The 71,119-nt window shown below is 43.4% G+C and overlaps 5 protein-coding genes across 7 annotated transcripts; 3 read left to right on the forward strand and 2 right to left on the reverse strand.

The window, feature by feature from the left end:
• Nucleotides 1-8,122: 8,122 nt before the first annotated feature.
• On the forward strand, nucleotides 8,123-10,668 carry LOC111963410 (transmembrane protein 263). The gene is made up of 3 exons (XM_023986832.2): nucleotides 8,123-8,411; nucleotides 9,214-9,298; nucleotides 10,252-10,668. Exons 1-3 carry the CDS (start codon nucleotides 8,403-8,405, stop codon nucleotides 10,557-10,559), a joined length of 402 nt encoding a protein of 133 aa, XP_023842600.1. The 5' UTR covers nucleotides 8,123-8,402; the 3' UTR covers nucleotides 10,560-10,668.
• Nucleotides 10,669-13,065: 2,397 nt separating this feature from the next.
• Nucleotides 13,066-21,185, reverse strand: cry3b (cryptochrome circadian regulator 3b). 2 transcript variants are annotated; one of them, XM_070443392.1, is made up of 14 exons: nucleotides 20,650-21,185; nucleotides 19,351-19,523; nucleotides 17,343-17,451; nucleotides 17,043-17,185; nucleotides 16,778-16,962; nucleotides 16,511-16,608; nucleotides 16,173-16,313; nucleotides 15,570-15,881; nucleotides 15,272-15,423; nucleotides 14,879-15,081; nucleotides 14,602-14,700; nucleotides 14,380-14,463; nucleotides 14,053-14,255; nucleotides 13,066-13,774 (listed from the first exon to the last, which is right to left on the reverse strand). In XM_070443392.1, the coding sequence occupies exons 2-14, from the start codon at nucleotides 19,506-19,508 to the stop codon at nucleotides 13,730-13,732; spliced, it is 1,932 nt and encodes a 643-aa protein (XP_070299493.1). In that variant the 5' UTR covers nucleotides 19,509-19,523; nucleotides 20,650-21,185; the 3' UTR covers nucleotides 13,066-13,729. The 2 variants fall into 2 exon arrangements, with proteins under 2 accessions (XP_070299493.1, XP_023842578.1); XM_023986810.2 differs by having other exon boundaries at nucleotides 13,087-13,771.
• A 1,006-nt stretch (nucleotides 21,186-22,191) lies between these two features.
• rbbp5 (retinoblastoma binding protein 5) lies at nucleotides 22,192-30,569 on the forward strand. Of its 2 annotated transcripts, none has more exons than XM_070443396.1 (14): nucleotides 22,192-22,337; nucleotides 22,763-22,788; nucleotides 22,934-23,106; nucleotides 23,464-23,604; nucleotides 23,927-24,089; nucleotides 24,226-24,335; nucleotides 24,520-24,639; nucleotides 24,759-24,912; nucleotides 25,118-25,189; nucleotides 25,368-25,485; nucleotides 25,574-25,643; nucleotides 25,789-26,030; nucleotides 26,123-26,338; nucleotides 29,919-30,569. In XM_070443396.1, the coding sequence occupies exons 1-14, from the start codon at nucleotides 22,319-22,321 to the stop codon at nucleotides 29,969-29,971; spliced, it is 1,677 nt and encodes a 558-aa protein (XP_070299497.1). In that variant the 5' UTR covers nucleotides 22,192-22,318; the 3' UTR covers nucleotides 29,972-30,569. The 2 variants fall into 2 exon arrangements, with proteins under 2 accessions (XP_070299497.1, XP_023842589.1); XM_023986821.2 differs by having other exon boundaries at nucleotides 26,123-26,200; nucleotides 29,919-30,139.
• Nucleotides 30,570-33,399: 2,830 nt separating this feature from the next.
• Nucleotides 33,400-36,932, reverse strand: LOC139027671 (uncharacterized). The gene is made up of 2 exons (XM_070443407.1): nucleotides 36,433-36,932; nucleotides 33,400-36,257 (listed from the first exon to the last, which is right to left on the reverse strand). The coding sequence occupies exons 1-2, from the start codon at nucleotides 36,915-36,917 to the stop codon at nucleotides 34,796-34,798; spliced, it is 1,947 nt and encodes a 648-aa protein (XP_070299508.1). The 5' UTR covers nucleotides 36,918-36,932; the 3' UTR covers nucleotides 33,400-34,795.
• Nucleotides 36,933-65,460: 28,528 nt separating this feature from the next.
• LOC111963417 (protein BTG2) lies at nucleotides 65,461-67,602 on the forward strand. The gene is made up of 2 exons (XM_023986844.2): nucleotides 65,461-65,945; nucleotides 66,552-67,602. The coding sequence occupies exons 1-2, from the start codon at nucleotides 65,798-65,800 to the stop codon at nucleotides 66,902-66,904; spliced, it is 501 nt and encodes a 166-aa protein (XP_023842612.1). The 5' UTR covers nucleotides 65,461-65,797; the 3' UTR covers nucleotides 66,905-67,602.
• Nucleotides 67,603-71,119: the final 3,517 nt, after the last annotated feature.

A 71,119-nucleotide genomic window follows, 5' to 3' on the forward strand; every position in this document is an offset into this window, starting at 1 on the left:
ATATGAGATTGAAGGAAGTTCCATGCAATAAGGGCTCTATATAATACTGTACGCTTTCTTGAATTTGTTCTGGATTTGGGGACTGTGAAAAGACCCCTGGTGGCATGTCTGGTGGGATAAGTGTGTGTGTCCGAGCTGTGTGTAGGTTGACTATGCAAACAATTTGGGATTGTCAACACATTAATGTTTCTTATAAAAAGAAGAAGTGATGCAGTCAGTCTCTCCTCAAAACTTAGCCAAGAGAGACAATTAAGAGTAAATTAAGAGCAAAACGTGRGGCTCTGTTCTGGGAAGTTGCAGCRTAACTAGGTATTTCCTTGCAGCACTGGACCACATGACTGGACAATAATCAAGATTAGATAAAACTAGAGCCAGCAGAACTAGCTTTTTGGAGTGTGGTGTCAAAAAAGCAGAGCATCTCTTTATTACGGCTAGAACTCTCCCCATCTTTACAACCATTGAATCAATATGTTTTGACCATGACCGTTTACAATCRAAGGTAATGACAAGTAATTTAGTCTCCTCAACTTGTTCAACAGCCACAACATTCATTACCGGATTCAGCTGAGGTCTAGAACTTAAGGAATGATTTGTACCAAATACAATGCTCTTAGTTTTAGAGATGTTCAGGACCAGTTTATTACTGGCCACCCATTCCAAACCAGACTGCAACTATTTGTTAAGGGTTTCAGTGACTTCAMTAGCTGTYGTTGCTGATGTGTATATGGTTGAATCATCAGCATACATGGACACACATGCTTTGTTTAATGCCAGTGGCAGCTCATTGGTAAAAATAGAAAAGAGTAGAGGGCCTAYAGAGCTGCCCTGCAGTACACCACACTTTACATGTTTGACATTAGAGAAGCTTCCATTAAAGAAAACCCTCTGAGTTAWATTAGATAGATAGCTCTGAATCCACGATATGGCAGAYGTTGAAAAGCCATAGCACATAAGTTTTTTCAACAACAGGTTATGGTCAATAATATCAAACGCTGCACTGAAATCTAACAGTACAGCTCCCACAATCTTCTTATTAATTTCTTTCAACCAATCATCAGTCATTTGTGTCAGTGCAGTACATGTTGAGTGCCCTTCTCTATAAGCATTCTGAAAGTCTGTTGTTAATTTGTTTACAGAGAAATATCATTGTATTTGGTCAAACACAGTTTTTTCCAACAGTTTGTTAAGAGCTGGCAGCAAGCGTATAGGTCTGCTGTTAGAACCAGTAAAGGCCGCTTTACCAGTCTTGGGTAACGGAATTCCTTTGGCTTCCCTCCAGCCCTAAGGACAAAGACTTTCCTCTAGGCTCAGACTAAAAATATGACAGATAGGAGTGGCTATAGAGTAAGCTACCATCCTCAGTAGCTTTCCATCTAAGTTAAATTATTGATAGATTACACTTATTTTACCACCTCTTCCACACTAACTTTACAAAATACAAAACGTGCACTGCTTTTCTTTCATTATCAGTTTTTTATGCATGTATACAATTGCTCACTGTTCGTTTTTGGCATTTCCTGCCTAAGTTTGCCCACTTTGCCAATAAAATAATCATAAAAATAATTGTCAACATCAAATGGTTTTGTGATGAATAAACTACCTGATTCAATGAAAGATGGAGTTGGATTTGTCTTTCTGCCCATAATTTCATTTAAAGTACTCCAAAGTTTTTTTCCCATCATTCTTTATATCATTGATCWTGGCTTCATAATAAAGTTTCTTCTTCTTTTTGTTSAGMTTAGTCACATCATTTATCAATTTGCAGTAAGTAAGCCAGTCAGATATGCAGCCAGACTTAGCCACTCCTTTTGCCCCATCTCTTTCAACCATTCAGTTTTTCAATTCATCATCAATCCATGGAACCTTAGTTCTYACAGTCAGTTTCTTAACAGGTGCATGTTGATCAATAATTGGAAGAAGCAATTTCATAAATTCATCAAGTGCAGTGTCTGGATGCTCCTCATCAATCACATCAGAACAACAAATATTTTTTAACATCATCCACATAAGAGTCAGNTGAAAGTCTGTTGTTAATTTGTTTACAGAGAAATATCATTGTATTTGGTCAAACACAGTTTTTTCCAACAGTTTGTTAAGAGCTGGCAGCAAGCGTATAGGTCTGCTGTTAGAACCAGTAAAGGCCGCTTTACCAGTCTTGGGTAACGGAATTCCTTTGGCTTCCCTCCAGCCCTAAGGACAAAGACTTTCCTCTAGGCTCAGACTAAAAATATGACAGATAGGAGTGGCTATAGAGTAAGCTACCATCCTCAGTAGCTTTCCATCTAAGTTAAATTATTGATAGATTACACTTATTTTACCACCTCTTCCACACTAACTTTACAAAATACAAAACGTGCACTGCTTTTCTTTCATTATCAGTTTTTTATGCATGTATACAATTGCTCACTGTTCGTTTTTGGCATTTCCTGCCTAAGTTTGCCCACTTTGCCAATAAAATAATCATAAAAATAATTGTCAACATCAAATGGTTTTGTGATGAATAAACTACCTGATTCAATGAAAGATGGAGTTGGATTTGTCTTTCTGCCCATAATTTCATTTAAAGTACTCCAAAGTTTTTTTCCCATCATTCTTTATATCATTGATCWTGGCTTCATAATAAAGTTTCTTCTTCTTTTTGTTSAGMTTAGTCACATCATTTATCAATTTGCAGTAAGTAAGCCAGTCAGATATGCAGCCAGACTTAGCCACTCCTTTTGCCCCATCTCTTTCAACCATTCAGTTTTTCAATTCATCATCAATCCATGGAACCTTAGTTCTYACAGTCAGTTTCTTAACAGGTGCATGTTGATCAATAATTGGAAGAAGCAATTTCATAAATTCATCAAGTGCAGTGTCTGGATGCTCCTCATCAATCACATCAGAACAACAAATATTTTTTAACATCATCCACATAAGAGTCAGYGCAAAATATTTTGTATGATCTCCTATARACTATTTTAGGCCCAGCTGTTGTAACTTTGGCTTTCCTGGATATAGCCACTYTATTGTGATCATTGCATCCAATGGGTACGGATACAGCTTTAGAACAAAGTTCTACAGTATTAGTAAAAATGTGATCGATACATGTGGATGATCTTGTTCCTGTAGTGTTTGTAAACACCCTGGTAGGTTGATTAATAACCTGAACCAGATTACAGGCACTGGTTACAGTAAGAAGCTTGCTCTTGAGGGGACAGCTTGATGAAAACCAGTCAATATTCAGGTCCCCAAGAAAGTAGACCTCTCTGTTTATATCACATACACTGTCAAGCATTTCACACATATTATTTAGATATTGACTGTTAGCACTTGCTAGCCTATAGCAACACCCCAAAAGTAAAGGCTATAGATGTGCCAAGTGAACCTGCAACCACAACACTTCAGTAACACTTGACATAAGATCTTCTCTAAGCATTACAGGGATTTGGCTCTGAATATATAKAGCAACACGTCTCCCCATAAGCATTTATGTCTCTTTTATAGATGTTATACCCTTGTATTGCTACTGATGTATCATCAAAAGTGAGTCTCAGAAATGGCTAATATATGAATGTTATCTGATGTTAGCAAGTTATTGATTTCATTAACCTTATTTCTGAGGCTACATATATTAATATGGGCTATTGTCAGCRCTTTCCTGAGTAGCTTATCAGAGAAAGACATAATACTGAAAAGAGCAGACAAAGCAAMAGAAAAAAATATACATTCTGAAGTCCATTAATCAATTGGTGTGTGMGTGTGRGTGTGCTGCTATTTTCTTGTTGCTGTAACAATTGCTTGTAGGTTTCRTTTTGTTCATTTAAAAGATCCTTAARGTGTGATAGAGAGACACCACTGTCCTCAACGGTACTCCCGCTGGCTTTGGTKTTTTGTCATGGTAGCTGTTACTCCTTGCAGTTTCAGACAGGGCAGGTCACGGGGAAAATAGAAAACAACAAACAGCAGGGATCTAGACAGCCACAAACCCGGGACAATCCACGGTCCCAGCCACAATGGATAACCMCGTCATGGGCTGCGTTCAAGAAAAKCTCGCTAGCTTGATATGTAGCTAGCTAGAAGCTAGGCTAGCTGTGACGCCAAATAGCTCRACAGACCCGTCCTTGGTRGGCAGGATCACTGGAAAGAGACAAGCAGTCCCAGCAACTGATGCCAACTACGTTGCGGGATCCAAACTATGAAGCTAGATAGCTACCAAGAACTTTCCAATACACTTTCAAACAACAAACTTTTCAAACAAACAAAACTGAGCTCTTTCTCATTCCGTGTTCAACAGGAAGTGGGAGAAAGACACACAGAMCAGAGAGGCACAGTTAAAAACCTCTTAGGGCTAGGCCCCTTTTTTCTCAGTTTCCGCCTGAATGACGTGCCTAAAGTAAACTGCCTGTTGCTCAGGCCCTGAAGCCAYGATATGCATATAATTGGTACCATTGGAAGGAAAACACTCTGAAGTTTGTAGAAATGTTAAAAATAATGTAGGAGAATATAACACAATAGATATTGTWGGAGAAAATCCAAAGAKAAACCAACCGTAATAAAAAAAATTGTTGAGAGACCATCCTCTTACAATGGAAAGTAGAGGGGCATACTGAATTCTAGCTCCCAGGATGCAATTTCTATGGCTTCCACAGGGTGTCAGCAGTCTATGTTCAAGGTTTCAGGCTTGTAACTTRCAAAACGAACAAGAAATATCAGTTTTAGTACAGGGACACAGTCTTGGAAATTTGTGTATGTGCGCGCGATGAAGACATTACGCACCTGCTAAAATCGGTTTCCTATTGAACATACTTCTTTCCGTAAGAAATATTATAGTTTAATTACATTTTAGGGTATCTGAGGAGTAAATAGAAACATATTTTGACTTGTTGAAACAAAGTTTAGGGGAAGATTTTCGGATTCCTTTCTCTGCTAGTTGAACGAGTGGATTACTCAAATCGACGGCGCCAACTAAACTGACTTTTTGGGATATAAAGAAGGATTTTATCCAACAAAACGACACTACATGTTATAGCTGGGACACTTTGGATGAAAAATCAGAGGAAGATTTTCAAAAAGTAAGTGAATATTTAATCGCTATTTGTGAATTTATGAAACTGTGCCGGTGGAAAAATATTTTGATGTGYGGCGCCGTCCTCAAACAATCGCATGGCATACTTTCGCTGTAATGGCTACTGTAAATCGGACAGTGCAGTTAGATTAACAAGAATTTAAGCTTTCAACCGATATAAGACACTTATATGTACCTAAATGTTTAATATCTATCATTTTTATGATTATTTATTTGAATTGCGCTCCCTCCAGTTTCACCGGAAGTTGTCCTAGCGCTAGCGGGACACCTAGCCCTAAGTCCCAGGGCCCTGTCTATCTATCTGTCTGTCTGTCTGTCTGTCTGTCTGTCTGTCTGTCTGTCTGTCTGTCTGTCTGTCTGTCTGTCTGTCTGTCTGTCTGTCTGTCTGTCTGTCCTATTTCCATAATGATCATTTCTGTGTAGTTCAGATCAGGGACCCCAGGATGTCATTCTGTTACCCTAATTCCGTTACCGGGTAAATCCACTTCACCTACTGTAGTTCAATAAGCAAAATATATTTTTTCTAACTCAAGGTGTCGTGTCATAGCTGACACACCATTCTTTCTGAAGACATCTTTGAATCTTAATTTGGAGCAGATATTTAACAGAGTTTTTGGAAAATGTGGTCGCATAAAAAACTGAGGGCGATTTCTACTTAATTCTGTTATCAAACGTGCATCTGCACAGTTCTTCCAGTAAATGTGTTTTTGTGAAATTTGCGGTGCAAATTGTTCAAAGTAGTCATTGTGCATAGAGTTGTATGATTTGTTAACTTTGAAAACAATGTTTTTTGTTCAGGAAATATCTTAAAGTGAAAAATCGGAGTCAGTTTTATTCCGTTAGTGTGGAATTCCCCTACTACATCCTGACCATCTGATGTGTCTAGTAACAACTACCCCCTGCTCATGGTGAGACCAGGAGGTCAGCCAGAGGAACCTGGACCTGATGAGACAAATCTGCAATGAACAAGAGAACACAACTCTGCTCACCAGAGGTAAAACACACACACACACACACACACACACACACACCACACACACACACACACACACACACACACACACACACACACACACACACACACACACACACACACAACACACACACACACACACACACAACAGACACACACACACACACACCTTACCACACACACACACACACACACACTAAACAAGAAAACGCAGCTAAACTCAAAAGAGGGAATACACACTGACTCACTCTCTCTGTGCCAGATGTAGCCGATGACCCCATGGAGATACGTCTGAAGAGGGATGGTGTGGTGGCAGACGAGGAACGTGGAGCCAAGAGGTTTAGCCCTGACACCAATGCAATAGGAGGTCATGTGACCGACACACCCCTAACCCCCCCTAAAAACAATGGCAAGAACCGTAAAAACACAGACCAAGTTGGTAACAAACGCGACCCTTACCCCCAACAATCTGGACCAGGCCTCTGTCATCATCTCCCGCCCCCTCTCGAATAATTTAGCAATGGCCTCCCCTTCCACCTTCAACATCTGATCTGATCTGAAAGCAGTGGTCAGCTTTTCCATGCAGAGTAGTCTTTTTCCCATCAGTGTTTTTGAATCATTGATGAAGGATTTTGAGGCTTATTCKCTGACCTGTCAATGTTTTTAATTGCTGTTTTATGATTTTGTTAAACTCTTGCGAATTCTATGTTTTTTCTTACTAGATTGCCTGTAGTTTTTCATGTTGTCTGTCTTTAATTGGGTAATGACTTGGTGCCGCCTATCTTGGCCAGGACGCTCTTGAAAAAGAGATTTCAAATCTCAATGGGCCCTTCCTGGTTAAATAAAGGTTAAATWWAAAATWWAAAATGTCTTCWGGACAATCTCTGGTAGGAAGCATCAACGAAGCATCAACTGTGACTGCTTTCTTCCAAGACCTGTTCTACTGTCGCTGCAAGCCTGGCGAAGAGAGGCAACATGCAGAGGAACCATGTCGGGTACAGASGCTGGGAACTGACGACATGTTATCAGGGGAGATAAGAAGAGTCTCCTGTTGGAGTGGCRGTATGTATTCCCAAGCCTTTGCACGGAGACTCCATCCTTACAATCACAGAGTTGTCAGACAGTCCATTTCACTGTCAGTGTCCACACGCACAGTGTCTCTGACACTCAAGACCAGGAGTGAAATATTAGCTACATCATGGAAGAAGCTAGCAAAATAGCAATTATCATGATGGTGCATACACCGCCATTTCTTTGCACTTCATTGGTAGCCTTGTAGTCTTAGGTACAGAGACTGGGAAACAGACTMTTGCATTGAATTTCACATGCACCTGTTTTGCGGCATCTTGTTGTGGAAGGCTGGCTCTGAAGCCGAGGCGTAAACATTGCAGAACTGAAAACTCTTAAGACGACGACAGCAGACATGCTCATTCAACCGTCATACTTTATCTGCTCCACAGGCCACGGTAAGGCAGGACGTCAAGGGGCTTGAATCTAGGACGTGACAGAGAGAAGTAGGCTGCAGGTGTGACAGGCAGTACTCACATCTATTATTGGAAGAGCCACAGTTTTCTTCATTACAGCRTATATGGCATGTGACTCACTTCCTTCACAGGAGACCATTCAGCAGTGGAGAGATGTTTTTCTCTGGGCTGGCAGTGGTGCAGCTGTCTGTCTATTCAGAACAACCTTATCACCGTTGGCATGGCAACCAACACTCACTCTTATGTTGGTATGGTGTAACATGTTTTTTGTATATCTTTAACATGAACAAATACTGAATAAATAAACCTTATAAATAACTAATATTTTGTGTTATTTGGGTGAATGAATGTATTACCAAAATATAAAATATGTACTGATCCTTGTGAATTAATCATACGTCATGATCTTTTTGACCATTATAGTCCAAAGGGCTACTCGAAATTCGGCAGCATTACATAACATGTTTTCTTTAAGTGAATCCTGAAAAAATATGTATTCCGTCTGCCCCGTAGAACACATAAGACATGTAGCACTCATGAATAAAATAGAGAGAGCTGGAGCCTGTTTGAGGTGACGCAAGATCCGGAGAAAACGAGTGCAGTAGTTGAGGCGCCACGTCGGCAGAACCAACAAGATACATCCTATATTTTTTAAGGAAAGTTTGAAACCGCGAAAGTACGATTTTACGTGCGTTAAAATACAGGACAACACGCTATTAAAGTATAGCTTTGAATAGAGGAGTTTGAACAAAAGTAAAAAGGCACCGGGGGCTGAAAATTGTAATAATATTTTCAGGAAACAAACGAGCGCACCAATTTTTCGTCTCAGGTGCGTAGCAGTCCCTTCTACAAGCGGGCATCAGAAATTACTGGAAACATGGTGAAGGTAAGGATATGTCTGTTCTTCTGTATCGATTTATGTATGTGTTTACGATAAGTAAAGTGATAGGCTACTGCATATCAATTGGGGTATGATAAAACCAATTGCGCACGAACGACATATACGAAATTGATTAGATCCGGACTGAGTGATGCACTGTGCTTCCTTTCAAGCAAACAGTAGGTTAAGGACATTTTTTAAATATTAAACTAAATCTACAGCCCAAATTATTGACGTTGTGTGTGTGTGAAATTTCGCTAGCGTTATGATTTGAGTGTTTTCCCTGTGCAGCCTATGTAACCAGGTAATTGGAGCTTTCACAACAGGACGACTTTTTAAGACTCCTTTAAAAGCCTGTAGCCTTAGCTTTGTCATATTTTTGATTTTTTTTTTGGTTGATTTAACAAAATGGCATTTTAAATCAACACGAAGCAAACAATGATTGTCGTATGGTTTTGCATCAAGAGTAAGAACTTCCAACAAGCACTGGTTTTGAACGTTTGTGCTTGACGGGCTCCGTCAAAAATTGAACGTTTTGTGCATGAAATCCCAGCGCATAACCTTACTAATAATATGCAGTTATTTAACCTACTTGTGCCTTTTGAGCACTGTTTCATGGCTGCTCAGAATTTGCACCGATCTTTCTATTCAGAAATACATTTCTAAGTGTTAGATTATACTGTTTTGACTTTTSCAACAGGCTTATAGTGTTGATGGTTTAACAATTTGTAAGATATACTACTTGTATGAACTTGCTTATTAAATTGCATGTATTCTAGCCTAATCAGTATTGTTTTTGTTCTGTAAGAACGTGAACGCCACCCCAGAGCCCCAGCCTGAAGGTTGTCTCGTGGAAGAAGAACCTGAGTTAACTGGAAGCGAGCCCACAGCAGGTAAATAACACAATCATCAACAGTGCGTTGAACAATATCTCTCTGCGCTGTAGCCATCTCTCTTGGTGGGCAATTAAAGCCCCCTTTGTCAAGGGACACTTGAACCATCTGGGATAAGGTGCATTTCAGGGTAAAGGGTTGTGTTGCTGTTTAACAAACTGTAGAGATGTATTAAGGGAGTATGTTTGTTTGTGATCAGGTGAGGTTGTAGCTCTCAAACTCAAGGTGGCATTCTGCCTTCAACCCTACAGTTTTCAGTCATTCGCTTCGTTCCCAAAGACCTTGTGTACTACAATCCTGAAGCTGTTTTTTTTAACGTTTAGAAATGCCAATCATCGCTTGCAATATGGTTTTCGAAACCATATGGCCCTTATTTTTCATCAGAGTAAGAATCCTTCAACAACAAAAATATGCACACACTATAGCAGTTTTGCACATTGGTTTCATGTACCAAATAAAAAATGGAATGTTTCCATCGCCTCTTCAACTCTACCAATAGTTTGTCACAACTGTTGCGTTAAATAGCAAATGTGCTTACTCTGGATGATCATTCTCATACCATGCAATTTAAACTGCATGGTTTCTCCGAGTTGTAGTAGGAGGACCACACACCATGTCATCGTGTGCCTCAGTTTACTTCGATATGATGGTTATGTCGTACCAAAACTTTGTGTTCCATCACAGCTGTTGTGATTTTTACCTGGTATGACTTTACTCACTTAACTGGATGGGAATGTGGTTACTAAGTAGAATACCTCAATGTATTGACATGCCTTACTATTGTTTAATGATATGATTCATTGTGTGTAGGCCTCTTTCTCTGCTGATGGTTCTGCTGATGGTCTGTTTCACAAACATGATGTGTGGTCCTCACTCTCTGGTCTTTCGCTATCTGTTATGTCCATCTTTCTAAAACTGTTTTGCGTGTGTTCTAAAACCCATCTCTCTCATAGATGAGGGGAAGGATGCAGGTAAGGAGCACCCCGAGGCCCAGCCGGGCATGATCTGGCGGGTCGGGGGTGGCCTGTTCCGTGCCAGTAAAACTGTGGTGGGCGCCACGGTAGGAGGAGTTGCCTGGCTCGGTGGGAAGAGTCTGGAGTACACTAAATCAGCAGTTACTTCAGTCCCCTCAATGAGCGTCAGCCTGGTGAAAGGGGTCGCCGGGGGCGTGTCATCGGTCGCCGGGGGCGTGTCATCAGTGGGTTCCACGGTAGCTGGCAAAGTTCCGTTCAGAGCCAAGACAAAGGACAAGGCAGAGTGAGGAGGAGATGATGACGATGATGGACACGCAACACAATGCATCGCCCCACCGACTGAGCCATAAGAGGAAGTGATGAGTTGAAGCTAGTCGCCATGTTTTCAAAGTGGATTGATTTCGTTAGTTTTTTTTCTTCGTTTGTACATCATTCACTAAGTTGTACCTGGGGAAACAACATGTTCAGTAGTGCCTTTTGTAGCCTCCCCCTTCTTTCCCTGTTCTTTTTTTTTGTCATTTTTTAAAATCTGTGTTTTTGTTAGTGTTGAAGAGGGAGATTACTATTTATTCAGGCCAGAAGTCACAATTGTCCCCCTCGCCCTCTATTCCCCCCCCCCCAAACACCATTTCACTGAGCAGTGTGTACAGGGGTCTTCATCCAAACCTACATGGTCCCCTGAAGCCTTAAGACAATGTAAAGCAGTTATATAAGGAGGGAGAGAGATACAGGCATGCTAGGTTGGGTTCTTCTCTTCCACCATTTAAAGCCTGGTTTGTGGTTTATYATGTGCTGGAATTTTTGTATGAGTTTTTTTTTTGTGGCCGCAAACCCAAACACAGAACATTAGCTTGTTTCGATATGCTACAGTGAACCATGTGAAGATAGCTTTTTGGGTCTTCTGAAAAGAGTTTGATAGCATTTCRAAAATAAGAGTTGGAGGTGATGTGGTTCTGAGAGCCAATAGCCCTGTTTAGGTTGTTGTGGTAAAACGATATGATCACTTTAWTCATGGTTATTCAGTAGATGCATATATGAAATGGAGACGTCATCAATTTTACACAAAATAAAATATCTATTTATTGATGGACTTGTTTCTCTACTGTCTGTCTTTGGTCCTTTTATAACGTTTCTATGGAAACTCAACATTTCAATGCAACAGTTTGGGTTTGTTTCTGTCTTCTGCCATAACTTGGCTGTTGCTGGTAGAGAATGCTGATATGCTTGTACTTTCCAACATAATAAAGTCTCGTGGGAAGTTTGACATTGTGCCTCTGTCTCATTCACAATTTGGGATGTACCTTATAGTCTCAAGTCTATGCTACCGGGGTGTACTCACTAGGAAGCAAACGCATTGAAATGGTGAGGGACCTACCTGAATTTGTCCAATAAACTTGTTTTTGTTACAAAACGTTTAACCTTTGGAGTAAATGTTTTCCGTTGCGAAAGGTTTTGCAACTGTTAGTCTAAATGAGGCCTGGGGTGTACCCAGGAATTAAATGATGAAGCCAAATGAATAGTTGGAGARGGTACTAAATTTGAGAAGTCCATTGGGACTGCATTTCTTCAATGGCAACATACTCTGTTTGTGTAATGTCTTTGTTGCCATGTTGAAGGGCTCTTGGGTGTTGCTGATTCTCAAGGGTCTGAGTGTTTGGGTCAATATGGGGTCCTATTATTAGCCTTTGTACCAAACTGTTACTGCATTACATATCACTATGGACAACACAACAGGTGGACTATTCTACTGCTGAACCTAAGTGCTAGATTCAATCCGATCACCTGTTTACTGCTATGCATCTTCAAGGCAATGTTTCCGTGTTTAAACGCTGCATGTATCAATCGGAAATTACCGTTTGAATGTCAATCGTGCTGTTACGCAGATCTTCTGCCGTCCGTATTGAATCTAGGCCTTACTGGCAACCAGCCAGACAAGATATTGAATCCTCTTGACGTTCTTTTGTCTGCAATGGCGTACTTTGAAACTTCTCCATGTTCCAAAAAGATAAAGTACTTGTAAGTGTTAACTTTTGTCAAGTGTATTTAAATAAACTGCTGATAAATCAGTAAAACCTTGTAGCTTTCCTGCTCACATCCTTGGTGCCAGTCTGGAACCATCATGGTCTTYCTAAAAGGCAACCCATTCCAAACCGGTTCAACTCAGAAGCAGAAGAGGYCCCCAGCTAGCTTATTGTACTAACTTTCATGAATTATTACCAATATCGCTGAAATAATTAGCCTAATGAAATGTAACAAATTCATGAACAGAAATGAAATTGGATGAGGAATCGCACGTTAAAATGTCAGTGTGTTTCAACTATTTAATTTCAGTTGAAATAGAATAGTTTACATAGCCAAGAGCAGAGAGAGGTACATATACTATATCAATTAAGTTATTTAAAAATGTATATATGAAATTTAAAGCTAATATTTTTTTTTAAACCAGTAATGTACAGCCCCAGAAGGAAAACAAAAAACAATCTGTATAAAAAGCAGATTTATGAAAACAACCTACATGATACCAGCCAACATAAAATAGATTGACTTCCTGCTAGTTTTTGAAACTGAAGATTGACTTTCTGCTTGAAAGTTGACATTACATTTACATTTGACATTTTGGTCATTTGGCAGACGCTCTTATCCAGAGTGACTTATGGTTAGTGCATTACACTATGGAAGACAGTATTAAAGCAATGTCACAGTACTACATCTTTCAGAAGCTAGTGAATCTGGGAAGAACTCCCAATGGCAGTGTCCCCAGCAGAGGCAATGGTAGATGGAGCATAATACAGTAGGCCACTTGTTCACCACCAGCAGTAACACTGATCTTCCATCCAGGCAGTTCACATCCTCTACCCAGAATAACATTCTTCACCCTCCATTTTAGAAAAAATAAGAAACATGGTGGAAGAACAACACATGATGAACTGCTGAGGCTATTACATATACTTTCCCTACAGAGAGCAGGTGATTTGATCCTCAGGGTTAGAGGTCAAAGGTAAACCCTAAAGGTCATGGGTAGTCCAGACCTAAATATCAGGTCTCCAGTGAAATGGTTTGTCTTCGGGCTATATGGCTATGTGTCACACACATACAGTAAGGCACAGTATGGGAAAATGTAATGTTCAGTCCACAGTCTAACTGACATATTTACATAAATTACATCATAACATATTATAGACTGTATCTCATATTCAACCCAGGTGGGGTATTTAGGGTCATAATAAGCTCTCAAGATTAGATTACGATAAACCCAAACTGATTTGACCCTTTTGCCTAATTGAAATAGTACATCTTTGAGATCTCAAACCTAAGACGTCTCAGGGACTTTCATGTGACATCGCATACGGGAACAAAGAGAGTTTTCCCTTTTTATACAAAAAATAAAAATCTGTCTTTAAACATCTCTGTACAGTATATATCATACAAAATAATATCTATCTATGACGGCAGCAGCTTATGAAGACACAGCCATCCTCTCATCCTGTTGACCCGTACTCTTCTGAAACACAAACACAGAACAAAGAAAACATTGTAAAATATTATGACATCGTTTCACCATGTTTATAGTCTCACAAAGCAGGAGCTCTGATAAACTGATCATGTGGAGTCTATTTTACTATGCCCCTAAAAGTCTATATTTATGAACTCAGAAATATGAATATTTCAGACTATTTAATAGCTTATCGATCATGCTTTGTGACATCCCCTCATGTACATAACATCGACTTTAGAAAACAGAATGTAAACACAAATATTGACCCCTGACCCCTGACTTACATGTCGGTGGTGTCGCTGCACCTTGAAGGCAGGGGCCGGAAAGTCGCTGCCCACTTCCTGTTCCGACTCCCGCCCCCTCTTCCCAGTCCCGCCCCGTGCCAGATGACCTGGATAGTGAGGCACAGCAAACTCATGGGCACATCCTGTCCGACAGACTTGCTGATTGGACGATCCTGCCTGCTCTGTGTGCGCCATTCCACAGCCTGCAGTGACCAAGAGGCAAACAGAAATAGACCCATAAGAATGTCCTCCTCTACATAACACTGCAAGTGACTGTTGTGACCAGTCTGTGTCCAGTCGGATATGAAATACTGTGTCTAGACTTACTCTGAGTGTATGTTGGTCCAGGTCGTGGCCTCACTCCACTGAGTCCCGGCAGCTCCTCACCGATCACATTTACTCTACTACGGCCTGGAGAGAGGAGAAGAGAGGGAGAGGGGAGGTGAAGTGTGGGTTAGAGTGTGCTCACTTTGCAGTCGTGGTGTGATATTATTTGGGATAATGTATGAACGGTATCTAAGGAGGTTTAGGCAAATGAGCCTTGCTCACCATGATGGCCGTTGAGCCCGCTGTGTTTTCTACCAGTAGAGGGCGATGCCACCGCATTCAGATCCTCAGTGGGACTGGTCGGCACAGCTGCTAGTAAGCCTATTGGGAGAGAGACACAAGTTATAATGAATTACCAAGTGTGAGAAAGAGCGCGATAGAGACAGACAGAAAGAAAAAGAGAGAGAGCGAGAGAAAAAGAGAGTGGGCAGGTGATAGGAAGAGAGTGAAAAAGAAAAGCGAGAGAGTTCAATACAAAGTGAGGGAGAAAAATACTTACTGACTCCTCTGTATCTGGACAGCTGCTGGTACATTTGTCTCATCCTCTCTATGTTGAGTCGGCTGGCCTCTGCATGGTTCACCATGGGTTTGGGGTAGTCCACCCCGACCACACATTTGGCCGCCCGCTGCACCTCTATGGGGGCGTTCCAAGGGTCGTAGATGTACTTGTCTGGCATGTCTTTCAGGACAGGTAAGTAGCGTCTGCAAGCAGAGGGAGAAATTAAATCTCAGCACCTCGTCACAACTGCCAGAGCAGTTGGTTCAGCATAACATACAGACAGTGGTCAGACAGAACAGCCTTGCTAATGCATGACTTGATAAAGAAGATACTTGTGTGTGTGCATCTTGTGTGTGTGGGTGTTTGTGTGTGCGTGCATGTAGCTATACCAACCTAATGAAGTCTCCTTCGGGATCTATTTTTCGTCCGAAGCCCACGGGGCAGTAGCAGTGGAAGAACTGCTGGAAGAAGGAACTGCAGGAGTGACACAACCAGCTGCCTGCGTTCACACTCCAGTCTGCATCCAGCAGCAGCTCCTCAAACACCTGACAGACACACACAGAACAACAACACAGTCATTCACACATAACATGTATCTCTTCTGATTCTTCCCCCCTCCCTCCCTTCTCTCTACCTTCATTCCCTCTTCCCAGCCCTCCCTCCCTCCACACCACCCTCCATCTTTCTCTACCTTCATGCCCTCCTCCCAGCTGATCCACAGGTCTCCTCTGGTCAGGAAGCAGGCCACAGCGTGTCTGGCCAGGTGGTGGATCCAGCCTTCCTGCCTCAGCTGAGTCATGATGGCGTCGATCCAGGGGAAGCCCGTCTTGGCTTCGGCCCACTTGGCCAGCGCCTCGGCGTTGCGGTCCCAGGGGATGCGGATACAGATGGGGTTCCCGTCCATTTTGTCGAAGCGGGGGTTGTTAGTGGCAGCCGTGTAGAAGAACTCACGCCACAGCAGCTTGTCGTAGAGAGAGATGGGGGGACTGCCGTTCGTCTTCACCTGAGGGGAGAAGAGAGAGGAGAATGTAATCGTGAGGAAAATAGGAGCAATCTTATGTGAAAGTTCACTGTGACAAGTAAGAGTTGGTGTTAGGTTGGGACGGATGTGTGTTGGTGTTAGGTTGGGACGGATGTGTGTTGGTGTTAGGTTGGGACGGATGTGTGTTGGTGTTAGGTTGGGACGGATGTGTGTTGGTGTTCGGTTGGGACGGATGTGTGTTGGTGTTCGGTAGGGATGAATGTGTGTGTGATAGTATTTAGTAGGTGTAGTTATGTGTGTGAGGTACTGTACCTTCTTGTAGAGCTCTGCCAGTTTGCTGTAGAAAAGTCGACAGGACAGACATCCAAAGCGGAGGTAGGGGCTGAGACCTAGAGGACTGGGCAGCAGGGGGCTGGCGGTCTTCCTGGTACTCTCAAAATTCACCTGCCACGCCTGGAGAGAGAGAAAGGTGGTTTAATATATGATACATTGATGATATAATTGGACAGGAAAATCTGCAACGCTCGTTCACCATAAAAAAAAATCCCATCTATGATATAAAACATAATTACTAATGAGTCTCTGTGTGTGTGTATGTGTGTGTGTGTGTGTGTGCGTGCGTGCGTGCGTGCGCGTGCGTGGTTACGTACAGTGGAGAGGTCAGGTCCCAATTGTCTCTCTATCCTGGTGAGAGCTTCACTCTCTCCTCCTGGCCACACGGCTGGAGCTAAGCCCTCTGTATCAAAGCCTGGGGAGAGAAACACAGAGCATGTTTAGACACTTGAGGTAAATTATCTCGAAAACTCGTTTTTTCCGCTTTTAAGAACCATTCTAGACAGACTTGAAAGAATTGCGAAAACAATTGAATGTTCAACTCCATGAAGCAAGTATGGACACCCATTCCAATAGTGTCTTACCCAGCTCCTCCAATAGGGGTACTCCGTACTTGTCCCTGTGGTTGTCTGAGACAGGGGTGACACATCGACCCATGCTGGCCCGGGACAGAGCCTCTACTGGGGCATCGGGGGGCGGCATGGAGCCCACCAATGTCTGGAAATGCTTGAAGGTGAGAGGAGGATGACCCCCGTTGAGCTCTATGATCCTGCAGAGAGGAGAGTGTTTTCAGTTAGGGCTCTGTTCAATCCAAACCTCCAAGTGATGTCATCCGGGTGTCCCACTCACTTGTCCAGGTCGTAGAGAGTGTGTGAGGTCCTGCTGACAACCTCCACTCCAGCCTCTGTGGCCAGTTTCTTAATGGCTGCATCCCGCTCCTTACCGAACGGCTCAGAGTCACACTCAAACGTCAGCTGGGAGATGTTCCAGTCCTGAGAGGACAGGACACAGCAGACACACACTGGGGTTAAAACCATATATACTGATCGGCTTTGAAATGGTCAGCAAACACTGATACAGTAGGGTGAATATTTGCTGTCCCTGGGGGTGAGGGAGGCTGGGGGAGAGGGGAGGGAAAAGGGGTCTCACCTTAAAGAGTCGGGGGAAGATGTTGGCCGGCTGGCCTCGGATCACAAACAGACGGGAGTTGAGCTTCCGAAGGCTTGCGTCTAGATCTTCCAGACACTGCAGCAGGAACCTGAAACACAGGAGGGACGACGACCGTCACTACATGGCCATGCTGGAGAGGACACTGCTTCAGGGGCATTCTCAGAGCGCAAAGAGACTCATGTTTACTACTTAGACCTGACACCATGTTTGACTGAATAAAACCCTAATAAGTCCCACTAAATAATACATTATAAGTAAATGAATAAGAACATGTTTGTTGGATCAGGATATAAATACATAAACTCTAAATCCCTTTCTAAGAAGCAGACCGACGCCCTTTGACCACATGTCCATCATTTATGTTATGATGGTATGCAATGATCATATTATAATTGCTCCATCACCGCATGTTTCACGATGCAGGTTTCAACAACTAGTCTTTCACACAAACTTTCTGAAGCTCACATTTGCCTTTTCGCATTTACGACACCCTTTCCAGCATTTATGCAGTAAATCATGTCATTGGGGCACAGATTCAGTCCTCACCGTTGCATATGTCATATTTGGCATGAAACTGTGCCGTGGCTGAGTTAGCAGGATCACAGCATAGCATCCCAGGTGACTGAATGACTGACTGAACGTAGTCACCAGAAAATGCTGTGATCCTTCTGCTAAGCGTAAGAACAGCCCCCTGAGAGAAGAGCAGCAGGTGATACATGGTGTGTTTGTCTGGTGTTTGAGTAAACACCTGAACACCTTTGAAGACAACGATAAACACACCGCCTGTGGAGAGAGGCCAGATAAGCCGATAGTCCTGCTATCTGTCTGCTGCTTCACACTAGCAATTTTCCAGATCAAATAACAAAGAAAGTATAGGTGTTACCATTGAAACTGTGGTTAATCCAGCTGCGGATCTGAGGGCCACTGCCGCCTCCTGCTGCTTGAGCAGTTAAGAGATCAAGCTAGGCCGCTCTGCCACTGCATAGCCTGCTGGAAAGTAGGTCATCCCAATAGCAACCACTTACTCAGGAAATGTAACTCTCTCTTGGCACACTAAACCGGCTCCCTGCCTGAACGACGCCATTTTACAGGCCTCGGCTCTGCGCTCTTGAGTCTTTGAAAGACGCCAGAAAGAATGCCCCAGAGAGGATTTATTAAATTGTACAGAAAGTGAAAAGAACATTTGTCTGGCCGAGGCAACGGTAAGTACTTGGAGGGAAATATTTATATTACACTATTAATGCTCTCTTAACTGTCACCGGAAAAGAGAAGCTGTTGCTTTTGCCTGCTATTCATCCCATTAGTATTCCTCCGCTAACTTAAAATGACCACGGAATAAGCACCACTTCACTATTTCACATGCTCGCCATCAATCAATGTTTCAAAGAGAATAGCCTAGTAGATACCCAAAAGAATAGTCAAACATAGGATCCACAAACTTTCAGAACCTACCATAATAGCTACATACAGAAGTCACTACTTTTATCTTGAAAGCAGACATAATTACAATATAGGCCTACTGCTGCAATCCTTACTCTGCTGGGCCCAAACAACTACCTGATGATGTCAGGGTCCAGGCTTTCCGCTGGCACATCTGATCACTCCATACTACCATCCTCTTTAGCAAGGCCAGATATTGGCAACTGTGTGACGGGAGCCGTTCTGAGAAGCACCACAAAACTAGAACCACTAGAACAGCTGGGTCTGGGACAATTCAGTGTCATTGATTTTCAATAAAGATTTGTACAAAATCTTGAATTGGACTTTCAATTCACTTCTTGAATTCAAATGGAACAGAGTTCAACCCAACCTACCTCACTCACTCTGTAATAACACTGTAATAACACTGTAATAACCATTGAATTGTATTTATGGTAATAACACATAAGCATTCCGAGCATGGACAATTCATTTAAATCTACTGGGACAATAGAAGCGTATTGACTGGTTGGTTGATGGATGAATAGTTACGGTTGTTGTTCCTCACCTCCACCGGTTGACCCCCAGGTTGGAGGAGCCAGCGAACCAGGGGTCTAGGAAGTAGACACAGCGCACCGTGTCTGAATCACGCACAGCCTCCAGCAGGGCCGGGTTGTCATGGAGACGCAGTCCCTTCCGGAACCAGTGGATGGAGTTCTTGGCCATGTTCAAAAACAGGGCCTGGAAAAAAGACAGGAAATGTTAAATGTTTAGAAGCACAGTATGTACTTTAGGGAATGGGTCACAATAAAAATGTTTTTAAAGAGTTAAAGACTCTAAAAAGATTTAACAGGGAACTGATTATTAAATACACTGGAAGTTAGAAGCATAATATTAATATTACACAATTTAAAAATTCATTGTTCATAATGTAATGGTTATTGGAATGAAATTGTACATTTGCATGTTCAGTTGGAAAATTACTTTTGTTAGAAACAATGTACAAAAAAAGTATAAAATGGATTATCGTATTTCTGTTACAGACTATATGATGTATAGAGCTGAGAGTCAAAAGGGACTAACACAGTACAACTAGCCTAAACCAAGCAAAGCACTGCTTCAAATCTCACGTCTCCAATTAGTCTGACTTATTAAAACTCATTATTTGCGTTTTTCTAACAAGAAAATAACGATCTCGTCTAAAGCAATTTGCGGACAAATCAGAAAAATACAATAATGCACGAAAGCAATAGAAATAAATATTGCCATTATATTTTTTTATCAACTTGCAAAAAAACACAATACCCTCAGTCTCCCAACTTTTGAACGAAGTTATGTCACACTCAGATAGTACAGTTGTGGCATGCAAATTTATGACACAGTGTAGGTGATTTGGTCACCGTAACATCAGAAATGTTAGACCACAAGCATCATCAACATAATATACATTGCATAACTGCACACACATTGTTCAGAAAGCTCAGACACACACACATAGACATACAAATGTTATACCGTATCAATGGTCAGACAACTTCGTGTTTTGATAACTTGGAATTATTAGGTTATATATGCATCTTTGCCAATTGTAGTTACTGACAGCCTTGTTCTGTACAATGGTCTCTACCTACATAGTAGTAGTATACTCTAAATACTCCAATTAATAAATAAATAAAAATATATATATATGCTCACACCATTCAAACCAATGAGGGTTGTGAATTGTAAATCCAATTATCTCAGAATAATTCTAGGTCACGATTTGCCAATGCACAGCCTCAGAATCAGGTCAGTGACATGCACCTTATGTCAGGATAATACATGTGCATGGAAGATAGACCTACATTCTGATAAGTAATAAGCTTACCTGTAATGTGTTGTCAAGGATGTGTCTCTTATGTCATTACCGTTGACAGGATCGTTTAATTCCACGGGTGGTCTCTCAAAGTGGGAATCAAACAGTCGAGGTTTTCTTGTTGGGTACAGTTAGTTCTCCCAGTGCAAGAACAAGACGACAGTTGCATAACTGTTCTAGCTACTGCGCATGGCCAATGTTCCAGAACAACACGTGATATAGAAATATAAATGAATAAATATGATGTCTGTTTCAAAGCACAGTGACTTTACTGGCTAGTTACAAAGTTCTAGGCTCCCAGCAACACGCCCCAACAAGCAATAAAGAAGCGACCTAGAAATCCAATTGGTTGACGCAGTAGGCCTTTACTCACGTTTCTGCTGCATGGAACGATCGGGAGTACTTTTTTGAGATGCATCCAGCTGCAGCCTCGCAGACTAGCCTGTTACTAAAACTAGCCTGTCACTAAAACCAATACTATCTACTGGCAGTGGTTAATCTCTACCACATACACGTGAATGTATTTTCTTTCCTAGATTCCTTTCCTCGCCCACTTTCCTTTCCTAGCTTAATTTCTTATCTACTGGCCGTGGTAATCCCTACCACATACATGTGAACTCCTTTTCTTTCCTTGATTCCTTTCCTCCTTTCCTCGCTCCCTTTCTTTTCCTGATTTCCTAGCTCCATTTATTTTCCTCCTTTCCTATCCTTCTTTCTTTTAGTCCTTTTCTAACTTCCGTTGCTAGCTTCCTTGTCTTTCCTCCTCTTCTTTGATAGATTCCCATTCTCATTTCCTAGCTCCCATTCCTCTCCTCCTTCCCTTTCCTAGCTCCTTTCTTTCTTCCTTTCCTAACTTAATTTCCCTCTTCCTTTCCTTTCCTACTTTTCTTTCCTAGATGCAGAATGTCGGCCCAGTTTCACCTAGTTTCATCCTCTCCACTACTCGCGACTGGACTTCCTCTCACTACCATATTTGGTGGGGAGAAAATGTGTAAATGGCTGCTTCAAATTTATAGCCCCCTGTGACATCTCTGGGGTTTCCCTTCTGTCTGTGAGGGTAATTTTAGTGACTGGCTCCTGCCGGGCTATTGACTTTCTAGTATGTAGAGGCTTTTGGTGGACTAGATATGATTTCTTATGTAGTTTTCGTGCCATTTATGTTTTCATTGTAGGTTGAAAATATGTATTTTATATGGAATAACTTAATTTCTATAACCTGAAACACCGCCCTGTTTTCCCCGTGTATTTTGTGATTGGTTACATTGGGAAAGACCCGGATGTTCACGGGTGGTACGATTTTAGAGTCCTATGCGTAGTGCAGTTGCCTGCTAAAACATGGAAACAAGCGCAACTGTGTCGGCCTGGATGGAGGACGTTATGAATTAAATAACGTACACGTTCATATATTCATATTTTGAATAAATATCTGAAATCAGACGTACAAAAATAATCTAAAACATAATTGCAAATAGTTTACTTTTAACATACAATAAAATGAATGAAATCCGTATAGATTTTTATTTGGGCAATTTCAGCGTGACTTTGTTTGGGGTCCTTCGTTAGCTAGGCGCCAGTCACTCTCTTGTTAGCAACAGAGCTACATAGCTCAACGTCTGTGTTTTGGATAAATCGACTTGAATACTGTTTATTTTGATATTCGTGGTCTCAGAATTGGTCAGCGATGAATTTAGAGTTGCTCGGTAAGGATAATTTATAATTCTTCAATAATTTCTTGGGTGCAGGACTTCACGTAAAGGAGGATATCGTAGCTTGGCAGCACTAGCATGCTAATTAACGAACGCCAAATACTATACAAAGCAGTCTGAGTATAAGTAACGTTAGTGATACATACAATCTATTTATTTCCAGAGTGTTAATCTTACCTTTTAACTACAAGGTGAAAGCACACCGCAAAATAGCAGGCAACTACTACTATTAGACTTTAGCCATTACATTAGCCAATGAACGATCTTCGTATGTAGATACTGTCGTTTGGACTCAGAGTATGTAAACAGCCAGTAACGTTAGCTAGTCTGTGGATTGTGTGCTCTTCCAGCTGTTATATGACCTAAGTCAGTCTATATGTACTAGAGAGCTAACCACATGATTTGTTATTTTTCTATAGAGTCGTTCGGGCAGAACTATCCAGAGGTAAGCCATTCCAATCTTATTCTACATGTTACTTGTCATTTACATTGTAGTCATTTAGCAGACGCTCTTATCCTGAGTGACTTCCTGATGAATACACCTGTGTCTGTGTGAGTGTCTTCACATATAGTTGCGATCTCATTGACAGGAGGCCGATGGCACTCTGGACTGTATCAGTATGGCTCTCACATGCACCTTTAACCGCTGGGGCACGCTTCTGGCAGTGGGCTGCAACGACGGACGCATCGTCATCTGGGATTTCCTGACACGGGGCATCGCCAAGATCATCAGCGCTCACATTCATCCAGTCTGCTCACTGTGGTGAGAAAGTGAGCCGCGGTCACGAGAAAGGGAAAACACCAGGGTTGGGGTCAATTCCATTTCAATTGCAGTCAATTCGGGAAGTACACTGAAATTCCAATTTCGGAAGAATTGTGGTTTGGTTTACCTTATGAATTGATTGCAAATGGAATGGACCCCAACACTGTAGCATAAACACTTTTCATAATCAGCAAACTATGCTTACATTTATATATGCAAAAATGTTCTTCTATTTACTCATAAACCCATGATTTGGTCCTGGAGCCCTTGTCAAAAGGTGTTTTGACTGGTTCTGAATTATTTTTAGTGTGGTTCTGAATCTTAACTGTCCTGAACCTTAACCTTGTGCCTCTGCAGTTGGAGTCGAGACGGTCACAAGCTGGTGAGTGCGTCTACAGATAACATAGTGTCGCTATGGGACGTCCTGACGGGAGACTGTGACCAGAGGTTCCGCTTCCCCTCGCCCATCCTCAAACTGCAGTACCACCCCAGAGACCTGTGAGTTTCTATATATCTGACTCATCTTATACCTCAGCCTAGTCTTGTCCTTTCTAACTCATAACTCCTAACCCTAACCATTAAACTACAGTTAGTACCACCGACCCCACCCACCTGGGAAATATATATCTATACTTCGACCTTAGCTCAGCCTACACCTCAGGCCTCTTATGATTCCTAATTTATTGTTACTCCTAATCTCAACCCTTACACACCCAAAGGTCTGTGAAGTGGTTGTTTATCTAATATGGGATAAGGGAGTAACGGTATGGAAAAATATGGAAATCCCCCCTTGTAAATCTCAACCTGTCCTTTGTTTCAGTGACAAAGTCCTGGTGTGTCCTATGAAGTCAGCTCCGGTGCTGCTTACCCTGTCCGACTCTAAACACGTGGTTCTGCCCGTGGATGACGACTCTGACCTGAATGTGGTGGCGGCCTTCGACCGGCGGGGGGAGTACATCTACACCGGCAACGCCAAAGGAAAGGTCAGAGGTCACTGTGGCCTGGGTTTATGTATTTGTGGATCAGACATTTTGCCATATTCTTTTTCTATTTAGCACTTTATAGGTTGTGTGTGTGTGTGTGTGTGAGCTTATTGTTCTCACTGATGTGACCCTGCAGATTCTGGTGCTGAACACGGACACACAGGATCTGGTGGCATCGTTTCGGGTGACAACAGGGACCAGTAACACCACAGCCATCAAGTCCATAGAGTTTGCGCGCAAGGGCAGGTGAGAGGTCTGAGAGGAAACCAATCAGTATGTGTTGATGAAGGCTGAAAGGCAATAGGACTATGTTTGTGTGAGAAATCATTCTGGTACTTAGAAGGTAGTTGTGTGCCTCTTACGGAGAATATTTCATAGTTCCGTCAAAGGACTGATCGTGATCCACTCTCTCCTCTCTCCCTCTCTCCAGTTGTTTCCTCATCAACACAGCAGACAGAATCATCAGGGTGTATGACGGGAGGGAGATTCTCACCTGTGGGAGAGACGGGGAGCCAGAGCCCATGCAGAAACTACAGGACCTGGTCAACAGGTGAACACACACACACATACACAGAGACACACACACGCACGCCTTCGCTGTGCATACAAACCACACACATGCTCACTTTGATACATCTCTTTCCCTCACTCCTTCTCCTCTCTCTGTAGGACTCCCTGGAAGCGGTGTTGTTTCTCTGGGGATGGGGAGTACATTGTGGCTGGTTCAGCCCGGCAGCATGCTCTGTACATCTGGGAGAAGAGCATTGGCAACTTGGTAAAGATCCTCCATGGAACCAGAGGAGAACTACTGCTGGACGTGGCTGTAAGGAACCACCCAAAACCTTTCTTTTTCTAGCCCTCTTCCCCTCACTAGCTAATTGTCATGAGTTATTCTCTTTTTTTGCCTCGTTTCTGGATGATGTGCTTCCTCTGTTTTGAATTGTCTGTACTGGAGATTCACAGAATTGACAGTAACTCATGGTGCTGGTGAACTTTTTCCTGACCTATGAACCCTGACCTCTCTGCAGTGGCACCCTGTGCGACCAATCATCGCCTCCATATCCAGCGGAGTGGTGTCCATCTGGGCTCAGAACCAAGTGGTGAGTGACACACAATAAGGTTGGACCTGAGTTCTTCACCCTGGAACTGGTCTGGGTGCTGGACTGGTCTCTTTCTGCGACTTGGCTACCTAGGTTTTGATTTCCGAGAGTGATTCCTCTGCAAGTGAATCTGATGGAATGGGTTAGCTAACTCAACGCTATGTGTTTTTGTGTTCAGGAAAACTGGAGTGCGTTCGCCCCAGACTTCAAGGAGCTGGATGAGAACGTGGAGTACGAGGAGAGAGAGTCTGAGTTTGACATAGAGGATGAGGATAAGAGTGAACCTGAACAGACAGGTAGACGTGCGCGCGCACACACAGGCACACACGCGCACACCCTTGCATTGCGACTAGTCAGGGACTGATTTGTGTGTGTGTGTGTCAGGTGCTGACGCTGCGGAGGATGAGGAGGTGGATGTGACCTCTGTTGACCCCATCGTAGCATTCTGCAGCAGGTAAGTGTGTTCGATGATGAAGGTAGACAGGTGTTTCAATGGTGACAGCCTTATAGCTTTAAATAGGCATTGCAATTGAATAGAAGTCTAATAGTAATACAATGATGAATATGGATTGTGGTCTCTGATCTCCCCCCTGTGTTAGTGATGAGGAGCTGGAGGACTTCAAGGCCCTGCTCTACCTGCCCATCGCTCCAGAGGTAGAAGACCCTGAGGAGAATCCATTTGGTCCCCCTCCGGATGCAGCCGGTCAGACCACCCCTGTAGAAGATGGTTCAGCCCACACAGGGAGCGGGGACAAGAAGCGCCAGCCGTCCTCAGAGGGAGTTCCGCCCAAAAAGAAGGCTCGTACCACCACCATCGAACTACAGGGGGTGCCTAGTGATGGTGAGAGTAACACACACACACACAATATGAACACTTTTTACTTTTTAATCATGAGCTAGTACCCTGACCTGTGTATTCTCTCACTATCGTAGAGGTGCACCCCTTACTGGGGGTAAAGGGAGACAGCAAGTCCAAGAAGAAGACGGCAGGGCGGCCAAAAGGATCCAAAGGTAAAGAGAAAGACTTTCCCTTCAGGCCCAAACCCTACAGGGGGGACAGGGTCTACCCTGACGGAGCGGTAGCAGGAGGAGGAGCAGGAGGAGGAGGAGGGATGAAGGGCAGAGCGGAGGGGGGCCTGACTGCAGCAGGTAAGGATGCAATATGATATGAAGCCACCATGAGGAGCCATGCTAATCCTGCTAGCTACGACGCTTCACCAGCCCTCTGCTCCCCGCCCCCGCCCACCACACAAACAGACATTGACCCCCCCCCCCAACTGATCCCCAAACCATCCCCCAGACCGTCAACCCCTGCACACCACAGCCTCACAACCCGCCTCTAACTACTGATTGGGAACTGATTCTGGGCCAGATTAATAACCACAAAATCCCATCAAGAGAGATTCTCCCCGTTGCGAGGCGAGGGGGTTAGTTTCGATTCTGGATATTGGATTTGTTTGGTTTCCAACATGGCCGGCTAGCTGGCTCTCTCCTGACCTGACCTGCGGCTGGTTTGTCTACTTGCTGCTTGCCCTTTGACCCTCCTGCTCCGCTCCTGCCTCGCTCTCACCAGGGCTTGTGTGTCTATGTTGGGTGTGTGTCTCTGTGTTTGTTGTGTATATTTGTGGAATCAAGTTGTCTGCTCAGAGATTGGTGATGTTTGCTATGCTTTGTTTTTAACAACTGTCAAATCATCCAGCCGGACCACAATGCAAGACACTGAGAGAGGAGCAAAACTGAGCCGCCATAGGCTGTGCTCGAATGTCTACTCGTTTTTTATTGGTCAAACACCTAATGCATTGCTGTCTATCATGACCTTGACACCAGGGCTGTTCCACCATTTTGAAACCCACCATCTGATTGTCCTGAAATAATTGGTCATGTTAGAAACAGATACGATTAGTGTTCTTGCAACATTATTTTGAAATATAATATCGAAATCTGAGAAATTAGGCTAATTGATTGCTTCCAAATTGGCCATTTCTTTTGTTTATAGGATTCATATAATATTCACTAACTATATTACGTAACATCTGATTTGGACCAAATGTTTTACTAACAATGAGTCAGACATGAGGAATCCATAGGGTTGGTCAAAAGCCACTCAAGAACATCCCCCCCCCCCCCATACACACACCAATCCCACCACGACGATGAGTATATAGTATCAGTTTTCTGTGTCTGACAAGTAGTATGGAGCTGCGGCTCTGAGTATTGTTTCTTCATCTTATGTAATGTATTCCCAGTAAATTTGGTTATAGTTTTTTTTCTCCTCTGTACAGAGAAATTACCAATTGAAGTTGTTAGGTTTGTCCCGTCCTACATCCAGATATTATGAGATTCTGACCACTATATGGTTCTGTTCCTACGACCCCCCCCCCCCCATGTTGAAGGAATAGTTCACCCAAATTACAAAATGACACGGGCTTCCTTAGCCTGTAAGCAGTCTATTTACAAGGTATGAAAGCAACCCATGCGTTGGTTTTGTTGGCCACTTTTTCAAATGCTAACTGTTTAGTCAATGGAATATATATTATCATTTTTACGCTTCATGTTTAAACCATCCTGAAGTATCTAAAAATTGATTTTGTACCTCAATAGTGTTACTTATATCTTTGGGAATGAAGCACGAAAATGCTAATATAGGTACCATTGACTTACATTGGATTTGTACCACAATTGCTAAAACATTAGCATTTGAAACAGTGGCCAGATAAACAGAACCAAAGCATGTGTTCTTTGGTTGCTGCCATACCTTGTCCATAAACTGCTGACTCTTCAGCTCCACTATACACGTTGCGTTTCTTTGCTTTGGTGATGTATGTAATGCTATGATCCTATGTAATGCTAGAGCGCATGAGTCGAGACCAGAGTTGGCACATTTGCAATTTAACCCAACAGTTTTTGTGACAAAACTATTAGTAGAGTTGAAAATGCGATGGAAACACAGTGAACTTTAGATTTTTATTCGGTACATGAAAGCTTAAGTGGAAAAGTACATTTTGTGTGCACTACATCGTCACGCACTGATTAAAAAAACTAAGTATTTATCTGCAATACGTCTGTTTAGTGGAAATGCATCACTGGCGGGAAAATGCGCATATTTTCTTTATGTGGATTCTAGAATATTTGCATGAAAATATGTCGTCAATTGGATGGAAACCTAGCTATTGTTAGAAAAAAGTTTGGTCAAAATCAGATGTAAGGTACTATATTATATGAATGCTATAAATAAAAATGGGCAATTTGGGTGCAATCAATTAGCTTAATTTCTCAGATCAAATTATATTTCAACAAAATAAGGTTGTAGGAATGCTTATCTTATCTGTTTCTAACTACAGTAGCGATTTTCAGAACAATCTGAGATGGTGGGTGTCATGATTTGCTGAAATGACATGGAACGACCCACCAGGCTATGCATCTGCAATTTAAAAAGATTATTTTTTTACATTTATTTTTTTACCTTTTATTTAACTAGGCAAGTCAGTTAAGAACAAATTCTTATTTACAATGACGGCCTACCGGGAAACAGTGGGTTAATTGCCTTGTTCAGGGGCAGAACGAAAGATTTTTACCTTGTCAGCTTGGGGATTCGATCCAGCAACCTTTCGGTTACTGGCCCAAAGCGCTAACCCCTAGGCTACCTGTCGCCCCTGTTGGAGAGTGAGGGAATTTCTTCTTTTGAATCACATTTTATTTTCCAATACACGTCTAAGTTGTATTATTGTTTCAGTGCTAACTTCTGCTGTTGCAAAGTGAAGGAATTTCTTATTTTGAATCCCATTTTACTTTCTAATGCACCGCTCTTCAAGTTGCATTGTTGAGAAACTCATTATGCCAAGAGCCATGATATACCTGTAATGCCTCTGTATTGAATTCAGTGTTGAGTTCACGTTGACCCACCATACTGTCTGCTCTGGGAAAAGTTTGAAATTTATCTTGATACACTATAATTTCTGGACCTGGGAAGGTCAAATGGGCAACATTTAATGTGTTCAAGGACATCATCTCTGACTGTGTTTCTCCGACAAGAAGGTATGTTGTGAGCTATAATATATTTATTTTATGTAGCGCTTTTCATTACAAAGACAATCTCAATGAACAAAAGAAATGCAGAGATCTGGATGGTCTTGGGCAACAGTCTTCCACAGCTTCAGGTGTTGTTCAGAACGGCTGTGCAGTCGCTTAAGCGGAGGGAGCATCGACGACACAGAGAGGGAGCATCGTCGGTCAGTTACTCAGACAGCTCTTCGTCAGTCACCCCCCCCCCCCTGTCTGTTGGTAGGCTGGACAGTCCGCGACTGAAGTAGTGGGTGATGCTTCGGCAGCTATTAGCGCCGGGAAAGAGCACCGCACCTCGGCAGTAGTCAGGAAACAGTCCCCTATGAGGCGGGCCTGTCTCAACCCCTCGCGCCGCTGTCCACATCATTCATGCAATCAGGGCAGGTGGAAAAAGCTGGTGCTGATGCGTCCTTCAAATGCCTAGCCAAACAAACTGACTTGCCATTAGTCGAGCAACTTCCATGGGTCAAAACCACCAGATATTATCGCTCAGAAACACTCAGAGGTCATGGGAAACCTTGGTGTAAAAAGATACTTGAAACAACATATTTTAGAAATGTATAGAAGCTCTCTACCTATGCTTCCTCGTGGTGCCATGGCAACCATGTGACTATTCTATTCATGGAGTTCTCTATTCTGTGTGATATTCTTGGTGTCTTTCCTACAGGGAGCCTGGTTTCACAGTCCTACAAGCAGCATGATATCGGGGGACTGGACTGAGCCAGCACCATAATCATCATCGCCCCCTGTGGTTCTGGAAGGGGAAGGACAGGCACCTAAATTCGGCCTGTTTTTACACTCTCCTAAAATCAAGACTCTGTGATATCACTCAAGACTGTCATTATGGTATCACCCCCCCACCACAACCCCAAAAGACTCATTATGACATCACAGCCTTCTATTGCTCAGGCTGTGACTTTCCCTACCGGCTGTCTCTCTCTGTCCTCTCTGTGCTGGCTGCTATGGTTACCTGGATTATCTCCCTCCTGTCAAAGACTGATGTATGTGACCTGATGATGTCACAAGTTTTAGATGAGAGTTCTGACAAGGAACTCCTGCAACATAGCAGATTCACACTTTCTCATTTTCACGTTTTTTTGGGGGATGAGTAACAGAAACAAACCAAGAGAAGAGGCAAGCAACAGTCTGCAATAGTATAGGGTCACCTCTTCTCCCCTCTGTCTTTTTTTCTGTAGAATGACTGATGTACAGGAGTTATTACATGGAATGTGTCCCAACTGGTCTGCTTCTAACTCTGTTTCTGGACATGTCTTTTTGTGTTTCTTTTTATACATGTTATTAAACCATTTAGATTGTTTTTGACTCGACCGCTGTGTTATTGAGTCATCCTGACTAGAGATTCCTGTCTGGAAGAACAATCTCTCACTCTGCTTACCCCCCCCCCCCCCCGGCAAACCCAACGCAACGTCTCACTACAGTTACAACGCATACAGTAGTATCCTCCACCAATCATAGCTAAAGCAGGCCATGCACCATTTTGTAACCGTCAGAATGTTATGACAGGTTTGTGGCACAAGATGGCGCTCCTACAACGCCAATTGCCCCCCCCCCCTCCCCCCGCAGAACGGAGCCTGGTGAGATACAGCCTCACTCACTGCCTGGCTGAGCTAGGTAGTGATAATGAAGAGCTTTTCCCTGTCATTTGGATTCCATTTTGTGCTTCTGCACAGTTGGGTTCCATTTTGCCTTTATTTTGTAAGAACCGATTAGGAACTAGAGGATTCACACAGGTGAATAATACAGAGTATGGAGCTGATTGCGGTCATCCAGTAAATGAATATATGGTCCTATACCCACTGCAAATACATTTTAATTTTTTTTATTTGAAGAAGAAAAAAACTGAAATTGAGAGAAAAGAAAAGACACCACAACAGCCAACGGGCCAGTTAAACCTTCACGGCCCCTGTGTGTGCGTTGCTTATCTTGTAGAGTGGACCAATGTTGCAGATGGAAAGATTACAGTTGGGTCTGACTGTCTATGTGTGGACAGCTGTTCACCCTCTTAGGCTGTCCGGGTAATAAAGGAATGTGTGTATGTGCAGAAGGTGCATCTCCTCAGCATGCCTGACTGGCTCATCATTCACACTGGTTATATAAGACCAAGCTCATTAGATCATTGGCCAGGCGTGGTGTTGCCGTTGTGGTGATGGATGGGTGGGTGGTGCTGACTACATGAGTTTGGAGTCAGACCAGGGACAGGATAGAAGTATTTAAACCAGGAAGAAGTCACATTCCGATCAATGTCTGAGTCTCGAATGACGACATATGCTACCGTGGCCCATATAATGTACTACTTTGATTTTGAGTGGAGTGTCTATAGTGTTCTGGAGTGCACTGTATGTGAAATAGGGTGTTATTTCAGGTTTGTTTAAAGAATCTGTTTCCCAAGGGTGTCAAGTATTTACTGTAAATCCTTCCAGATATCACATCATCATGGTCAGTCCTCACTAAGTTAGAATAATCAAAACTGGTTCATTAGCCTGTTGTCAACGTGACATGAACTTCGGAGGACCCAGAAGATCAACAATGACCCTATTGATGTGGTGGAATGGGTCAGTTTAGAGGAGTGGGTCCCTCTACTTGTGTCCTTTTAGTTATGCACACACTGATGGGAAAGAAGTTGACAGGTGGAAGCAAATTCCTGGGAGGCCATATTGCGCTCTGGTCTCTTCAGATCACTTAGGATCCAGGTAGGACGGTTCAGAGTGGAGGACCACATGTAAATGGATGTGGAAGCGACTTCATAATAAAACAGGTTTACAAAATGGCTGGAGGAAAATCGGGAAGGAACGGAATAGGTAAGGAGGCTCTATGGAAGGCAAGGTGGAGCTAAATGTACTCGTCTGATCACATTGTAGAATCAACATTCAAACACTGGACGGGTTTTAGTAGCTAATTAAAATCTCTTTATTACAACCACATGTACATCATCATCCTACCCAAAAAGAGTCTTCTGAAAAGTGAAAACAAGCAGAACCAGAGAGTTGCACAGACGGTAAGGTGTGGGAGACGTTTGGAGCCCTGTCCGTGGGGAAACAGTGTAGTGGGAGTAGGGAGAGGAACCAGAGGTGTGCAGAGCTTTAAATCACAAGTCCCCCCCACTCCTACCCCAAGCGTCTCTCCTGTGCGATTTCACTTCTCACAGGGAAGGAAGGCTATTTTCAGCCTTAATAATCCTCACCATACAGTATATATAGAGAGAAATGGAAGAGGGGATGGAGGGAATAAATCCTGTCGTTTTTCATCCATTATTCTGAGCATTTGAGTCATGCCGAGTGTGACGTGGAACACCTCGAGGAGAGAGCGACGAATCCATCACGCTCTCCATCCCTCCCTCTCATTCTCTTTCAGTATTTATTTCCCTCTCCCTCTATCTTCCATTTCTCTCTTCCTCTGCCTCTCTCAGCTCACGCACCAGGCAGGTGTGAGTCTTTCTTGCTGTGTGTGTGTGTGTGTGTGTGTGTGTGTGTGTGTGTGTGTGTGTGTGTGTGTGTGTGTGTGTGTGTAAGAACCACACGCGGTGTGAGAGTGTGTGAGAAACACACTCAGTGCATTAAGGTGTGTGATCCTGTAGCGCCATGTGCCACTAATGACGAGTGCTGACGACACTAATCACAAAGCAAATCACACCTATTATCATTATTATTACATTAAGTTATCAATGACAGTGTGAGTAGTACCTACCACAGTGAACCTTGAGTTAACAGGGCTGCATAGACCTGACATAATCCTGCATAGCCCTGACATAAGTCTGCATAACCCTGACATAAGCCTTTTTAATTTATTTTTATCTTTATTATACATCTGACCCCCATCTGTCTTATCAATCAAGGGAGAAAACCAATTTTACAGACATTGTGGCCCTCGTCAACTAGAGCTTAAAACCCCATTGTCGACCCTGTACCCTAGCCTTGTACGGTACGTTCCATAATGAATATGTACAGAAGAAAATAACACAGAAGGAACAAGGCTATACATAGCCAGCTAAGACCAATATACAGAAACCTGGTCCGCTCCTTTCAAGCTCAACACAGCTCTCTTTACAAATGATTTAAAAGAAAGAATTTTTTGTTTGTTTGTTGTTTACATGGATTGTGAGTGTTATATCTGGAAAGGCTCTACACCACTACGACAAATAATTTTATTTGTAATCTTCCATAAAAGCTTTGTGATCTAAATAACAACAGCAATAGATCATTCTACAGTCATCCCACTGGCCCGAGTCCCTTCCCTGTACAGTCAATGTTCTGTGGGTTAACTGTAAAAACACCAGCCTCTTTCCTGGGACTAATTGACTCCTAACCTGCAGAGGCCTTCAGTACCACAACTATTTACCATTAACCTCTGGCCAGCCTCAGGGTCAGCCTACTCCATCTATCTACTCTACAGTATCTATCCCTGGAAACAGGTCATGTAAACGTCAAGCCAACGATAGGGTGGAGAGGGTTGGGTTGGTTGTTGCGGACTCAAGGGTACCAGGCGGGTTGAGCACAATCACGTCAGGTACTGTACAAACATCTCCCACTGCAACACCCTCCCCCTATAAGACTGTAAACTGGATCTCGGTGTCAAAAACACATTGATTGAGCGGGGTGGTTATCAATGAACACACAGTGCTACGCTTGCTGGTCTGTGGCATTGGTGTAAGATGACATCTTATCTCATGTCCAGCGAGCTGTGTTCTGGCGGATTCTCTTACGGTGCTGTATTGCTTTTAGAAATCTCAGTCACGTTTTTAGTTGAGGCGTAAAAGTCAATGTTTCATCAATGTCACCGGTCAGCGTTTTTTTTTTTACATAAAAAAATTACCCAAAGATAAGAGCAACAAAATGACACAATACTGTATAGAGCTCGCCAGCTTGTAGTCTTAAAACCCGGAAATAAGTTACCTTATTTCCGGGTTACCTTATATGGTTCGTTCATCCATCCCGATGGGAAAAGTGAATGGGGAAAGAGTTTTGGAACAAATACCGAATGAGATAATAGCAGTCAGTTAACATGACCTTTACGAATTATGAAGCTTTTATGTGATTTATGTGTTTTTTATAACAACTTAAAATCTTCAAAATTCACAAAGTGGCGTTAGCTGATGAAGATTCTCATAGAAGAAAATGTATAAGATCTCCTAAGCTAGTGTTTCCACACAGACCTTATTTTCGGCGTTTATCCAAAACCCCTACAAAAACGCCATTCATTTTCCTCATCGGCTTTGTCCAACGAACCATGGCGGAGTTAGTGCCTACAAAAAGATGCCATTACTATTTCTCTCTATTGTGTTTTAGAAAACTGTTTTTCAAACCCTATGAGCATGAGACAGCCAGACATGGTGCAGACACACACACACACATACCTCTCCTCTCTCACACAGGCTCACAGATTGTAACAGACACACACTTGCAGTGTGTTACAGTATTCAGTTAGTAAGAAGGTCATGCACTGACACACACACACACAAAGCTATTGTCCGTGGTGCTTTATAGTGGAAAACACGCATGTACACACACACACACACACACACAGACCCTATACAGTAGTGACAGTCAGTAGTGAGCTGGGACAGAGGGACATCTCGTCTCGGGTACCCAGCCTCGTCCCGTGAGTCAGCAGCTCCTCCACCGTCGTCCAATCATCAAACAGCTTCCTGTTCTGCAGACGACTCAACTTCCTTTGGCTGAGCTCCAGCACCGTGTTGCACCGGCCATCTCCCAAAGACCCTCCCCCTCCAGACATAGCCTCTTCCTCTTGAATAACTCCTCTCCCTCCTCCTCCCATAGCGCCTCCTCTTGTGTTGACGCCTGCCTCTCTCAGAGAACCTGATCCTCCATTGGCTCCTGGCCTTGTGTAAGCCTGTTGCCCTCGGGCCTGCTGTTGTTGCTGCTTCTGCTCACGGGCCAGTAGGAGGTGCTCCCGTCTCTCTGTGCGGCTCCAGTACCTCCCCCTCATCACCTCCTGACTCTCCTCATCCGTACTCATCCCGCTGCGCTCGTCCGCTAGCTGCGACGCCCGGTCGCGAAGAATCTGGTTCCTCACAGCTCTCGGGTTAGGATGGTTGGAGTTAGTGTTGGGGGTAGGGTTGGGGTTAGGATTGGGGCACTTCCTGGACCCTCCACCGACCCCAGCCCCGACCCCAGTGTGGCCCTCAAGAGTGCTGTAGAGGCCCCCACCACCCCCTGACCCCTGGTGGGACAGCCGATTGGCCGGTTTAGGCCATGTCTCATGGATGTCCATGGATGTCTGGGGAGGGTGGCTGAGGGTGCTGAAGCGGTGCACCTCTCTTTCTCTTTGTCTTTCCCGCTCTCTTTCTTTCTCTCGTTCTCTTTCTCGCTCCCTTTCTCTTTCTCGCTCCCTTTCTCTTTCTCGCTCTCTTTCTCTTTCTTGCTGTCTTTCACGCTCCCTTTCATGCTCCCTTTCTCTTTCTCTCTCTTGCTCCCTCTCCCGCACTGGTATCTCTGACATAAAGCTCCTCTCCTGCTGCTGCCTCCTGTCGTTAACCAGCTGATCACGACCTCCACTATTGTCGCAGTAATGTCCCCTTGGTAAGGGCACAGCTCCTCTGTGTTCCCCCAGAGAGATTGCATGTTGCTGTGGTGAGAGGGCCAATCCTGCTGGGTGTGTGAGGACCAGTTCTGATTCTCCCTCTTCAGGCAGGCCCAGCTCCAGGCCTCTAGGTGGCGCTACCCCACAATGCTGCAGGGTGGCATAGGAGGGGGATGACGGGTGACTGGCCCGTCTGACACGCTCCTGGGGTGGGCCACGGTGGTGCAGGGTTCTACTTCTCCGCAGCTGCCCCATTGAACTGGAGCCCTGGTGCTGCAGTGGAGGTGGCGGCCTGCGGTGGCCGGAGGGGGTACTGCAAGTGGAGAGGACAGGCGCATGGGCAGAGAGGGGCGCAGGGGCGTGGTGAGGGTTGAATAGGGACCCGCTACTTGAGCTGTGTCTGCTCAGACAGGGACGATCCGCCTTCCGGAACTGGACGGACGACACCCTGAAGATACAGAGGGCAACAGGAGTTATAAATGCGATGAAACAATGGTGAACAACATGCATTATCATCGTTCAACACTGGACTGAGGATACTTTGAAGATGGATGGCTATGGATCACGTTATAATGGAAAACTATGACAATCATAATGATCATTGTCTGGTGATGAACCCCTACCTGAAGAGTCCGTGGGGTGGAGGGCCCATGGATGGAGCGGCCAGGCCAGGCATGGAGCAGGAGGGCTGGGGCTGCATGGTCAGTGCCTCAGGGATGGCTTCAAGCAGCTCTCTGTGGTTCTTCTGGCAGCTGTCGCGGCGTTCCCGCTCGCACACCTCCCTCTGGTGGTGGAGACGAGCTTTGTACAGGCACATGCGCTTCTCTAACAGCCTCTGGAAGCGGCGGAACTCTCCCGTGCTCACGCTGTAGAACCCTGAGTCACTCAGCTCAGACGAGATGAAGGACTCAGATGATGGAGACCCTCCACCTCCACCCCCTCCTCCACTGACCGCCAGGCCCCCTCCCCTGGGGTGACATTCCTCCAGACCCCCCTCCTCTGTCTCCAGGCCAGAGAGGTCTCCCTGGTGCAGGCTACCGTCGGTCCAGCCCAGGCCACTGTCCAGCTCATGGTGGAGAGGTAGGTAGCCCAGAGGTTTCTCCAACATATAGTCCTCATCCTCAGTCTGAAGGAGAGAGAGGAGAAAGGTTAGCGATAGCACACAGTCACACACACAGTATGCAGCTATACAGCACATACAACACAGACATGAACACCCACCCACACACACGCAAGCACACACACACACACACACACACACACACATATACCACACACTGGCTGTGGTAACTGCTGGGCTCTTCTATGTTGTTGCAGCAGCCAATCAGACAGCTCTGATCCCTCGGAACATGACTGGCCAGCTCCAGGTCCTTAGAGAGAGAGGGGGGATGAGAGAGTGAGAAAGCGAGCGGTTATCAAATGTGAAACTAACTATTGAATAATGTGTGCTTACATGAATAAACAAGCATCTGATTTTTTTGAAAATGCTAAATTAGAGAAATTGGTTATGTAATTTCCATGTTCAAATATAATTGTATGGAGCGAACAAGCCTCTCAAAAAATGCCCCCTAAATATCCCTTGTTATCAAAAGTCCTGATTATTAAGTATGGGCGTTAATGCAAAGTCAATTACATGCTGTAGTTTGCAATACAGATTTACTGCACTGAACTGTAGGTTGTGTCTGGCAGCAGTATCTGCGTCAGTGTGTGCTGTAGAAACAACGAGCATGTTTGTAGATGGGAGAGAGGAGTGTGTTTTTCTCCTCTGTATCCTAAGCTGAGCATACTTCCATTCTCCAAGGGATTTCATTAGGCGCAGCTCACATTCCGCCGCTGAACACGTGAGCGCTGTTTTATTGATTGTGAGCGTGTGCGTTTTTCGTTGAGTGTGTTTGGGTATATTACTGTATGTGGTGTGTTTGTATGTGCTTGATGCCAAACGTTTCGATGATTTAGATGTAAATAAGATCAGGTTTTTGATTTGGTTATTCTTTCTATTTATGCAGCGGCAAAGCACACTGACTGTTTGTGCCTGAGCAATCCTGCTTGTGTGTGTGTGCGCACGTGTGTTTATAGTTTCCATCTCAGGTCCCTAATGTTTGTCGCAGCATGAATAATTCCAGACTGGGTTGGCTGAGGGAAGCTGCTCCATTTTTGAAAAAATGCATCGCTGTAGCCCTGATCTACACTATGGTACATAGTCAGCCGTCTGGAAATAAAAGGGCCTTTTTTTTTTTTTTTTTTATGCGTCAAAGCCTTGATCAGCGAACTCGAAGGGTGCGTTTCCTTCAAGAGGGATAGCAATATGGACTTAGACGGCTGGAATTGCTTCTTTTTGCATGTTGGCCCTGATTGATGCAATTCATTGGAAGAGCTGGGGCCCTATTCAAAACAAAAGGCTATCCCGATGTTTACGGGTTTTCACCCCCCCCCCCCACACACACACACACACCCTGGAGAAGTAAGCTCTGAACCTCCCCTAGTTCGGTATCTGTTTTTCCCTATATGTATCCCCAAGTGCAGTCCCCTGTTCAAAGAGCGCTGTGTACACTCTCACCTCCAGATCCATACAACCCACTACTAAACCCACGAGCTTCCCACTAGTCCCGGGGTCGTTTTCTTCAATAGATAGTATCCTCTCAAGGGACTTGCAGAACAACACAGACACAGACAGTATTCTGTAGGTCTAGCTCCTTTAATCACATGTACTGTACCATACAGTACAATGGGCTAATTATCTTGGCTAATTATAATCACCCGTCTACAACACAGGAAGTTATACCAGTCACAATAATGAGTGGGGTGCAGGATTTAACACCGCTGATTGATTGTCTCTACTACAGGTACTGAGTGATGAATGGTGGTCCAATCACAGACAGAGTACCCACGTACCGTAGTCTTAATTATAGGGTATGGCATTGGCTGACAACAACGTGATTATTGTTCATACAAAACCAAAGGAAAAGCTTTATGATATTATGCGTGGCATCCTACTACTAGGTGACAGTTTGTCAAAGTGTCTGTGTGAGTGTGTGTTTCAAGTTTTACATGCTTGACTTTCAAACTCTACAAAACAGGGCAGTAATCAATATCAAAATCGTATGACTAATGAAACACCTACAGTACCAGTCAAAAGTTTGGACACACCTACTCATTCCAGGGTTTTTCTTTATTTTTACTATTTTCTACATTGTAGAATAATAGTTAAGACATTAAAACTATAAAATAACACATATGGAATCGTGTAGTAACCAAAAAAGTGTTGAACAAAAACTATTGGCCATGTCTCAATCGATTCTCAAAGAGTGTGCAAAGCTGTCGTCAAGGCAAAGGTTGGCTACTTCAAAGAATCTCAAATATAACATACATTTTGGTTTGTTTAATACTTTTTTGGTTACTACATGATTCCATATGTGTTATTTCATAGTTTTGAAATAAGAAATAAGAGAGGAAGCTATATATACAGGGTCAGTTACAGTACCACATTTACAATATGCAGGGATACTGGAGTATTTGAGGTAGATATGTACAGATATGTAGGCGTGAGCTGTGTGTGTGTGTGTGTGTGTGTGTGTGTGTGTGTGTGTGTGTGTGTGTGTGTGTGTGTGTGTGTGTGTGTGTGTGTGTGGTGTGTGGTGTGTGTGTGTGTGTGTGTGTGTGTGTGTGTCAGTCAGTCAGTCAGTCAGTCACCTGGTAACCAAGTGGATCCAACTCCTCTATGTCTTGTGGAGCGGTAGGTAGGTACTCATATCTCCCATTGTCACGGTGATCACGAGGCAGACTCATGTGGCTGCAGTAGTGTCTGAGAGAGAAAGAAAGAAAGAAGAGAGAGAATAAGAGAAGAGAGAGATATGGAGTCATCAAATCTAACAATTAGTGGAGGAAGATATTAGTGAATTTTTATAGACATTTGAAGTGTGTGTGTGTGTCTCTATCTGTGACTCTACCTGTCCTGGTAGGCAGGGTTGACCCTGGGCATGGTTCCGGCTGCTGTGACACCCAAACTGCGCAGGGCCAGGTGGGGGGGCAGGGTGAGAGGCTCCCAGTGTCTCTCAGTCTGCGTGCTGCAGTCCTGTAGTCCATAACCCCTCCCACGCTGGCTCTTGATCTGCAATGTGATTGGCTGCTCATAAGCAGCCAGGATTCTAAGAGCATCACGTTTGCTCAGGTGGGAAAGATCCCGTTTGGTCAGGTGACTCAGATCCCGCCCACTGACCTGTGAGGAAACACAAAGAGACACATGACACCCTATTCCCCATATAGAGCACTAGGCTACATATCATGGGGGTTCAGAGTTCACTCATCTACACTGTAGAGCACTTCATCACTACTTGTATTTCTGAGAGGTATTGATATGTTGAATGCACCTTGAATGACTGTTTGAACTACTGGCACACAGCTCGGACACCCATGCACACCCCACAAGACATGCCACCAGAGGTCTCTTCACAGACCCCAAGTCCAGAACAGACTATGGGAGGCGCACAGTACTACATAGAGCCATGACTACATGGAACTCTATTCCCCATCAAGTAACTCATGCAAGCAGTCAAATTTTTTTAAACAGATAAAAATACACCTTATGGAACAGTGGGGACTGTGAAGCAACACAAACACAGGCACAGACACATGCTTACAAACACACGATAGCATTCGCACTCTACACACGTGTACACATTGATTTTGTGTTGTAGATATGTGGTAGTAGAGTAGGGGCCTGAGGGAACACACTTAATATGTTGTGAAATCTGTTGTGAATGTATTGTAAGGTTTAAAAAGAAATAATGTATAACTGCCTTAATTTTGCTGGACCCCAGGAAGTGTAGCTGCTGCCTTGGCAGGAAGTAATGGGGAACCATAATAAACACAAATACAAATCAAGGGAGGGGATGCAAAGATGAGGACGAAGAGCATATCAGTGTTCCAACCCAAGAGGACAAACAAAACCTTTGGAATTCAATATCTGGCTTCTGCAATGAATCACTCCCGATGCCAAGCATAGCACCAGAGCCATGATACTAGAGCCGCGAGCCAACAACACCATCACCCAACCAGAGTGACACAGTTGTACACAGCATCTCTTAACTACAGTACATCACTAACACGACTCACCGCCTACTACAGTACACACAGCTACAGAGACAGAGAGAGAGAGTAAAGAGAGGGAGAAAGAAAAATAGAATGAGAGAGAGAGAGTGCAATAAATTGATTTACTGTGAAGGTTGCAGAGAAAGCACTGTGTGTGAGCGTGTCGTCTATCTCTGTGAGTGTAACGGCAAAATGTGTTGCATTTACAATTGAAGCGTGTGTGTTTGTGATTGTGTATATGAGTTAGAGCTTGTTTGTGCGTCTGTGTGTCGACATGATCTGGAGCGATTTTCCTGACATGCTAACCCCATGAGGAGACACCCAGCCAAGCACACATCCACACACACACATGCATACACACGAACACACATGAACACACACAAACATACACATTTCACAAAGCTAGAGAGATATAATTTAATGGCTTTATCCATGCAGTCCACTGTCCGCACACACTCTCACACACAATGTCAGGATTATGGTGGCCTTTTACTGCGGGCCATGTGCACTGATACAAAATGCCATCTGTACAGAGAAGCTCTGTGGGTGAAGAGTCAGGAGACTGCACTGCAAAACAATCTTGTTGTTTTTACAGTACTATACAATTACGCTAACAGTAAAGTACCATATTCATTATTTACAGTAAATTGCTGTAAATGGCAATGCACTCTGGGTGATATTAGGTGTAAACAGTTAATGATCATGTAAATTCCTGAAGAAACTTTGGTTTAACAGTACATTACTGTAACCACACAATGCTGTGTAGCAATTGGTAACTGAGTGATCGGATTGAGCGACATCAAGGTCTGAAGTGAATCAACCAAACAAGGTGTGTTTAACATTTATATGATTTACAAATTAATTATACTGAATATTACACTTTAATGGAAAACTGTGATTTAGACGGTAAAGTTGTAAATGTATTAACAGTAAAATACTGTCAAGCGGTATACAGCAGCATATTGTAAATGATGGTGCATTGTGGGAAAATGTTGTGGGCAGATAAAGAATTGCTTTATTTCGAATTCCACCCCACAGAATACATTAGCGTACTGTATTTTTGGAGCGCCAAAAGCCTTTTGATCACTAGTTGTTGCATGGTATTGTTTTTTATGTCTCATTCACATATTTTGAGGCGTCCCTTGTAAGAGGCTACATTTGTGCTACCCGTTAGTGAGAGTGCTGTACCAATTTGAACCTGTAATATGTAACTTTTTGAGTGACCTGACCAAATTCACATAGAATTGTGAGTTATAGATCTGTCATTCCCATTGAAAGCATGTCTAAGAAGCAGTAGATCTATTCTATGTGCGTTATTTCCATGTGCCCCATTCTTAAGTTTTGAGTCTTTTACTTTGGTTTTGTACACCAGCTAAAAAAGCTGAAAATACAATATTTTGGGTTATGGAAAATATATTTCACAGCTGTTTAAATGGTACAATGATTCTCTATACGATACTTGTCTGTTTTGTCACATAAACTGAAATTAGGCAACCTATTCGAATTTTAGCAAACAGGCAATGGTGGAGTGATTTCTGCATAGTGCACCTTTAACTGCTATGTGGTACAGTAGTAGTGCCCCAACAATTAAATGTGTATAGGGGACAGATTGGAGTGGCAGCAAGTCTCTAACATTTAATGGTTGAGTATTTGCCATGTCCTTTCGTCTGTTTTGCCCTCTAGTCCCAATTTATTGAAAACATTACCTAGCAACCAATCTGCTTGCACCAATCCCAAACATTACGGTAAAATACTGTAAAATACAAACCCCTTCTCCCCTCAATTAATGAATTCATCCATTAATTCATTACAATTACTGCAAAAATATTACAGCAACACACTGTACTGTTGTTTTACTGTAACGTACAGGCAGCCAGTTGTCTGTAAATTACAGTAAAAACAACAGTACAAAATATTACAGTAACAGTATTGGATACTGTAAAATACAGTACGGTAACATACTACCTTTTTTATGGCAACTGACTGCCTGTATGTTACTGTAAAAGCAACAGGAAATGTTGTAGAGTGTAGGCATCACCCCACGGCAGAGAGAGGGGGGGTGAGGAGAGGAAAAGAGAGGAGAGGAGAGGAAAAGGGAGGAGAGGAGAAGAGAAGAGGGGAGAGGAGAGGATGAAGAGTAGAGATGGAAATATGGAGAGGGATAAATGTAAGTTAAATAGGATAAGTGAAGAGAGAGAATGTGAGAGACAGGAAGGGAGAGAGGGGAGAGGATTGAGAGAAAAAAGGAGGGGAAGAGTGAAAGAGAGGAAGGAGGAGAGGGGGGAGAGAAAGCGAGAGAGATAGAGAGAAAGAGAGAGGGGGAGAGACAGAGCGTCACAGCTCTCAGTGGTGTTGGAATGGGCAAGGGCTGTACTCTTGTAATCATCAACCGCTGGTCACAAGAGGCTGCACACACACACACACACCACACAACACACACACACACACACACACCACACACACACACACCACACACACACCACACACACACCACACACACACACACAACACACACACACACACACACCACACACAACACACACCCACACACAAAACCTCAAATGCCCCCATCACAGAGCCTCACTATAATACACAGAGCCTCACAATAATACACAGAGCTGAATGTTGCTAGAAGAGACAGCAGAACAGACACAATAGACGCAATCTTTCTGTAGACACAATCTTTCTAGAATATAGAATAACTCTTTCACACATATGACATTTCTGTTATAAATAAGATACACGCCCATCTAACTCTTATTCTGTATTCTCACACACCCACATGCTCGCATACACATATGCAAGCGTACACACACACACACACACACACACACACACACACACACACACACACACACACACACACACACACACACACACACACACACACACACACACACACACACACACACCACACACACACCACACACACACAAACACAAGCACGCAGCAGGCAGCAGGCAGCAGGCATCATGTCATGGTGTGTATTCTGTTCCGTTATTCCCCATCTCCTTGATCTGTACATGACCCCCACATCACCACAACCCTGCCTCCATCCATAAATCCCATCTACACAGATACTCCACACACCCACATAGATGCACATACAGTACGCAGGCACGAAAGCATGCACACACACTCCACACACAGATTTAGAAGGTGCACACTAACCCCCAATCCATCGCCGAACCACGGCCCTGAGAGCCGACAGCCCATTGCCACGGCAACGGATGAGCGCCGAGTCTGAGGTTTCCCTCTGTTCTAAAGAGGAGTCCGGCAAACGAGAGGAAGAGGAGGAGAAAGAGTGACGAAGTATCCAGCATAGATCCTCGTGCTCCAAGCAGAGTCGAAGAAAGATCTCCACGCTATCGCTCCCTCTCTATCTCGCTCTCCCTCCTTCGCGATCTCTGTTTCTGCCTGTTTCTCTCTTTCTACTTCTCTCTCCCTCTCCCTACCAGAGGCAGAGGCAGCCTCTGCTAAAATCCAGAGAGACAGACGCAGCTACCACTGACACACAGAGGATCTCAGCACTCTCTTCTCCTCAGCTCTCTTTCCGCTCTCTCTCTTTCTCTCGCCCTCACACACACACAATCTCGCATCCCTCTCTCAGCTGTCATTCTACCCCCCTCCCTCTATCTATTACACTCTCTCTCCTTCCTCTCTCTCCCCCCTCCCCGCTCTCCCTCCCTCCTGTGCCAGCCTTGTGTTGAGGCTCCACCTCTCTTGCATAGTAACCCGGCTGGACTGTGAATGTATGCACGCACGCACACACGCACTCCTCTCTCTCTCTCTCTCTCATCACACACACACACACACACACACACACACACACACACACACACACACACACACACACACACACACACACACACACACACACACACACACACACACACACACACACACACAACACACACAGCACACACACACACACACACACACACCCCAATCACAACACACACACACACACACACACACACACACTGTGATTGGTCACCTCTCACGTGGTGAGACTAGGGGGTAGAGGACAGGAGAGGAGGGGTACCCTGCCCCCTCCCCTGCAAAGTTTTCCTCGGTTGGAGGGAGATTCTTCTCTGTCTAATAGAGGTTCTCATACCCTCCCTCCCTCTCCATCTCTCTCCTGTTCTTATGCTCTTATTGTGTCTCTCTCTCCATCTCCCTCCTTTCCTGCATAATTCTCTCCTTCTCCCACCCTCTCTTTCTCTCTCTCCTGTATCTCTTCCCTCTCTCTTTCTCTCTCTCCTGTATCTCCCCCCTCTCTCTTTCTCTCTCTCCTGAATCTCCCACCCTCTCTCTTTCTCTCTCTCCTGAATACCCCCCCTCTCTCTTTCTTTCTCTCCTGTATCTTCCACTCTCTTTCATTCTCTCTCCCTCTGCTTCTAAAATACAGTTATCCTCCTAGTTATCCCTCCCTCGCCACGCTCCCTCCCTCCTGCTCTCCCTCCCTCTTTCTCTCCCTCAGGTGCAGGGGTATGGCTGCAGAAGCTGTTTATTCTGTACAAGCAACATGAGCTAGAGGGGGAACCCTTTTCTCCCCAATTGAACATAGGAAGCAGCTCACATATGAACAACAATATTGTATGCAGTACTAGGACAGATATTGTATACATTATGTTGCTCCCGGACGTGTGCACGACACACGACACACACACACACACACTCACTCTGAATAACCAGTTCACTGTAGCAGCGCTGTATGCTAATATGAACAGGCAGGCATGGAGATGACGGATGGATGAGAGAAGGAGTGATGATATAAATATGGAGAGATTGATAGATGAGAGATGGATGTAGGCTTGATTACATCTGACTCATCCTCTGTGGCCCCTCACTGACTGTGCGTTGCCCTGGATACCAATGTCTGCTCGATGACTAAATGTAAACCTTGACTGTAAGGAAAGTATGTGCTTATATGCACGTGAATGTATGAATATGTGTGTGGGTGTGTGTCCAACAATGTATTTTGAATTTGAGTGTGTATGTCCTCCAGAAATGTCAATGTTTAAGGTGCTGACATTCTTGTTTATGAGTGTGTTTGTGTGTGTGTGTGTGTGTGTGTGTAGGTGTGTAGGTGTGTGTGTGTGTGTGTGTGTGTGTGTGTGTGTGTGTGTGTGTGTGGTTGTGTGTGTGTGTGTGTGTGTGTGTGTGTGTGTGTGTGGTGAAGATTCCTGCAATTAATGCATGTCTTGTAAATTCTGCCATTTCTATGTTGATTTGTGGGGGTGTTAGGATGAGGAAAACAGAGAGAGGAGAGGAAGGAGCAGAGATAGCACCCCCACACACACATTGTACAACGTAACAAGTTCTGCTAACTCATTGTTTGTGGAAATCCATTGCCTAGAACCATTCAAGTAACCCAAATCAAAGTATTCCAGTGTTCAATACTTAATGTAATAAAGTGAGTTCACCACCCATATGGTTCTTTTTTAAGTTGTAAATACTTAACTGTTTTGTTTTTTTATGAACTTTTTGACACTCATTTGTATTATGTATACTGAGTTATAACGACTGAAGTTACTTAAACATTAATCATTGTTGTAGTAAAGGGTCCCTTTTACTTCAATTAAATCATTTGTGTGTAAGTAGTAGTTCTGATTAGTAATTTTCAGTGGTCATGTCTTAATGTTTAATATTGTTTTATGTATTCAACGATTTGTCATTATAACCCGCCTTAGCAGTCATTGCAGGATTCCGCGTTAGTCTCTGTCGTTAAGAGTGGTGCTCACGACCTTGTTGTTGTTCTGCTTCTTTAAATTTGTAATGGCATATCACAACCAACTGAAAGGTTCATACACCGTCACTTACTGGTCTGGAGTGTGAGGCCGGTCACGGCCTCCCTATTCATCTATTTCTCTAATCCAGCCCTGTGTTTCCACCTGCTGTTCTGGAGTGTGAATTCATTACACTTTGTGACACAAAAAGGGAAGGGAAAAAGGGAAGAAATATTGCCCTGCCTACTAACCCCACATCCATTAAAATCTTACTGAAGCACATGTTATTCCTATCACTCTCTATTGGCCTCGGCCTACTCACAGGGAGCCTCTTAGGATCCCTCGCCCTAGACCCATCTTCCTCTACTACTCTCTTCACTGCCTCAGTATACGACACCTTCTATACTACTCTGATCCGGGCAACCTCAACCTGCCTTTCTCTTACCGAACACTTCTGATCTCCAGCACCATGGGTATCCCTAAAGTTATCACACACAACTTTTTCCACCGATACTACACATTCCTTTGTCTCATGTCCTCCTGCACACTTCTCACATCTAGGAATTCCCCTCCTACACACTGCTGCAATAGCTTGGCACCTAAAACACTGTAATGGTTTCGGGACAAAAGCTCTCATGGGATAACTGATAAATCCTAACTTGACTTTGTCAGGTAAAGACTCTGCATCAAAACTCAGTTAGACAGACAGTGTCTTCTGTGTTTCACTCCACTGGGCACACACTGGTTGAATCAATGTTGTTTCCACGACATTTAAACAAAATTAAGTTGAACCAACGTGAACTAGACATTGAATTGACTTCTATGCCCAGTGGGACCACGCTCTCCACCGGGTCTGCATGGCACCAAACGGCGGGCGTCACAGACGTACGACCTTGTTGATGGTGGGAATTAGTTGTCTCATTACTGAACATCAATTTGCTCCACGTATTTATATGCTTTCATCATGATCCATTTGACCTCATAGCACAGCAAACTGCTTAATACAATTTTAGAAATATACTTTTTGTTTCTTCAAACATGTATTAAAGTATCATAAAGTAAAAACAAATTGAATTACCCACAATCCTTTAAAAAGAGTGGTAAGTTGTAAGAACTTAAATTCATAAGTTGAGAGAAATTGCAACAATGTAATTGTTCTATATCAGCACAAACCAGATATATATATTTTTAATCAAATACCAATGTGTCTGACTACTTTATTATTTTAAGTAAAGATGCAAAATATAATAAAATCTAGTAAGAACAACTTATTCAAATGTTAGATTGACTGTAAACTACTAAATCTTTTTTACTTGTAAAAACTCAATAACTTGATATTAGCCGAACACAAATAAATAAAGTTGCATTTACTCAACAACCTTATATTTGTTAACATTACTCAAAAACATTTAAGTGATAAGAAATATTATTGACTGAGTAGCACATATTATTTGAGTCTACTGACAGTCGGGGATGCTTGAGTAGCCACTAATACATTTCTTTAATGAGTTAGGCAGGTATGTTTTACAGTGCACACACACACACACACAGACACACGCACGCGCGCACGCGCACACAAACACACACTGCTGAGGCGGCAGGGTAGTCTAGTGGTACTTGCCTAGTTAAATAAAGAAAAGATAAACACACACACACTCATTTGTGTCTGATCACTGAGTATAGTCTACCACTATATCAGTCAAAATACCCATAAAACCTAGCGGTCAAACATGGAATTGGTTCCAATTATTTTTCTACCATTCATGTTGGGGGGTAAGGGTAAGCCTACACGAAACACAGCCCGGATTTGTAGTGTGGATTTTAGAAACACTACACAAAATGAAACGCTAATTAGCTGCTAATGTGGCTATAATACAGACCTACAAATGCCTGTCTCAAGCTTCATGTCACTCTCCTCACTCACCAGGGCCATGATGATCTGGACGAGACTGCCGAATTGAGGCAAAGGTAAGGATCTCTGGATTAACTATCTAATGTTTGCTAAATGTAGTAATGAATAAATTAGCTAAAGTTGCCTAAATTGACAATTATTTGAACTGTCTTAGGCAAGTTTTAAATTGAATGCATGCTAGATAGTTAGCTCATGGTTAGCTAGTTAGCAACATTAGCCTGGCTAGATGGCTTCATTAGATGTCTATATTTCTAGCCATTTAAATGCATGAGAAATTCATAAAAACAAGTGCATCTTTCTTTGGCTTTTATAAACCAGGAGTCTAGCTTAGTTTCTGAAGCTATGGCTAGGCATTCTTGATAATGTTTGTGTGTGTCTGTGGTTGAGGGGTGGGTAGCCTACTTCAAGTACTTGTTGTTTTGTAGCTACAGGTAGCTTATTATTTTAGTCTAGCTTTTTGAGAGGTTTTAGAGATGGACTGATTAGCATCCTCTAAAAATAAAATTTTATTGGTCACATACACATGTTTAGCAGATTTGATTGTGGGTGTAGCGAAATGCTTGTGTTTCTAGCTCAAACAGTGCAGTAATATCTAACAAGTAATATCTAACAATTGCACAACAACACACACACATTTTATTAAGTAAAGGAATGGAATTAAGAATATATAAATATTTGTACGAGCAATGTCGGAGCGGCATTGACTAAAATACAGTAGAATAGAATACAGAATATAAATATGAGATGAGTAATGCAAAATATGTACACATTATTAAAGTGACTAGTGTTCCAATTATTCAAGTGGCCAGTGATTTCAAGTCTATGTATATAGGGTAGCAGCCTCTAAGGTGCTAGTGATGGCTATTTAACAGTCTGATGGCCTTGAGATAGAAGCTGTTTTTCAGTCTCTCTGTCCCAGCTTTGATGCACATGTATTGACCTCGCCTTCTGGATGATAGCGGGGTGAACAAGTGGTTGTCCTTCATGATCTTTTTGGCCTTCCTGTGACATCGGGTGCTGTAGGTGTCCTGGAGGGCAGGTAGTTTGCCCCCGGTGATGTGTTGGACAGATCGCACCACCCTCTGGAGAGCTCTGCGTTTGCGGGCGCTGCAGTTGCCGTACCAGGCGGTGATACAGCCCGAACGGATGTTTTCAATTGTGCATCTGTAAAAGTTTGTGAGAGTTTTAGGTGCCAAGCCAAATTTCTTCAGCCTGTTGCGCCTTCTTCACCACACTGTCTGTGTGGGTGGACCATTTCAGTTTGCCAGTGATGTGTACGCCGAGGAACTAGAAGCTTTCCACCTTCTCCACTGCAGTGACGTCAATGTGGATGGGGGGTGCTCCCTCTGCTGTTTCCTGAAGTCCATGATCAGCTCCTTTGTTTTGTTGGCGTTGAGTGAGAGGTTATTTCCTGGCACCACTCTCCCAGGGACCTCACCACCTCCCTGCAGGCTGTCTCATCATTGTTGGTAATCAGGCCTACTACTGTTGTGTCGTCTGCAAACTTGATTATAGAGTTGGAGGTTTGCATGGTCATGCAGTCATGGGTGAACAGGGCATACAGGAGGGGGCTGCGCACGCACCCTTGTGGGGCCCCTGTGTTGAGGATCAGCGAAGTGGAGGTGTTGTGTGGCCCGTCAGGAAGTCCAGGACCCAGTTGCACAGGGTGGGGTTCAAGTCCAGGGCCCCAAACMTAATGAGCTTGGAGGGTACTATGGTGTTGAATGCTGAGCTATAGTCAATGAACAGCATTCTTACATAGGTATTCCTCTTGTCCAAATGGGATAGGGTAGTGTGCAGTGCGATGGCGATTGCATCATCTGTGGATCTATTGGGGAGGTAAGCAAATTGAAGTGGGTCTAGGGTGTCAGGTGAGGTAGAGGTGATATGATCCTTGACTAGTCTCCCAAAGCACTTCATCATGACAGAAGTGAGTGCTACGGGACGATAGTTATTTAGTTATGTTACCTTTGCTTTCTTGGGTACAGGAACAATGGTGGCCATCTTGAAGCATGTGGGGACAGCAGACTGGGATAGGGAGAGATTGAATATGTCCGTTAACACTCCAGCCTGCTGGTCTGCGCATGCTCTGAGGACACGGCTAGGGACGACGTCTGGGCCGGCAGCCTTGCGAGGGTTAACAAGCTTAAATGTCTTACACACGTCGGCCACGGAGAACGAGAGCCCACGTCCTTGGTAGCTGGCCCTGCGTTATCCTCAAAGCGGGCGAACAAGGTGTTTAGCTTGTCCGGAAGCAAGACGCCGGAGTCCGCAACGTGGTTGGTTTTCCCTTTGTAGTCCGTGATTGTCTGTAGACCCTGCCACATACGTCTAGTGTCTGAGCCGTTGAATTGTGACTCCACTTTGTCTCTGTACTGATGTTTTGCCTGTCTGTTTGCCTTGTGGAGGGAATAACTACACTGTTTGTATTTGGCCATATTCCCAGTCCCCTTGCCATGGTTAAATGCGGTGGTTCGCGCTTTCAGTTTTGCGTCAACAGTGTGTTACTTTACTGCGGGAAAACATTGATATGTTTGCTGTTACCTTCTGAACAGGTCAGCTGGTTCAGCCTGGAACGCTGTTCTCCTGCTTTGCTATGTTTCAGTCAGTGCAGGGTCCTGAAGAGCAGCAGGGTGTGAAGGGTTTTGTCCCAGCCCAGCTCTAACACCTGACTTAAAATAATCAACTTACTGAATCATGGTGATAGGCTATGATTTGTAATCAGGATATACGCTGGAACAAAAGCTTATACACACTCCTGCAATTCACCCATTTATTTCATTATTCTGTAATAATGGGGGGGTTGTTGATATATAATGCATGCTCAACTCTCAAGTTGAAGTTCAACTTGTTGACTGATGCCATGGCGGCGGCTGCTGCTAAGAGGAAAGCAGCTGTGAACCAGAAGACTGCAGCAATAGGCTATTGTACTGGCCTGTGTGGTACAGTCTTTCAAATGTGTAGTAGTTTGTTGCATCGTATTGCTTAGTTGATCATTTGTGCCAACTTTGAATTCAATCTATGCCACAGATTGTTAACTTCCTCCATTTTGTACTGGACCTTTATAGATGCAGACCCGAAGACATTCAAGCAGCATTTTGAGAGAAAGTATCCCAAGTCTCCGATGGTCCCAGTAACGGTTAACGTGCAGGTCTAAGCGACCACACACTCAAATGGAGCTACTGCTGGGGTTAAGATTCTTCCATCATTTACACACAGTGGACATAGTGTAAACCACCATGTCAACCAAATGCTGTCCTCAATGCTTAAGTTGTGTTTGTGGCTCAGTTCGTGGAAACGCTGTGATCGCTCATCGTCTTTKATGGCAAACCATCTCTCTAGCTACCCTTTATTCCACACTATGCCTTTTATGCCCCATGGTCCCTCAACTTRGGACACTTTGGAACTCTCTATCTTATTTGTATTTTTATTCATTTATTTATTTCACCTTTTATTTAACCAGGTAGGCCAGTTGAGAACAAGTTCTCATTTACAACTGCGTCCTGGCCAAGATAAAGCAAAGCAGTGTGACACAAACAGCAACATAGATTTACACATGGAATAAACAAACGTACAGTCAATAACACAATCGGGGGGGGGGGGGAAGATGATCCCTATAATCGCATCCTACCTTCACCCATTTTCCCTATGCCGCTTCCTTCACTTGTTCTTCTCCTGATTTGATAACAGCTAGACTCAGTCACACGTTTAAAAGTGTACTGTTTTTGCTACTTTTTTTTCACTTGTGTAATGCTGTACTCCTTTTTCATTTTTTATTCTGGGGTTCAAACTGAATGCAGTGCTAAATGTGCTGCTCACAATTGACATCAGCAACGTGGACATTGACAAGAAGGGTGATAATATACCGTAGCTGCGTTTAGGCAAGGCTTCCTTGTTTTAAGTGTGTTTCTCATTCTACTGGAGTTGACATAGTATTACATATAACACCTACGTTATGCATCCAGTTGTTCCATTTGTAACTCACCCCCCAAAATCACAATATGCTGTTTTACATTTTGTTAATCTAATTCCTCAAATGGAAAAGCATAAAAGTCTGTGTGCTCTCGGGTAGTAATAATAGTTTATATGGTGCTCTAAGATGTCCCAGGTTTGTGGCATTGATGAATAAATCATTTAATATTTGCTTAAATTCAGCTGTTTATATGCTATGTGTAAAATGCATTACTATTTTGATTTGTACAAAATAAAAAATGTTAGTTCAGGTGTTTGATGTAATTGATGGGTGACTAGGTGCGTTCTTGTCAAAGAAATATACTTATTCATTCATGATTATGGATACATTCTGCAATGCGTTAATTTGGCTTTGAATCTCCAACAGAACATGTCAACAAGTTAGTTCTGAATTGCTTTAATACAGCAGTGCATTCTGACACCATGAACTGAAATAGATTTCACCTTGTTCATATAGCTGGCAGAAATAAAGACCTCCACCAGCTGAAGGAGAACAGGATCTCGTAAAATAAGGGTATGTTGCTGATATCATCAAGGTAGGTTGCTAGCTAGCTATATAGCTTCTTTGAAGAAAAAAACGATCCTTATATTCGTGGCACATTATAAATATCTGACTGCTTCTAGGATAGTATTCTGTTCAAGACACAAGAGCAAATGCATAAATAAGAACAAATATTAGTTACATAAAATGTTCAATCTATCTTTCATTTTCGATCACTAGTAACTAGCTAGCTGACAGCAAAGGTGACGTGCATGAGCTTGCAGGGATTTGTAGTCTTGCATGATGTCTAATTTCATGCAAATGAGCATTTTTGAATCTGAGTAAATAGAGCCGAATATATTTATAAGAATCACCTTGTCCGAGAGAGATTTACACGGATATCAAAACGTCATGCCAGGGTAAGCGTACACAAAACACATCACTTATTTGAAGTGTTTCTAAAAACCGAAATGTATATAATGAATTGTGAAAAAACGATTGGAACCATTTCCATGTTTGACCGCCAGATTTTAAGGGTATTGTGATGTGTCCACTGTGGGGCTCAAGTAGTATACATTTGAACTTCTTGCCTCTTCCTGCTGGAATTAGTTTAGTTAAGTATAGGAGTCCAAATGTTACTACAGAGAAAAAGCATACAGATATGTTATGTTAGTTCATGTTATAGCATGCAATCTTTTAAAATAATTATTCCCCTAAAATAAATTGTATTGTAAATATTGACCAAAGCTATCCCAAAGTGAAACAATGAAATTATAACCACGCAAGCCCTGTTAATGCTAAGAGGACTGGACGCTTGCTGAATCCCTTCAGCATGACCTCCTAAATCTGTTTTCTGCTTTGCTTTGCCGCTGGTTAGGCTGAAACAACGCTGCCTGGTCTGGCCTCTCCTCTATCTGCACAGGGACGCCACACTGAGCAACCCCTAATGAGGTTGGTGTGTATAATCAGGGTCAGCACCCAGCCTCATCCCTCTCTTTTCGACTAGGGAGGTAGAGGGAGGATGAGGGGGGCCGGGGAGGATGAGAGAGGGCAGGGGACGGATGAAGAAGGATATGAAGGATGAGGGAGGAAGAAGATGATGAGGTAGAGGGAGGAAGGACAGGGAGGATGAGGAAGAGAGAGTCTGAGGGAGGGAGAGGATGACCAAGATGGACAAGGGCCTGGGTTCACCCTYAGGCTGAGGAAAGGAGTCACACAGAGACGAGGCGGCACAATAAAAAAACAAGCCACGCCAAGAAAAGAGAGCGCGACTGAAGATGAGAGGCGTTCCCTTAAATATCACTTGCATAGCCATGTCATCTCTCACTCCGTTTCCGTCCGAGGAATTTGAATAGTTTTCTCTGAAGAGACAATTATCAGCAAATGACAAAGAAAAGGTCCTCCATCATACATGGAATACACTGATTGCTTCTGTTTCTTTACTTTTCTACATGTCTTGTCATGTATCCCTGTTGTAACTGCATAATGTGTGCAGTAAACATTTCAGTACTCGGCTCTGAACAGGTATAGCCTAGCGGTTAAGAGCATTGGGCCAGTAACTGAAAGATCYCTGGTTCAAATCCCTGTGCCGGCAAGGTGGAAAAAGTTGCCCTTCTGCCCTTCAGCAAAGGCAGTTAAACCCCAACAACAACTGCTACTTGGGTGCTGATGATGTTAATTAAGGCAGCGCCCTGCACCGCTCTGATTTCGAGGGGTTTGGTTAAATGCGGAAGACGCGTTTCAGTTGAAGGCATTCAGTTGTGCAACTGACTGTGTATCCCCTTTCATGTCTACCAACTCCCCCTTGTCGCTACAATATGCTATTCACATTACTGTACCCACAATCTCTTGGGCATTATTACTCTATTGTGCTGAACATAACCACCCTCAATGCACCCCTGGTTTCACTGTCTGTTTGATTAAGGGAGAGTTTAGCGGTGATATTATTATGCTAATAAGAATCACCTTCACCTGCAACCATCACCCAATGACGTGAGGACCAGCCGTTGACGCAGTGAAACTTCCTCCAATCAACAGCCACCTCTCATCTGAAGCATCGTCAATGGTAACTGGAATGATCGTTAGTGTTCTGCCAGGCTACAATTAATCAAGTCAAATAGGCATTAGGATTCAGCATGACAATTGATTAAATGTCTCTCCATGAAGAAGGGGCTTTGCGTATGCAAATCTGAGACAACTGGGTCTGTGTAGGCAGCATCTCAACAGTTTCGGCCATATTGCTTTCACATATCCAGTCTCATGTGTAAGGYACAACTGTGCCCGACTGAAATTGTGATTTTAGGCAAAGTCTTGACCAGAGCAGAATACGTTTGTTTATCTACGCTTCACATTGACACAGGGAACCTGCCTGCTCATGTCTCAACCTTAAGGTTTCATGGCCCCATGCTCTGGTCTGGAAGAAGTCTTACCATTAGTAAGGAGCCATCAGGAAGGAGAGGAGAGCACTGTAAACACGCCACCTCAGAAAAGGCTCATGTAATTTATTTATTCACTCCCTTTTCCCAGAACTCTCCACTCACTAACGAGAGCAACACAGATCTGCACTTTCCTGGAGCTTGTCTGAAATATTCTTACTAGACACACACACAACCACAGGCACACACACACACAACCACAGGCACACACACACACACACTGGTCTGTTTGAAAAGCTCTCTTGCATTTGCATCGCCTGCATTTATTTTCCTCACCACTGTCAATTGGTGTTACATGTACATCGTCCTCCACTTCACCCGCAGATACAGAGAGCCTAGTCTGGGGTTTAAATCACTGTACTGGTGGCACAAAACCAGGAAACACGCTGCCACCTTCTCCTGTTCCGCCCTTTAGTTTTTTTTATCCCTTTGGTACTATTTTCACAATGATGTGGTAAAATTTCACAACTCTTAGTACAAAACTCAAAACAGATCATCAAAAATGCTGTTTTTTTCTAAACTCAAAGCATATTTTCAATTGACTAAGTACCGCACACAAAATCCCACAGTAACATTTTCACCGAACCTAATCAGTGTTTCATCTAGAAATACCTTTCATATAAAGTCATTGCCTTCCACAATGCAACGCTCACAATAGTTTTCCTATGATTCTTTTCTCATTTGTTTAAACACATTTGACCATCACTTAATCCAACTGCGCTTAATGGTTAATCACTTAAATCAAATCTAATTTTATTTGTCACGTGCGCTGAATACGGCGGGTGTAGATCTTACAGTGAAATGCTTACTTACAAGCCCTTAACCAACAATGCTTTAAGAAGTTAAGAAGAAAAAAGTGATAAGTAAAAAAATAAATAAGAGTAACAAATAATTAAACAGCAGCAGTAAATTAACAATAGCGAGGCTATTTACAGGGGGCACCGGTTAGTCGAGGTAATACAGTGGGGCAAAAAAGTATTTAGTCAGCCACCAATTGTGCAAGTTCTCCCACTTTAAAAGACGAGAGAGGCCTGTAATTTTCATCATAGGTACACTTCAACTATGACAGACAAAATGAGGGAAGAAAATCACATTGTAGGATTTTTAATGAATTTATTTGCAAATTATGGTGGAAAATACGTATTTGGTCAATAACAAAAGTTTCTCAATACTTTGTTATATACCCTTTGTTGGCAATGACATTTACATTTACATTACATTTAAGTCATTTAGCAGACGCTCTTATCCAGAGCGACTTACAAATTGGTGCATTCACCTTATGATATCCAGTGGAACAACCACTTTACAATAGTGCATCTAACTCTTTTAAGGGGGGGGGCCAGCGCCAGGGGTAGGGGTTTGAGGGATTACTTTATCCTTATCCTATGAGTTATTCCTTAAAGAGGTGGGGTTTCAGGTGTCTCCGGAAGTGGTGAGTTTGACTCCGGCTGACCTGAGCGTCGTGAGGGAGTTTTGTTCCACCATTGGGTGTGCCAGAGCATGCGAACAGTTTTGACTGGGCTGAGCGGGAACTGTACTTCTCCAGAGGTAGGGAGGCGAGCAGGCAGAGGTGCATGAACGCCAGTGCCCTGTTTGTGTGTGGGCCCTGATCAAGGCCTGAAGGTACTGAGAGTCCGTTCCCCTCAAACAGCTCCGTAGGACCAGCACCCATGGTCTGGTAGCGGATGCGAGCATTCAACTGGAAGCCATGGAGAGAGCGGAGGAGCGGGGTGACGTGAGAGAACTTGGAAGGTTGGAACACCAGACGGGCGGTGTGCTTACGCGTTCTGGAATGAGTTTGTAGGGGTTTAATGGCACAGGCAGGGAGCCAGCCAACAGCGAGTTGCAGTAATCCAGACGGGAGATGACAAGTGCCTGGATTAGGACCTGGCGCGTTCCTGTGTGGGCAGGGGTCGGTACTCTGCGAATGTTGTAGAGCTGAACCTACAGGAACGGGTCACCGGACTGCCTGCAGTCCGGAGGCCGAGCAGTTGCCATACTAGGCAGTTGATGCAACAGTCAGGTATCTCAATGGTGCAGCTGTAAGAACCTTTTGAGGATCTGAGACCCATGCCAAATCTTTTCAGTCTCCTGAGGGGGAATAGGCTTCGTCGTTGCCCTTCTTCACGACTTTCTTAATGTGTTTGGCCCATCATAGTTGTTGGTGATGTGGACCCAAGACTGAAGTTCTCAACCTGCTCTACTGCAACCCCGTTGATTGAGAATGGGTGTGTAGCTTCGGTCCTCCTTTTCCTGTAGTCCACAATCATCTCCTTTGACTTGATCACGTTGAGGAGGGTTGTTTGTCCTGGCATCACAGGGCCAGGTCTCTGAACCTCCTCCCTATAGGCCTGTCTCATCGTTGTTGGTGATGCAGATCCCTGTTATGTCATCAGCAAACTTGATGATGGTGTTTGGAGTCGTGCCTGGCATGAGTCATGAAGTTTGAACAGGGAGTACAGGAGGGGACTGAGCACGCACCCCTGAGGGGCCCCCGTGTTGAGGATCAGCGTGGCAGATGTGTTGTTACCTACCCTTACCATCTGGGGGTGGCCCGTCAGGAAGTCCAGGATCCAGTTGCAGAAGGAGGTGTTTAGTCCAAGAGTTGCAGATGGAGGTGTAACCGTTTGGTAGACCAATAGATTTTAAACTGGTTTGTGTACTATATATGGATTTTGAGAACTACAGAAGAAAATGTGTGTTTGTAAAGTATAAACATCTCAATTACATGTATGGTACATGATAACCATACATAATGAAAACTCATCATTGCTAATTGATTTCACATAGTGGTAACTACAATTGGTCACCATATAAAAGGGTGTTTGCTGGATAAACAGCAAGGGAGACGACGAAATCAAAGAGCCTGTGGCAAAGGGGCCCGTCAGAGAGGTGGTCATGGGCCTCATCAAAGAGGTCAAAGAGGTGGGCATATGGGCCCCGTCAGAGAGGTGGACATCAGGCTGAGGGAGGCAGATGGCAGGGAACTGTTGTGTTTTATGAAGTCCGGGCCATCGTCGTTGACCATGTGGTAAACAGAGGCCTTACCATGGCAGTGGCTGCCAGATTAGGCCACCCAAATCTGAAAAGGTCAATTCGATCATGAGAACATTTCGTCAAGAAAACCGATAAGTCTGCAAGATGTGCACTATGCTTTACCATTATGTCGTGTCTTTGGCTATGCCAGATTAATTGCTATGACATGCTATTCTATAAAATAATTTCTCCGTAATTAATATTACCTGATTGAACTAATCATGTAAATGTAATTAACTAGAGAGGGACACCAAGAAAGAATATTTATAGAGCTGTTATCTTTCGAATAAACTCTTAAAGATTTAGTAATATTTTACATCCATAGCAGTCACATTAATCGTCATTTTATTCAGTCTCATCTGAAAGTTGTAAATCCTTGGTTATCTGCAAGAATCCTGGCTAACAAGTTGAATCAGCAATACAAAATTGGGTTTAATTATTTATTTACTAAATACCTAACTAATCACACAGAATCACACATACACAATTAAATCATAACTTGATCACAAATTGCCGTCATAAAGGCAAATGTCCCTAGCGGGCGGAATAGATATGACAGCTTGTTACACAAAGAAAAGGGGCGGGATTTTAGTGAAAGAGCGGGAGACTGGAACATAGGCGAAGCTGTACCATCGTAAATACAGTATCTTATGCATTCTAAATTACCGCCCATTTAGAAAAGGAAAATGCAATAAATATTTACTCTGAGCTGCGCTTCAGTAGGTTGGTGGTAGATGGAKGACCGTCTTGCCAAACCGAGTCCTCTGTCCTTTGAAGAATGTCTCTGGTGGTCACTGGATACGTTGGAGTAACGTCGATGTGGAGTAGACGGGATACTCTGACTGTCCTTCCTAACCTGCGTTTGTAGCAGCTGTTGCTAACTCAACGGCTAGGAGGTATAACTTCTGTAGTGAATACGAGTTCAAAGTTCATACCATTTACAACCAAAGTCCATGCTGATGTTGGCTTAGTTCTGTAGTTATTATCTGAACCATTCTGACATCGGATCGTCATCCTAGTGTCCCCGGAACAGGAAGTTATATTTTTGTCAATGGCTTTTATAGTGGAGGGAGAGGGGTGTGTCTGAAAAGTTTATAACCCATGTCTCTTCACAGGGGCGGGCCACTGGTTGAGCAGAGGCCCAAACTTATGAAAACCCAAATCTCTCATTTGGAAGCTAAAATTACATTTCATCTCTTCACAAATAATTTCATATTCAAACATTTGAATTAAACAACAATTCCATGTGAATCCGATACCTCTGACGTTTAGACTTTCCACAGTAGAGTTTGTCATTCTATCATTGATGAGAATGTGTCAGAGGGCAACCGAACTGACATAATATACCTTAAGTACCACGGCATATGTTCAGTTGGTCGGATTACCAGAATATAGTTKATTTCCCCCCAACTTCTGATGTTCCCAGAATCTCTATGTTAACCAATGGGTTTTCTTATGTCACATCAGTTATGGTAGGGAGAGGGAAAGAGGTATTTATGACTGTCATAAACCTACCCCCAGGCCAACGTCATGACAATTACATATGCAGTAAATTACATTATAATACATGTAAATTCACAAAATATGTTACAGTATTCTTACCGTATGATCTATTGACAGTATACTCTGTTCCACCCTCAGAATTGACAGAAGACCCCATGGTGGTGACCGTGGCCGTGTACTTGTGAACCATCACAAGTATATCTTTGTTGATGAAGTGGGCTTCAACCTGGCCAAAACTGGACACTGTGAGCGGAACATCATCGACCCATACTCTTCTTTCCTCAACCCTATTGAGGAATGTTTTTCAGCATGGAGTTGAGTACGATCGCCATTCCAATGAGCGTGCCACCCTCCTTCTGGACATGTATGAGGCATGCGACGACTTCAATGCAGACCAATGTCAAGCTTGGATTCGCTATGCCAAAAGTTTTTTCCCGCGGTGCATGAACAATGAGGCCAAATGCACAAGACAGGCTTGATGCAAATGAATGCGTGCTAAACGTTGTTTTATTTTCATTTAATTTGTTACATCTGATTACAGACAGTACACCTATGTTGCAATTATATCTGAAAATGTCATGTTTTTTGTTTTGTATAAATGATTGTAGAGGATGTCTTCATTGATCAGACCTTTGATTACACATTGGATAGATATTATGGAAATTATAGGTTTTCTGTCAATTTTATTGGGTAATGTAAGTCTATTGCCTAATGTGAAAATTGTGTAATCGACTGTAATTTGCAGTACTGTAGCATATTACTTTCAGCACTTCTAAGGGCGATTTGAAACACATATCTTGCATTGTTTGCTATTGGATTAACTGGTAGTTAAAACGACTAAATTGAAAAGATATCGTTATGTTGTGTTTTGGTGATTAAACCAATGTTCTCATGACATTTCGCAATAAACTTAGATTTTGAATCAATGGTTGTGTGGTGAGAGATGTTTACAATCCAAATGAATGCACAATGACAGGTTTTGAATGAAAGACTGGCTGCATTACAAGTGTGACAAGTTTTGCGTTTTGTACTAACAGTTGTGAAAATGTATCACATGCCAAAATAGTAGCAAAGCAAAAATAATAAAAAATAATAATTTCAAATCAGTCTATCCTACTGTACAGTACTGTACACAATTGCTCACTTGACGACACTCAACTTGATACTCAACTACATTAAACACATGCATATGAGCTTTTTTTTGTAGTGGTCATGGTAATAAAATACAATGCAACACACAATTGGAGCTAAGGTATTAGTACTCCTTGGTTGGAGAAAGCAAAACTCATCATGGAGGTCTGCAGTGGCTCACGGGTCTGTACGCACATCGATACCTACACATGCAGTCAGAGCCAGCGAGAAAATTCTACGTTTTCGAGCAAATTTCCTGCAATGGGGTATAGAGAAAATGTTGCCGTTTTAAGGCAAGTTTGCTGCAAATCTACACATTCTGCTCAATATGCAGAACATTATTATTTTTTTTTTAAATATGCAATTCTACTCGTTTTGCCATGGGGCGAAGAGAAAATGTGATTACTACAAGTTATATAGCTGGCTGCATTGAACCTGTAGAGCAAGTTTTCTGCAATTCTACACATTTTGCCATGGGGCAGAGAGAAAACGTTGCAATTTTAAAACAAATTTCATTCAATTCTACTCATTTTGCCATGGGGTGGAGAGAAAAAAATGCATTTACAGGTAATTTCCTGCAATTCTACCCATTTTGCCATGGGGTGGAGAGGAATGTTTACTGTTTTAAAGCTAATTTCCTGCAATTCTACACATTTAGCCGACATGGCTAATTGAGTGACTGTCAGTGACTGACATCACAAGAGAAAAACTGCTGATGCACAACCACATTTTGAAATTGCACCTTGTATATTCTTCTATTCTGGCTCTCAACAAACAGTAAGCACATCTTTTTAAAAATGTCTTTGGAAATTGATCCACGGGTCTACAAAAGGGGGACCGCCAGTTGCCCATCCCTGATCTAAACCCACAGGATCAGAAATGTAAATATTAAGCCGGTGGGGTTGAACTCTTCAATTTGCAATGGACCAGAAACCAGCCATGCCCTTAACCTGCGAGAAGACCAAGAACATAGAGGTGGGAGGGAGGGAGATAGTGTGTGTGTGTGTGAGAGAGAGAGGTAGAGAGAGAGGCAGAGAAAGAGTGAAGAGAGGGAGAGAGAAACAGAAGCTGAGAGGGAAGAAGAGCGGGAGAGCGAGGAATAGAGAAAAAGAGGCAGAGAGAACGAGAAAGAGAGATATGTCGTGGGTGGCAAACACGACGGGGCTTGAGGGAGATGTCAGCTCTCATCAGATGAGCTAGGAGAAGTGCTAAGGGGTGTGTGAGTATGCTTTCATGTGTGGGTGTGTATGTGAATGCTTACATCCATGCATTTGTGCATGTGTGTATGTGAGTGCTTATATGTGCGTGGCTCTGCGAATGTATGTGTGAGTACGTGTATATTTGTGTGTGTGTGTGTGTGTCAATGTGCATGTGTGGGTAGAGCCCGTGACCATGCCATAATGTGTGAGAGCAGACCACCTGAGGCTCCAGAGTACGGAGTCAGCCTCTGCCTGTAGGTGGCTCCATGCTGCCCACACAGCGCAGGTATCAAAGGTCACTCAATCAGAACAGGAAGTGGCCCTGAGGCAGCAGGAACTCATGCATAGTACACAACACCTGGGTAGCATGAGTTCCTGAATTATAGGCAATACAAGCACAAACACACCTGATTCAACTAATCAGACAGGGATGATCCTAAATCTGTGGGTACAGGCTACTTCTGAAACCTGCAGCTGTGTTCCACTTTCAATAGACCAACATGCAAAGCAAGAGAAAGGTCCCATTAGCATGGTTGGTTCCATTAGTTCATTTTGCATCAAACAGGACACGTTTTGTCTCTCTGTGGAGTTCAGAACTGAGTCTGGGTGGGGAGAGTGGGGTCCTGAGGGCCAGATGGCTTGCTAGGAGTCAGTCCACTGTGATGACTCTGACTCTATCCATCTGTCCATCACACTCCAACACAGCCTCTCTCTCCTCAGGCATCTATCACTACAGGCCTACATGTACTGTACAATATGAACAGTATTTCTTCCTTATCCTTTCCATTTTCATTTGTAAAGTGTGTGGAGATCCTTTCAATACTTTTTGAATACGTTAGGATTTGATTTCGAATGCCATTGATGATTGGAATGCCCTGTTTTCACAAGRCACCCAGCCAACGTCCGAGTCTGTCAGTTTTATTTAATATTATCTCTGCTCTTGGTTTGTTAAGTGCAGCAGCTGCAGTCGAAGACCATCACCTGTCTGTCCTGCACCGGAGAGCAGATCCTCAGCTCCAGGAACATTCCCAGGCAGCACATTTATTAGAGACATGATTGATACAGTAATAACTTGGTTAGGACGTGTGTGACTAGTTCGAGGCAGGAGAGACTTTTCACAGCTTTCATACACTTGACAAGTGATACAGTACCTTTCATGCATAAAGTAATCAAATGGGATTTCTGAGCAAAACTGCTTAAACTTAAGAGATACAGACTGGAGTCGCACAAGGTATTTGGCATGGACTTATTATAACATGCTGGAGTTCTCATATACCGCTCTGAATAAAATAAATAGAGGGATATTCAGAGTTCCTATTTCACAACAACAAAGACAATCATACATGCAGCCGTTTGCATTCACACACCCAGCTACAAACGCAAACAAAATGAGAGGAATAAACTACACATACGGAGTGCAAAGTTGCAAGACAATCAACAGCAGATCACATCAAAAAGGGGGGGAAAAACAACAAAAACCTCCCGCTTTTGGCTGAAAATCATTCTGGTGTTGCCATGGTGAGGGGGTTCTGTGCTTGAAGCCTTCCATTACTGCGACAGTGACATCATCCCATCCAAATATAGCATAACAGTTAGGAAGGGTGTCATAATACCCTCAGGAAACACCGTGGGCTTCTGCTGAAACACTAACTGACGATCCCTTCTAGATGGACCATAGAGAGTGGCTGGAGTCTATCCAGGTCAGGGGTCACTCTGTTACGGTATATATGGTCATTGTCTTGTCGAGACAGGCAGCAACATCAGAGGTGTCATAACCATTGAAACTGAGCAACCAATTACCTCCCTCACTTTCATACAAGTTTTAAGACAAATTGCCCGTTGTATATTCTTCTATTCTGGCTCTCAACAAACAGTAAGTACATTGATCCGTGGGTCTACAAAAGGGGGGCCACCAGTTGCCCATCCCTGATCTAAACCCACAGGATCAGAAATGTAAATATTAAGCCGGTGGGGTTGAACTCTTCAATTTGCAATGGACCAGAAACCAGCCATGCCCTTATCCTGCGAGAAGACCAATCACATACACACAACCTCAGGAGCTGCTGTGGCCTTTGCTGTGTGAGCATAAATGCTAAAGTTCATTTGCTATTCAGACAAGCAGGTCAAGCATGTGGTTGTGGCATTTAAGCAACAGGCAGTCGGCCACAAGAGAAAATAAATCTCAGTGGCTCTGGAGAACTAGATATGGATCTCGTCCCCCCCCACCCCACCAAAAAAAATCTAACCTGAACACCATGATACTAATAGCTAGGTCAAAAGGCCTAGGAGGACAAAGAGCAAACCAGATGGCAAATAACAGAAAGTGTTTGATCTGAGGCCTACTGCTCCTGTTGAGAATGGATTTCTCATATAGCCAACATGTTCACATTGATCTGATGTGTTTTCTAAAATATGAGCTAATATTTTTTTTCAGACTAACTACTCTCTACGCTACGGTCTACACTGACTACAGTTCACTGATGGGCAAAACTGCACAAGTCTATTTTAATTTCCAACCACCAGATGTCACTGAAGTAGCACCAGCGGAACGGAATCACAACGCCACACACTTGAACGCTGTGATTTAACAGTTTGTCCCCCGCAGCCGAGAAAGTATTTCATCAAATACAATTCTATTGGCATTGATTCAATTAAATATGTTGTGTTTAATACTTGGATGCATACTTGGGATTAATGTTTTTGTCAATAACAGTGTGTTCATTTCACTTGGCTGAAGGGGATCGAATAACTTCTCTCGCAGTTTTTCTTCCTGGTGTAGCGTATTTACTGTATCTGCAAAGTTTAAACAAGAACTATTTTGTCATCAAACCTATTTTGAGTTCATGTCAATGGTTGTTAAAGACGGTAGTTAGTGTAGTGGAAAAACCATAGACGAGAAAAACATAAATGTTCTCGTTTGAAACTTACGGTAAGGGGTGTTTTTATCGTACTGTCGTCACAAATACTTTTAGAGCAGGGTTTGACGTCAGTTTCTATATTTGGTGTTGGACGGAACCCTATTTGCATGTTAATCCCACCACGCTCTCAGATTGTTTTCCACGATGTGAACCAATCACATCGCACAGTGTGTCCGCTTTCTCTGTGAATCCCATTGGTTAAAATGCCAATCACTCTAAAAGGGCACTTAAGTGACGTCATCCATTCTCTGTCCCTTGATAAAAAGAGGCCACAAGCCGTAATGTAAGCACAAAGAGAACTTGGAAGTGCTATTAGAGAGGCCACAACATTAAGCGAACCYTTATTTTGGATAAAGAATGCTGAATGTTACGTTGGCCAGAGCCAACTTGGTGCGTTGATATTACTGCTTCTGATTTGAAGATTCCATTTACTGAAGGATTAGCCCTGGACTGGAGTGAGGCCCGCATAGCTTTTTCAGCTAGCTAGCCAACGTTAGTTTACGGTACCTCTGCTTCACACTGCATTCCTGTCGAAAAAAACGTCTTATTTTCTACGAGCTGAAAACTATTTTGCGGGCAAAATGAACCAAGCATACTCCTCTAGAAGTGAAATAGGGCCCGAAGTAACGGCCGCAGCAACCTTTGTTTCCAGGCTATTGAGAACAAGAGGCTTCCTGAGCGAACACCAACTCCATGATTTCAGAGATTGTCTTCAACAGTCATTATCAGGTAATTTGGTTAGCCATTTCCTATAGAAATAGATTTGCTCGGTACTAAAGTTCATGTCGAAATGGCTTCCTATACAAACTGGTTGCTTGTTTACTAGCGTCAACCTAGCTAACGTTAGCTAGCCTTTGTCTGTTCAACTGACAGTCAAACTAACGTTAGCTAGCGAACGTTCACTTTCTGTCTTGTTTTATCGATTTAATACTTAATTTCAGCCAAATGCTCTACCTAATATTAGATAATGTTGAAATAGAAAGCCAACCTGTTGCTTAAGTGTCATTTTACGATGTTTTGTCGAATGGCTTTGCTGTTTTTGCAAGGCAGAAAATTCTCGTTAGCCTAGGTAGGCTTGTCTCGAGACTTTACTAGGCCCAATCGAAGGATCGACCAACTGTCTATTCTCGAGCATAGCTATATTTGGGGCTGCGAGCGATGTCGGCAAAAGTTGGTAGGTAGTAGTATCCCATATCAGTAATTCAAACTCATTCAAAGGAGGTTGACTTGTCTATAGCTAGCATCAGCGGTCAAGTTTTATTGTCTGGGGCTTTGTTTTCAAAGCAGCACGTTGACTTCTAATTTCGTGTCTGTCTGAACATTTTCTCTTCACAGAGCACTACCAGAACCACTGGTTCCCTGACAGACCACAGAAGGGCTCCGGCTACCGCTGCATCAGAATGAATCATGAAATGGACCCAATCATTGGCAGGGCTGCTGGTCGGATCGGACTTACTAGCGATCAGCTCTTTGCCCTCCTTCCCCGGGAGCTGACACTCTGGGTGGACCCTTTTGAGGTCTCTTACCGCATCGGGGAGGATGGCTCCATCTGTGTCCTCTATGAGGCAGAGTCCCTAGCGCCCGCAGCAGCCCCTAGCCCTGACCCCACAAACAACTGCAAGAATCAGTTTCTGATCGGTGGCCGCACTAGCCCGCCGAAGAACTACCTGATGACTGTCTCGAGCTAGTGTGGTTCAGGCACTACCGCGACGCCAAACAGCGTCGGTGTGAAGGCCATCGACCACCCACAGTGATCCTTTTTGTATTTTCATTTCATAGTGTTTTCCCCTATTAAATTAACTTGATTGCTTATTTAATTGAATTTGCGTATTCTAAAAGCACCTGGTATTTGTTAGAGCGTTGGGTAGCACTTTAGAATGTTTGACTACCAGCCCATAGGCTCTAATTGCACTGCTGGGACTCTCAGTATGTAGTGTGCTTATGTCCTGTGGTATTAGCACACTACATGCAAGCATGGGCTTTATTAAGTGTAAACACAACATCTCTGGGATTCTGATGCTAGTTTCTCATGGTGTAATAATACTTCACGCCACTTCCCACAAATGTAAACTAAAATAATCGTATAACTGGAGTCAAGTATTTGTTCAGTAACCTATACATTTACAAAAATGTGGTTTTATAATTCAGTTCACTGCTGGTTTGTAATCTTACGGGACCACGTCACCTATCTGTGCCCTGAAATCAACGACTCAAGACAAAATGTCTGACTTCCCAGTTGTAAAAAGAGCTGCCTCTAAAAGGTTTTACTGCCTTAATGTGATGTTTTCTGCCCAAACACCTTTGAGGAATACTGCCTAACTTTCATAGATCCTTTTTTCGCAGTAGTCAGTGTTCAGAGAAAGTGGAGTATGTCAATCTCAACAAATGGCATACTAATTTCACACCTCTTGCATCCCAGTAGACTTAACATTAAAAATCTAAAATGGCTTATACTGTCAACATGTTCAAAAGGGGTTAGGATTTTAATATTTCACTATTGTGAATTTTTTTGTTGGGAAGTCTTCTGTTATTCCCCCCCAGGTAGAATAAGCTGTGAGGTGATTGTTGGCGTCATTTTAACGTCTAGCACTGCCAGGTAGTGTGGTGCTCTCAGCCCTCTGTAGCATCCTCTTCTTCCTACCGAGCTGTTGAGCAGCTCACCATTGCTTACTGTTCTAGACAGGGGAAGGATATAGTTTGTAAGCTATTTGACGCACAGTAAGCATTTAAAGTAACTATTTTAAATGACTTTTGTGCATCTATAAATATTTGTACAGTTTGTCACAATTTTATTACAATAAACCTTTATGAATTCCGATTGTCTCTRGCTGTGGTCAGTTCAATTTACATTTGTGTGTTCCTAATCAACACAGCTTTGCACCTGTAGCACATTGTAAGTGATCTATTCCTTTTGTGACCCAAGGGAACCTGTCAACATAAGTTTTAATTTAACCAGTTAAGAACAAAGTCTTTACAATGATGGCAAAACCCYAATAACGCTGGGCCAATTGTGCGCTGCAATATGGGGCTCCCAACCATGGCCGGATGTGATACAGCCTGGATTCGAACCAGACTGTAGTGAGACTTTTTGCACTGAGATGCTGCGTCACTCAGGATGCCTCTACTCTAAGTCTGTGTGTTGATCTGAAAGGCTTGGATAGTATTCGTCAAACACCTAACCATAGGGCAGGACCATTATACCCTTCTGATCCTTTCATGTCTAGTTGGCATGAGTGGCCTAGGGGTTTGTATGAGTGGTGCGTTATCACTTTCTGTTGTGTTCACTCTCAGGACCAGGCTTGTCTGTGCCTCCAGCACTGGCTTGGCTTAAGGGCACACCTGTGTCTGGACATGCTCTACACCAGACACAGAGGGATCTATCAGCAGTTTCCTGGATGTAATCATTAAGTGGACTGTCTTTTTAATACACATTTCTGTTGGACAAATTCAGGTATGTCCCTTTGTTTTAAGAAACCTGCAACCGAATCTGCTTAATACCTACGCCTTTGTGTCCTGGGAAAATGTGTCAAGTTACATTATGAACCCAGCCTCCATGTGTTTGTGCAGCCTTAATTTCTGTCAAACCCTTCAAAGAGGGTGTTTGTGTGAACATGCACATTTGTTAGGGGAAAGCGGCAGTCTTGACTCAGCAATCCTACCTTCTAGGAATGGAGAGGCCTGTTTGAGCCTAAACACCAGGCTTAAACAGTTGGAAATCACAACACGGCCAATAGATCTACAGACTGAAGTAATGTTTTCTAAACCTGTATTGGCAAAGGTGCCCTCGGGTTGGTTGTGTGGGGGTAAATACTATAAAATAAAGGACTATGAGGGTGTGTCTGGTTCCTTATGGCTTATTTTTGGTCACGCTGGCACTCCCTTGTCTGAAATGCTTTTACCTTTTGATTTCAAACTTTTTAGCAAAAAACGATTTGAGTTGACCTGCCCAGACAACTAAAAACTTCAGTTATGTATTCTGCAGCATGTTTATGTAACAATGTGAGTTATACAACACAATGAATGCCAACACTCAGGGACGTTTTACCTCAGGTAATTACGAACAGAATACACACACAGATGGAACAGGAAGGGGCTGGTATCAGAGGAGCAGGGCTCTGTTGTGACCTCCAGTACCATGTCTAGCACACACAGAGAGAAAGAAGCCCTGCAGTGGTTCCATTTCCATAAGAAATAAGAAACCCCTGAACCTCCCTCTTTGAGGGGCAGTCAGTGTCACCTGGCCCTCCTCACTCTCCTCCTCTGTGCCCCTAAAACCCAGCAGCAGAGAGGGGTAGAAAATACCAGAATGCAGCTCTCTTAAGCCTTGCTCACATTGGCAGTTGGATGTGACTCGAATCCCAATTGTTTGCATATCTGATTCGAATCTGTTCTTTTTCCTGTAGTCTGAACAGCCAAAAAGCCCATGGAATAGGGTATTTCAAACCACCTTCATAGGTGGTTTGACGTCAGATACAAATCTGATTCCTGGCCAAGTGACTTGTGTCTGAATGGTCATATCTGATTTATTTGCCCTCGAGTGGTTTTTAGACTGTTATTTGGCATAGCTTGTTGCTCGCTAGCTACTCTGTTGACAGTTTGATAAGAACACGTGGAAGATAGCTTGTTAATTGTTTACAAACAAATTAGTGAATGCGCTAGAAAGCTAACTAGCTAGCTAGTTGATGGTTGTGGCTAGCCCAAAAAATACTTGTTTTGAAAGTTGGATTATCTTGTCCTTTGAGGCTTTAAAAGTATTCTTTCACTATTATTTTGAATATTTAAAAGTAATTCGGAAATGTCCATTGCAGGCATTGTTGTCACCTTAGCTTGCTACAACTTCTGAGTGACAGAAATCACACGCACCACCACCAATCAGTCTACACAACTGCGCACACACCTATGACAACTAGCGTAGCCATGTCAGCAAATGACTGCGGTCTGAACACACACAAATCTGATTTGGTCACTTGTAACTTGCTGTTCGGACAGTGAGTATTCCAAAACGGATTTGGAAAAACAAAACTGATATGAGAATTAAGGCCTGCAGTGTGAACAAGGCTTAAAAGACTGGAAAGGAGGTTGTTCTACCCCTGTCCCTCATCCATCCCTGTTACCCCTTTCTTCTCCCTCTGCTGACCCAGGAGGGGCGAGGGATGGACCCTTTGCAGCACGCTAGCAAGACAATTTAAGACCTTGTGACTGTAAGGTTCTATCTGCGCAAGGCATTGTTCTGAGATATTGAGTATTTTTTTAAGTCCCAGATCTCAGAACTGTCTTGTGATCTCTTCCTCGTCAGGACTCAATAAGTATGTCACCTTACATATTATTATTTGGGATTGGATTGCAGATAGAACCTTATAGCACCATGTTAAAAGGTGTTTACACAGATATAACTTTCAGATTTGTATTCCTTTTCATCATACATTTTATTTTTCAAAACTCTGACATATCTCACATGTAAAGGACCACCTAAAGAGCAACTCTATCATTTTTGACTAACATGTCAGATAGAACCTTATACGTCCCAAATTGGCATCGCATCGCTGGGCCTTTCAGGAGAGGGTGTTTGTGAAACCTGGGGGAGATGGGGGGGAACAATAAAAGAGGCATGCCTCGCTCCCCGGCTCTATCCCTGGCTCCCCCTCTCACAGTAGCCATAGCACCATCTGTCCCATCCCCACCTCGCTCCTTCCCCCCCACCCTCCTCACCCCTCCAGCACTAAACAGACAGCAAAAGGCCTTTTTCAGCTCAGCAGACCCCCTCAGCCCTCCTGTCTTCCTCTCTGTTACAGAGGCCCGTGAGGTCGACAGAACTTTTCATGCAGCAACATGTACCTGTGGTGGATTACTCCGCTTTGACTGAGGGGGAGAGAGAGAAAGAGAGAAAAAGGGTGACGAAGGGG

This window comes from Salvelinus sp. IW2-2015, linkage group LG1 (genome assembly GCF_002910315.2).
Source record: "Salvelinus sp. IW2-2015 linkage group LG1, ASM291031v2, whole genome shotgun sequence".
NCBI lineage: Eukaryota > Metazoa > Chordata > Actinopteri > Salmoniformes > Salmonidae > Salvelinus > Salvelinus sp. IW2-2015.

Bases quoted from the DNA above. Each gene is read 5' to 3' on its own strand.
- LOC111963410 (XM_023986832.2), top strand. The intron at 9,299-10,251 runs GTAAATAACACA...TCTCTCTCATAG, and splicing joins TGGAAGCGAGCCCACAGCAG to ATGAGGGGAAGGATGCAGGT.
- cry3b (XM_070443392.1), bottom strand. From the start codon at position 19,508: ATGGCCAAGAACTCCATCCACTGGTTCCGGAAGGGACTGCGTCTCCAT. The intron at 17,186-17,342 runs GTGAGACCCCTT...CTGTCCTCTCAG, and splicing joins TCTTCCCCCGACTCTTTAAG to GACTGGAACATCTCCCAGCT. The intron at 16,963-17,042 runs GTGAGTGGGACA...TCCTCTCTGCAG, and splicing joins ACTCTCTACGACCTGGACAA to GATCATAGAGCTCAACGGGG.
- rbbp5 (XM_070443396.1), top strand. The intron at 22,789-22,933 runs GTAAGCCATTCC...TCTCATTGACAG, and splicing joins TCGGGCAGAACTATCCAGAG to GAGGCCGATGGCACTCTGGA. The intron at 24,913-25,117 runs GTAAGGAACCAC...ACCTCTCTGCAG, and splicing joins AACTACTGCTGGACGTGGCT to TGGCACCCTGTGCGACCAAT.
- LOC111963417 (XM_023986844.2), top strand. From the start codon at position 65,798: ATGAACCAAGCATACTCCTCTAGAAGTGAAATAGGGCCCGAAGTAACG. The intron at 65,946-66,551 runs GTAATTTGGTTA...TTCTCTTCACAG, and splicing joins TCTTCAACAGTCATTATCAG to AGCACTACCAGAACCACTGG.
- LOC139027671 (XM_070443407.1), bottom strand. From the start codon at position 36,917: ATGTTGGAGAAACCTCTGGGCTACCTACCTCTCCACCATGAGCTGGAC. The intron at 36,258-36,432 runs GTAGGGGTTCAT...CTGTATCTTCAG, and splicing joins CCACCCCACGGACTCTTCAG to GGTGTCGTCCGTCCAGTTCC.